Source organism: Nicotiana sylvestris, chromosome 5 (genome assembly GCF_000393655.2).
Source record: "Nicotiana sylvestris chromosome 5, ASM39365v2, whole genome shotgun sequence".
NCBI classification, from domain to species: Eukaryota; Viridiplantae; Streptophyta; class Magnoliopsida; order Solanales; family Solanaceae; genus Nicotiana; species Nicotiana sylvestris.
The window spans coordinates 14,422,336-14,494,424 of NC_091061.1; the positions used below are offsets into that span (position 1 = coordinate 14,422,336).

General features: G+C 40.7%; 3 protein-coding genes across 3 annotated transcripts; all 3 read right to left on the bottom strand.

Annotated features, from left to right (window-relative positions):
* Positions 1-27,123: 27,123 nt before the first annotated feature.
* LOC138868290 (uncharacterized) lies at positions 27,124-27,540 on the bottom strand. The gene has a single exon (XM_070145834.1). It carries the CDS (start codon positions 27,538-27,540, stop codon positions 27,124-27,126), a length of 417 nt encoding a protein of 138 aa, XP_070001935.1.
* Positions 27,541-31,813: 4,273 nt separating this feature from the next.
* Positions 31,814-33,133, bottom strand: LOC138868291 (uncharacterized). The gene has a single exon (XM_070145835.1). The coding sequence runs from the start codon at positions 33,131-33,133 to the stop codon at positions 31,814-31,816; it is 1,320 nt and encodes a 439-aa protein (XP_070001936.1).
* Positions 33,134-66,927: 33,794 nt separating this feature from the next.
* Positions 66,928-67,624, bottom strand: LOC138868292 (uncharacterized). Its single transcript, XM_070145836.1, has 2 exons — positions 67,185-67,624; positions 66,928-66,970 (listed from the first exon to the last, which is right to left on the bottom strand). Exons 1-2 carry the CDS (start codon positions 67,622-67,624, stop codon positions 66,928-66,930), a joined length of 483 nt encoding a protein of 160 aa, XP_070001937.1.
* Between the last annotated feature and the right edge of the window lie 4,465 nt (positions 67,625-72,089).

Here is a 72,089-nt window from a genome sequence, read left to right on the forward strand (position 1 = left end):
TCTTTTGCCGCGAATGAGATTAAAAATAAATCTATTTTTGGTATTTTCAAAATATCATATTAAAATAAAAATACGATACTATTGTTGTATATATTTTTAAGATTTTTTTTAATTAAAAATGACTACAAAACATAAATGAACCTATTTTTGTGATTTTTGTTTTCTTGTACTAAAATAAAGTAAAAGAGTCAAAATTACTTAAAATATCTATATTATGCCTAAATTAAATATTTTACGCTAATATATAAAATATCTTGGGGAGGGTCAAAAATCACATGTGTACACCTGCAACTTCTGGTTTTAAGCCTAAAACATTTCGAAACCTACCCAAAACTCATCCGAGCCCTCGGGGCTCCAAACCAAATGTCATACTAACTCAAAAACATCATATGGACTTACTCATGTAATCAAATCATCAAAATAACCTCACGAACATCAAATTAAATCTCAAGATCAATGAAATTTTCTCAAAACTTCTTTAAACATAAATTTTGCAATTCAAGTCCGAATCACGTCAAATGACATCCGTTGTTTTACCAAATTCCACAGAAACGTCTTAAATCATATATAAGACCTGTACCGGACGCCGGAACCAAAATACGGGCCCGGTACCATCATGTTCTAATCAAATTTCATTTTAAATTTCCTTGAACAATTTCAAAAAACAATTTTCTTTAAAATTCATTTCTCGGGCTTGGGACTTCGTAACTCGATTCCGGGCATACGCCCAAGTCCCATATTTTTCTACGGACCGTCCTGGACCATCAAATCACGGGTCTGGGTCCGTTTACTCGAAACATTGACCGAAGTCAAATTAACTCATTTTATAACCAAATTTTACCATTTTTCACAGAATTTCATATTTAAGCTTTCCGGCTATGCGCCCGGATTGCACACGCAAATTGAGGTGACTCTAAATGAGGTTTTAAGGCCTCAGAACATAAAATTTTATTTTTAAACAAGTGATGACCTTTTGGGTCATCACATAATGATAATAATAGTAGTAGTAGTAGTAGTAGTAGTAGTAGTAGTAGTAGTAGTAGTAATAATAATAATAATAATAATATTAATATTAATAGTAATAGTAATAGTAATAGTAATAGTAATAGTAATAGTAATAATAATAATAATAATAATAATAATAATAATAATAATAATAATAATAATAATAATAATAATAATAATAATAATAATAATAATATAAACAAATAGAAATTATGGCAACAAGAATCAATCAATGATATAAACAATAAGGCAACAAGAACACCATAAATATTGCTCAATCGAATAAGGAACACAAATACAACCAATCAATCAAGTCCCTCAAATATACGTCTTTCAAATGTAAGCACTTCAAGTATAATATTTCAAATATTTGAAATAAATTTTTTAGAATATGATACTTTCAAATAAATATATATTTTGAATATACTCCATTCAAATAAATATCTTTCGAATATAATTATTTCATATAAATACCTTTCAACTATAATTCTTTCAAATAATATTTTTGAATAAAATTCTTTTAAATAAAAGTCACCTTGTGACACCTCATTTCGAAATCATAAAACATGGGTCTCAGCCAACTTCCATATTTTAGTAACACGGGTCTTAACCCACTTTCATATTTTACGGCACCTCGTGCATATATATAATATCACATTTGCACGGACAACTCACGTGCCAATAACATAATTCGCCCGGCAATAGCCACGGGCTCACAATTTTAACATGGATCAAATAATTATCAAGTTTATCAGATAGCTTACCAAAACAACAAAGCAAGTTGTGTAAGGTATAAAAATAACAACCACAACAACAATACATCAAATAGAGAAAATCAACAGGGGCACTCTTGAGTTACCGCTTCGTAGTCCCAAAAGTAAATATAAATAAACAGGGGCACTTCCGAGGTATCGCCTCATAGTCCCGAAAGTAAATATGCATCAATAGGGGCACTCTCGATGTCATGACCCAAATTCTACTTTAAGTCGTGATGGCGCCCAACACCGTAGTTAGGCAAGCCAATCCTAACAACTAGCGAGTTTTCAATTATAGTATTAAACATTCCCAACATTTCCCTTAACTTATAATTAAATCAGTCGATAATTGTAAATTTCATAACAATATAAATACAACCCAAAAATGATAGTCTATTAATGTGTGTGCCAGGAACTAGTATCACAATTACTAGGGCAACTGGTAAAATGTGCAAAAGAATACACTATCCTACTCCCTAAAACAGAATAGACAGTACGTAATAATGGCAAAAGAAGAGAAACTCTGGTATGCTGCTGAACGGCTCAGAAGGGGGAAACTCACCGTGAGATCTCGGTCAAGTATCAAAAACACGCGCTGGACTGATAGCTAGATGCACCTGCCTCAGATCCTGTATATTTAAGTACATAAGTGTAGTATGAGTACACAAACAACATGTACCCAGTAAGTATCCCGTCTAACCTTGAAGAAGTAGCGACGAGGGGTCAACTTGACACATACTAGGGTTAATAATAACATAATTTAAGTGTTACGCTAAACATGGATGTCATAAATTAATAATAGTTGATAACAGGAAGTGACAAGCTTTTTCATAAATAACATTTCAGTTAACAATCCATATTCCAATGCATTTTAGACAGTTCAAATCACAGAAAGTACCAGGCAAGTAGCATGCGCAAATAATGTCGAGGTCGTACAGCCCGATCTAACATAAAATAAAATATGAACTATCGGAGGGTCGAACGGCATGAACCATAGATGCATCTATTACCCCGCTCACGAATCATAAATGCGACGCGGTAAATCACAGTTAAACACATCAAACAATCAATCAATAATCTTATCAGAAGGCAAATTATACAAAAAAGTGTAAAGTTTATCTTTAACGGTCAAGAAAACGATGTTTGACTTCCTAGAAATCCATTTGCCAAGTTCAATATGATTTACAAATTTTGAATTCACAATAGAGTTACAAATACAACAAATAAAGCATGTTTTTGGGTCCTAGACTGCCCGGACTTATACATAATAGTAGCTACGCACGGACTCTCGTCACCTCGTGCGTACGTAGCCCTTGGAATTAGTGGAAAATATTCAATTATCTCTCCTATGGGGATAATTCCCTCATACATGATTATAAAGAAGACTCACCTTGACCCAAAACTTACTTTCAATAGCAAAAATGCGCTCAAATCCTCAATTCGGAGCCAAACGATCCGAAACTAATCAAACAGGGTAAGAACTAATCGATACATACTCAAGAGTTCATATTCTATCTATTAAACTAATTTTCCAACACTAAATACAAGTTTCCTAAAATCCATCCGAGGGCCCACCTCCCCCCATTTCGGAAATTCTCGACGGAAGTTGTTACCCATAACCTAAGGATTAAGAATATATGATTTTTACTTCACTCCATAAAATATTTCGTGGTAAAGTCTCGTTTTTATCAAAACCCTAGGTTTTACTCTAATCCCATGATTCCTAAAAATCTTTAGGTGCTAATCTACCCAAAACCAAGTATTAAACTCATATCAAGTAGGAGTAACTTACCTCACAATTGCTAGGTTGAAATCCCATCTTGGAAGCTCCTAAATCTCCTAAATAATGAGTGAAATGTGTCAAAAATGACACATTCTCGTATTAAATGAAGGCACTGTCTTTAAGAAGTGTCCGCATCTGCGAACTTTGCTTAGGATAGCTGGGGGACGCTTCTACGGTACCGCTCCTTTGAAAAGGGAGCCACTTCTGCGGTTTCTGGTCTCCCCCTAGGACCGCACATGTGATGGCTGGACCACTCCTGCGGTCTCGCACCTACGGTTATTCAGCAGCAGGTGAGATTATGACAGCAAACTGTAGCTTTAACTCTCTTTCAAGTTTTCTAACTCAACTCGAGCCTTGTCCAATTGACGCTCGTGGCCCCTACCCAAACATACTGACAAGTTTGAATTCATAAAATGGACTCACTCGAACCCTAGGAACGCCGGAAACAATGCTAAATCTATGAATTACCGCCTAAAACAATTGGATCAAACTTATGAACTTCAAGTTCTTCAATTCACATCCAATGCGTGCAAATCTTAAATGACAATACAGAACTATTCCCGGTGTTGGAATTCTATTCGGACGTCAATAACATAAAAACCCGCTCCAAACCAAATATTTAAGAACTTAGAAATCCTTAAGGAATCAACTTTCACTCTTAGGCGCCAAAACTCTCCCGGGTCATTCAAAACTCGATATGGGCATACGCCCAAGTCCGAAATCATCATACGAACCTGTTGAAACCTTCAAATTTGGATTCCCGAGGTTGTTTTCTCAAAATGTTGACCAAAGTCAAACTCGGCCTCTTAAGCCAACCATAAGGAAACAAGTATTCCGATTTCAACTCAAAATCTTCCAAATCCCGAACCAACCATCCTTGAAAGTCATAAATCAGTAAAAGCAAGTACGAAAAGTCTTATTTAGGGAAACGGGGTTCTAGAAAGAAAAACGAGCAGTTGTGTCATTACATTCTCCACCTCTTAAACAAACGTTCGTCCTCGAAGGGGTTTAGATTCATACCTAAAGTGCTGAATAAGTGCGGATATATGCTCTGCATGTCCTCTTCGGACTTCCAGGTTGCCTCTTCGATTGGTTGGCCCCTCCATTGGACCTTTACTACAAAAATCTTCTTGGATCTTAACTGGCGATCCTGTCTATCAATAATGGCAACCGGTTCCTCCTCGTAGCCCAAGCTCTCATCTAGCTGAACAGTACTGAAGTCTAATACATAAGACAAGTCGGCGTGATACCTCCGAAGCATAGATACGTGAAAAACTGGATGAACTCCCGATAAGCTGGGAGGTAAAGCAAGCTCATAGGCAACCTCTCTAACTCGCTACAACACCTCAAAAGGGCCTATAAAGATGGGGCTCAACTTGCCTTTCTTCCCGAATCTCATAATACCCTTCATCGGCGAGACTTTCAAAAGAACCTTCTCGCTGACCCTGAATGATACATCCCGCGTCTTCTAATTTGCATAACTCTTTTGTCTGGACTGAGCTATGTGAAGTCTCTACTGAATCAACTTTATCTTCTCCAAGGCATCTCTCACCAAATTTGTACCATTAGCCTTTCCAGTCTCAAAAAACCCGATAGGAGAACGACATCACCGACTGTATAAAGCCTTAAATATAGACATCTCGATGCTGGACTGATAACTATTGTTATAATCAAACTCGACCAAAGGCAAGAACTGATCCCACTGCCATCCAAAGTCAATCACACATGATCTAGGCATGTCCTACAGAATATGAACTGTATGCTCCAACTGCCCATCGGTCTGCGGGTGAAATGTTGTGCTGAGCTCTACCTGGATCCCTAACTCACTCTGTACAGCTCTCCAGAAATGGGAAGTGAACTGAGGGCCTCTATTTGTTATGATGGAAATAGGCACACCGTGAAACCGAACTATCTACTGAATGTAGATCTGAGCCAATCTCTCTGAAGTATAAGTAGTCATTATCGGAATGAAGTGTGACGACTTAGTCAACCTATCGACAATGACCCAAACTGCATCAAACTTATACAATGTCTGTGGAAACCCAACAACAAAGTCCATAGTAATGCGCTCCTACTTCCACTCTGGTATAGGCATCTACTGAAGTAGGCCACCTACCCTCTAGTGCTCATAATTAATCTGCTGGCAATTCAAGCACCTAGCCACGTACTCAACTATGTCTTTCTTCGTTCGCCGCCACCAATAATGCTGCCTTAGGTCACAATACATCTTCGTAGCACCTAGATGAATGGAATACAGCGAACTGTGTGGCTCCTCTAGAATCCTCTCCCTCAAGCCATCAAAATTAGGAATGCATAGGTGACCCTGGAGTCACATAGTACCATCCTCGCAAATAGAAATCTCCTTGGTACCACCCTGCAACATCGTCTCTCTAAGAATTGCCAAATGCGGATCATCGAACTACCGAGCCTTGATCTGCCCCAATAATAAAGACTGAGCAACAACACACGCAAGGAATCGACTGGGCTCTGAAATATCCAACCTCACAAGTCTGTTAGCCAAGGACTAAATGTCCAAAGCTAGTGGCCTCTCCTCTGCTAGAATGAATGCCAAACTACCCATACTCTTTACTTTCCGACTTAAGGCATATGCGGCCACATTTACCTTGCCCGGATGATAAAGAATGGTGATGTTATAATCCTTCAGTAACTCAAGCAATCTATGCTGCCTCAAATTGAGATCCCTCTGCTTGAACAAATGTTGTAGGCTGCGATGATCAGTATAAACCTCATAGGATACCCCATACAGATAATGCCTCCATATCTTAAGAGTATGAACAAACGCGACCAACTCTAGATCATGCACATGGTAGTTCTTCTCATGAATCTTTAGCTGACGTGAAGCATATGCAATAATCTCCCCTCCTGCATCAATACACATCCCGAGCCAATACATGAATCGTCGCAATACACCATATACATCCCCAAACCGGAAGTCAACACTAGAAGCGGTGTTGTAGTCAAGGTCTGTCTTGAGCCTTTGGATGCTCATCTCACAATCATCAGACCGGCGAAAAGGAGTACCCTTCTAGGTCAATCTAGTCAAAGGTGCTGCAATGGATGAAAGCCCTACATTAATCAGCGATAATAACCTACCAACCCGAGGAAACTCTGGATCTCGATCACTGAAGTAAGGCGTGGCCAACTCTAAACCGCCTCAATCTTCTTGGATCCACCTTAATACCCTCTCCTAACACAACATGCCCCAAGAATGCCACTGACTCAAGCCAAAACTCACACTTGGAGAACTTAGCATATAGCTTCTGCTCTTGCAAGGTCTGAAGCACTACTCTGAAATATTGCTCATGCTCCCCCAGGCTATGTGAGTATATAAAGATGTCATCAATGAAGGCTATAACAAAGGAATCAATATAAGTCCTGAATAGGGGTGTGCATTCAAATCAGTTTATCGATAAATCGAATCGATTATTTGTTATCGAAATCGAAATAAAAAAAATCGAAAAAATCGAAACCTTATTGAAACGATAACGATAAGCATATGTACAAATCGATAATCGATAAGTAATTATCGATAAGGGTCAAAATCGAATCGATAAATCGAATGCACACCCCTAGTGTAGACACTTGTAAAATGAGTAATTACCTATTTGTATAGATTAATTAATTTATCACAAATATCTTATAGCTAATCTATAGGGGTATTATCACTTTTAGCCTATGCCAGATATTTGGTAGCAAAAAAGTGTATAAAATTTATACTATAATTTTTTAATATAACATACAGAATGTATATATATTCCGCTACTATTTTGAAAGCGGCTATACAATATCATTTTCCCTAATCTATATAGAATGTGTCACCGATAAGATATACTAAAAAGACAAAAAAAATATATTTTTTCTTTTTACCCTTATTCTATAATACCCTTTCCTTTATCCTAAGTTCCTAACCCTATTATTTCCTCTATCACATTTAAGGAATGATCATATTTAAAGATCAAGAGAATGAAGTTCAAATTAATGGAAAACAGAATTAGCCGTGATGATGTATTTTGTTTTGTTTTGTTTTTTTATACCGTTGGAGTGCTGGTGACATACATTTGATCTATTACTTTAGTTTTGTTGCATGTGCTTGTTGACACAATTTTTATGTTATAAACGGTGTTTGTCTTATTTTAGCTTCTTTTTGTCCATATTAGTTAGGCGCGTTTATAGCGATATACTTTCCGTGGGATCCCGCAAATTTTCTTATCGGTGTAATCGAGAACCGAATCGATAAGCCCCCAAAATCGATAAATCGAAATCGAAAAAATCGAAACCTTATTGAAACGATAATGATAAGCATATGTATAAATCGATAATCGATAAGTAATTATCGATAAGGATCAAAATCGAATCGATAAATTGAATGCACACCCCTAGTCCTAAACACCCTATTTATCAAGTCCATAAATGTCGCTGGGGCATTAGTCAAGCTGAAGGACATCACCAGGAACTTATAATGGTCATATCTAGTACGGAAGGCAGTCTTTGGGACATCTGAGTCCCGAATCCTCAGCTTGTGATACCCTGATCTCAAGTAGATCTTAGAAAACACCCTAGCACCCTGCAACTGGTCGAACAAATCATCAATGCGCGACAACGGGTACTTGTTCTTGATAGTAACCTTGTTCAACTGGTGGTAGTCAATGCAGATCCATATGGTCCATCGTAGTCGAACTCCGGAATCAACCTCGAGGCCACGATAATTGGCCCATCGGTTTGATTATAGTTTTCACCTTAACTCTATTTCGTTTCTAAACCTCACACGCTTAGCACCAACTACTTAACAAACTAGCATAAAAATAGATCACGTATTTTTAGTGTCCCATCAACAAATTTAGTTGTTATTACCATTTTCATAGTAAACAGTTTGGCGCCCACCGTGGGGCTAAAAATAATAGTGATTATTTTCTTGCTGGTTTTACTGCATAATGCAAGTTACCTTTCACGCTTTTTCTTGTCCAAGATCTTCGATTTTAGGTCAAAATGTCCAACTCGGTAAATAGAAATGAAAACAACAATCTTGAGGACCATGGGGAAAACGGCATGGCTATTCCAGGTGTTGTTGTGCCACCACAAAACCCTAGGAATGTGCCAGGGCCAATCCCCATGAACGCGGTCTCACACGATGCCCAACACATCGATATAAGCTCCCACACTGATAGGAGCATGCACCGAGGGGATCAACAAGAAGCACAGGAAACCCCAATTAGGGAAGAACTTGAGGTTAGCCTTCATGTTATATTTGAAATGTTGCAGGCACAACAACTAGCTATTGCTCAGCTGCAAAGTCACCAGAAAATTCCTAGCATGGTAGCACGGGGACAACTCCCCCAGCCAAACAGGTACTTGATAGGTCGAGTAATAACGGATCGATAGCTGACCCTGTCATCGTAAAAATGCTCGAGGATCTCACCAAAAGGATCGAATCAGGCGAAAAAATGATAGAAGCTAATGACAAAAGGTCAAAACTTACAACTCCCGGGTCGACCAGATTTCGGGCGCACCCCCAGTCCTGAAAGGTGTGGATTCAAAGAAGTTCACACAAAGACCGTTCCCCGAGGAAACGACCCCAAAACCCATTCTGAAGAAGTTATGAATGAAGGAACTCCCGAAGTACAACGGGACCTTGGATCCCAATAAACACGTTACTGCCTATACCTACGCAGCAAATGACAATGGAATAAAAAACAACGAGATCAAATCTGTATTACTAAAGAAGTTTGGGGAAACACTCTAGAAGGGGGCCATGATGTGGTATTACTACTTAGCTCCTAACTCCATAGACTCGATCTCCATGCTATAAGACTCCTTCATAAAGGCACACACCGGTGCCATCAAAGTAGCAATGAGGAAATCCGTTGTTTTCAAGATTAAGCAAAGAGGGAACGAGATGCTGCGAGAATTCGTATCTCACTTCTAAATGGAGTGGATGGAGCTACCTCCAGTATTTGATGACTAGGAGGTGCAGGATTTCACTCAAGGTCTAAATGAACGAAGCTCGTTGGATTCAAAACAATTGAAATAGAATTTGATCAAGTATCCAGCTGTGACTTGGTCGGACGTCCACAACCGGTATCAGTCAAAAATCATGGCCGAAGATGACCAATTGGGATCCCCCTAGGGCTTATTATACCCAAGCAGGCTCCTAGCAAAGGAGCCAAAACCAAACAAAGAAAGATATCAGTTGTACATCGAAGAAAGAAGGAACGCCCCGAGGCACAACCCACATCGCAATGTTCGGAGGATACACCGAGGACAGGATCCTCAGGGACTCATCAATAAAGCCAGATTCGATAGGAACATGGGCCAACCGAAGCACCTCACTTATCAGAATACAACTTCAACGTCGATGTGTCGGACATCGTATTCGCCATCAGCAAAATCATAGATGTCAAGTGGCCCAGACCGGTACAATTGGATCCTTCACAAAGAAATCATAATTTAGTGTGCGAGTTTCACAACACGCATGACCATAGGACCGAGGATTGCCACCAACTCCGGGAAGAGGTAGCCAGACTACTCATAAAGGTCACCTCGGAGAATTCCTTAGCGACCGGGCCAGGAATTAGTTCCGAGAAAGAGAGGCAGCCAGGAAGAATGAAACAAACGAGCCATAACATGTCATCCACATGATCTTGGGAGGCATCGACGCCCCACAGGAACCCATGATGAGAAAGACAAAAATATCCATCACTAGAGAAAAGTGAACCCGGGGTTGTATACCCGAGGACACCCTCACATTCAGCGAAAAGGACACCGAGACCTTGTTTCAATCGTACAATAACGCACTGGTAATCTCTTTCCTTGTAAATTCTTTCTAAATAAAACGTGTACTCGTGGATCCAGGTAGCTCGACCAACATTATTAGGTCTAGGGTGATAGAGCAGCTAGGACTTCTTGACCAAATCATGCCCGCCACTCGAGTCCTCAACGAATTCAACATGGTAAGTGAAGCAACAAAAGGAGAAATCACCCTCCCGGTGACCGTGGTCGGCACGACCCAAAATGCCAAATTCCATGTCATCGAAGGAGACATGAGATATAACGCCCTATTCAGACAGTCGTGGATACACTGTATAAGGGCTCTCTACACCAAATAATGAAATTCCCAACAAAGGAGGGGATTAAAACCATCTACGGGGAACAACATGCGGCAAAAGAAATGTTAACGATGCACAACGTGGCACCAACACTCACTTCTCCGTTCTCAAAAGAGCCACACCTTCTGTTAAGCCCAAGTAAGCAAAGTGGAGGACCGTACCGCATCCTCTTCTCGAGTGATTAGGACATATCGGTCCTCAAAATATCGCCAGTGCATCTCACACTAAGGTATGGCCATCTCCCTTTTCATTTCATATTTTAGACTAACCCTTATGCAGGCGCCCGATCGAAGCAGTCGGAGCATTAACCTAGCAGTCAGAGCATTAACCTAGGTCAAAGACCTTAGGGTTTTAAAGAGTCCATTGCACTCTTTTCCTTCGACCGAGTTTTTGTCCCAGAAGGGTTTTACAAGAAAGGTTTTTAACGAGGAAACAACTGCATGCTACGTAAGGGAAACTCAACAAGTGATCGAGGCTTCTTTTGCAACCAACCTCGAACACAGGGGGCATCCCACCCCGAAGGTCATCCACTTGGAAAAGTCAAGAGACGCCGAGTTGGGTCCCCGTAGGAAAATGATATACTGGGCCAAACGGTCAAATAAACCACGTCCGTATAGCCGGTCCCCTGACGGCAAAAACGTGTACACTTGCACCAAATAATTGAAGAATATTTTTAATCAAAGCATCTCACACTCCAAAAGAGGCTCTACACCTTCACAAAAACAACTCCTCCGCCGAAAATGTCCCGAACACTCGGGGACTGGCGTCAACAATTCAACACCTAAACGGCCTTCGGGTCGGGACTCTAAAATCATAAGACCTCAGATAAGGCAACACAAAAATTGCAAAACATATCCAACGCCGAAAGTACCCCGAATACTCGGGGACTGGCGTTAAAATCTCAAAAAACGCCCAACCTAAGGGTCGGGATCTCCAAAATCGTAAGCCCTCGATGTGGAAATGCAAAGTCTGCAAAAAATGGCTCCCGAGTCAAGAAACTCTCGACGACTCGGGGCTGCCGTCAAGTGCCACCTCCATTGACTTGTCAAACTCCGAGGCCATAAGACCCCGAGCGGGCAGACTCAGTCTTGTAAGACCTATATAAGGTAGCGATCACATCTGTAAGACCTCAAGCAAGGCATGAACAATACTTGTACCAAGCATCCGAAAACTATAAGACCTCAAAGGCATGAAAAATTTGTAAGACCTTACTAAAGGCATAAACCCGATCTCAAAGTTTCGCCTATATATCGAACTTGTAGACCCTTTAAAAGGCATACCCTCAATATAGATGCTGAAACTATCTCATTCGGGACCAAAATAGCTCCGGCCAAGACACAACACGGCTGTACCAGCCAAACTAATGCAACTCGGGGATGCTCGACTATCATTACAAAATCACAGGCCATTACATTAAATCTACTTCAGAAAGAACCAGTTAGACATGCTACTCTCGGCATAGGCAAATGAGCTTCAACTATGTAAGCTCCAAATCACAAGGCTTCGAGCTACTCAGCTTCCAAGCCAAACCTCCCGAGTTGCTCAAACATCGCCGCAAGTTTCTCAAAATCGAGGTTCTCCCCGAACCGACGACGAGCCATGCAAAAATCACTTCAAAATCCCTTAATGGGAGGAAAATAAAGCCTATATAAAAGGTCGCATCAACCAAGCGCGTAAGAGCCGTAGGCGCTTGCTTAATGAGCCTTATGGCCTCATACACAAAAGGTCGCATCGACCAAGCGCATAAGAGCCACTGTCGCCAGCCTAAAAATCTGGAAACTTGAGGGTCAAAACGAGCTCGAGTCATAACCCAATTAGGAGAAGAAACCCAAAATAGTTAACTATATATGCCTAAGGGCAAATCGTAAGAGAAATTGTTGTCAACTTACATCTAAAGGCCGCACCGGCCCAAAGCGTAAGAGCCATTGTTGCCAGCTTACATCGAAAGGCCGCACCAGCCCAAAGCGTAAGAGCTTTTATCGCCAGATTACATCACAAGGTCGCATTGACCAAAAGCGTAATAGCCACTATCGCCAACTTAAAATTTAGCCATTCGAAAGTCAAATAAGCCCGAGTCGATGCTCGACCAGAGGACTGAGCCCAGAACAGGTGGCCTAAAATATGCCCGAGAGCGAAAGTACGTGAGAGCCTACGGGCCAGTCTAGTAAGCCCTGGGGCCACATCACGACTCTAAAGATTCCTACCAATGTAAAAACCAGCTCGCCTGGTGGAAATCAAGACAGAAAAATATACAAGAGAAATAAAGCCGTGAGGTTTTCCTTCATACTCATACGTGAAAAAAAATGCAACCTCCAGCTACAAACACACTTTGAAAATGCTACATACAAGTGGCAAAATTTATGCCCCAAGGGTTATGGCCCGCCGGCCTCATCCTCGCTCTCTTCACCATCAGGCAAAAGTAACCCAGCATCATGCTCGTCCGCACTGGCTAGCGCCAATTCATCCGAGAGGGCAAAAACCCTATCGCGAATCTCCTCGAGGGTCTTTCTTAGAGACTTGTAAAGAGCATATTCTTCAATCCTCCCTTCACGGTTGAGGATCCTTCTAAGCTCGGCTTGAGCATCAATAGCATCCTTTAAATTGATCACCATCTCCGGGTTAGCCTTAGTCCGGCTCATTGCAGCTTCTGCCCGGGCACCAACGATCTCAGCCCTAACTTTTGAGAGCTCGGACTCGAGATTTGCAATCATTTCTGTCTAAACCAAAGCATTGTCACGATCTAGGAAAAGCTGAAGTTCAAAAGCATGAACTCTGGAAAGAGCATCCTTTCCCTCTAAAGTCTGAGCCTCCGTCTGGGCTTTTAGCTCATCATGCTCGCGCCTGTCCCGACCAACTTCATCTCAAAGGTGCTCCAAGGCCTCCGTCTTTTCTTGCAACTAAACAAACTAAGCATTAGCCTCTGGAACTAGAAGGCAGAATGCACGCTCACCCAGGATGAAAAACTACTTGCTCCTTCTGGTGGTTCTCGTAATTCAAGCTCTAGCCCACCTCATAGTGCAAATGTACCAACTCGACTTCTTTTTCATCATAAAGGAGCCTAAGGAACCTTTCCTCATCCAGAGCTTTCTGTAGCCTGGCTTCACAACGAAGCAGCCCAGACTTAAGCTTGTCAAATGCCTTCAAAAGAAATCTAATAAGGAAGGGAAGGCGCAAAACTCAAAAGGCTTGTGCTGAAACTCACCGTAAAGTGAAGTCGTTGGGCTTCCTCGAAGGCCTAGCGCACGCCTGCCAATCTAGTCCCTATGGCCCTGAAAGAGCCAACTTCGGTTAAAGCTCGGTCGCTCGGTATATGCAACCCAGAGTTTCTAGTGTCTCCCGAAGTACTATCTGTGGGAAAAGAAGGTGACAGCAATGGAGAACCCCTCTTTCCAAAACCAGAAGCTGCAGATGTGACAAGCTCGGATGATGTTTCCGCTTTGAAGCCCCGATCCCACTCCGCCTTACTATGAATTCCATCCCCCTGTGAAAGCACCTCTCGTTCATTATTCCCGTTCTTCAGCCCGGGAATTAGCAACCCTTCCCCCTCTTCGAAGGAGCACGACCTCGCCTCGAGGGAATCCCCAGTGCCTGCAACAACAAGACTAATACGCGTAAAGGGGATATGCTTCTCCACATAAAATAAGGGACATGAAAGAATAGCACAACACTCACCATGGTATTTTGCTTCACATCTGCCCCTGGGAAAAGCTTTCCGCTTGCGCTCATCACAGGTCGAGCGGACTGCCAATTTTCGGACCCAATGTGTCAGAGCAAGAATGTCACTTGGTGCCCATGAAACCACTGCAGAGGAAGAATGGAAGGTACAGTTACGAAATAAGTTCTCGCTATAGGAAAATTTGAGGAAGCATGAAATGCACCACTTATGTGTATAATTCTATTCCTTAGGGAATGGCATGAGCTCTACGGTAATAATGTCAGCGGTCCACACTCAGATGAAATGACTCATCCATCCCCAACCTCTACCTTCCTCGTCATTAATAACAAAGGGCGTGGTCGATCGACATCACAAGGTTAGCAGACCTCGATGGTGAAAGGGCCGGTACAGCCTAATAATATGATTGAGCAAAAATTCAAGCCCCGCCTTCTCCATGAAAAATCTCACCATCAACACCGTTCGCCAAAACAACAGATGGACCTGCGCAAGGCAACCCGATACGCTAAGTAGAAGTTGAGCAGAACCCTATCCAGGGTGCCCAATGTGAAAGGATACGTGTACACATTCAAAAACCCATCGGCATGGTTTGTGATGCCCTCACCAGGGGAAAATGCCTGTAACATCAATTTCTCCCCCCATCCACAGTATTTTTTCACTAACTCAAGATGCTTTTCCCCTATCAATGAAGTGGTCTTCAAGGCGTACTCTCATTGATCCTGAAGACTAGAGGCGGAGCTATCCTCTCCCTGTCAAACAAGCCTTGACATATCGGCCGTGCCGGTGATGAAATTAGAGAACTAAAAAGCAGGAGTATGTGTAGATGCGTTAGTGCTGAAGTGCCGAAAGGATGGCGCAGAAAAGGAAGGGAAATTGCTTAAAATGGTGGAACCCCCGAAAAGGCAGAAACAACCCTTTTTATATATAGAAAAAACGGTAATGATTCACCTGCCTCAAAGCCGGTTAAAACCACTAACCGATGCCGCCTTTGCCAGTCCCGAGGTGGTACCCGACCTCGAGGACCTCCATCAGAAAAAGGTCAGGCTCCAAGAAGCCAATAACACCTTCTCCAATCCTGAGGTGGTTGCTGACCTCGAGGACCTCCATCAGAACAAGGTCAGGCTCTAAGAAGCCAATAACACATTCTCTAGTCCCGAGGTGGTACCCGACCTCGAGGACCTCCATCAGAATAAGGTCAGGCTCCAAGAAGCCAATAACACCTTCTCCAATCCCGAGGTGGTACCCGGCCTTGAGGACCTCCATCAGAATAAGGTTAGGCTCCAGGAAACCAATAACACCTTCTCTAGTCCCGAGGTGGTACCCGACCTCGAGGACCTCCATCAGAAAAAAAGAGCTAGGATTTAAAAGGCCAACGATGTTATCGCCAGCCCCGAGGCAATATCCGACCTCGAGGATCTCCATCCAAAATATGTTAAGCTCCAAGAAGCCTTGAATAACATTACAGATATCGTCCTGAACCGGGCAGTCCCTCATCCGGGACCTATCTACAATTCCTTAAGAATTCATACATTAAGGTAAAGACAAGTCTCCAAATGCCTCGGATCAACCCTCACTCGGGGACTGTTCTCGAAGGTCTAAAACCTGAGTCTGAGTTTAGGGGGTCAAAACCTACTTCTTTTCGACTCAAAGTAGGGGTCCCAACGTCCCGAGGTTATCGGATCAATCAAGTTTGGCCTGAGGAATGGAAAAAGATCCATCGGGAAGACATTTTTATCAGCCAAAGGCCGGAAGGAACACTTGCATCTGGGTTCGGTATTAGCAACAATAAACAGAGTTGTGCACATAGAGTCTCCACAAACGCAACAGAATATGTCAAGCATCAAACATAAAACTTGAGGAAATATCTTTGTATTCATGAATATTCAATTACAAAAGCCCACGAGGGGTCCTTACATAGAAACAAAGAAACGAGAAGATACATATGTAGTAAAAGCCTGGAACCAAGTTTACTATTGAAGGTTCATATCCAGTAGCAGCATCTCCGAGCAACGCCCCATCGAGCATGTACCCTCGGCAGTGATACCTTCCATCGTCACTTCTTCTAGGTTCCCAGCTCAATCCCACGGAGAAATATCTCCAAGGGCGAAGATGAAGAAGAGGAAAGCGGGCCCAAAACTTACCCCTCAATCCCAATCGGGCCCAAAACTTACCCAGCCCAAATCTATAACACCCAACCCAGCCTCAAATCCTATCAATCTTGGCCGTTGATCACATAGATCAATGGCCACTATTGCCCCTTAAATTTTTTTTTAGTTCCAAATGACCCCTAAACCCGGCCATTCTCACCCAAACAGCCGCCCTAAAACCCCTTTCCCCTCCAATGCTCTCAAAACCTAACCCTAATTCACCCTCGTCGTCACTCATCTATGGCCATCCATGGTGATTTCTCACCACCCCAGGCCTCTAATGGCCTCTTTTGTACTGGTATCACCATCTCTAGGCTCTTCAAGGGACCAGGGTTAGTCTGCTTACGCCTTTGGTCTTTTCTTGCCTATTTCAGGTTGTTCCGGTTCGATTTTGAGTAAGATCTTCCTATATCGCCTTAGATCTATGGATTTCTAAGCTTGCTTCTTCACCTCTGTGTTGTTCTTCTCGAAACCCTAATTTTTGTCCTTTGAACTTCTCATATCTATGTAAGATCTGAGATAGATCGAACCTATTTTGTATGAGTTTTACAAGAACCTTCTGATTTTTACAAGAACCTTCTGATTTTTGAATGGTTTTCCATTGTTTCTAAACTAGGATTTCCTAAAAATGTTTTTCAAAACATTTGTTAAGTTTGAGTGTTTAATCTTCTATTTGTCATGTGTTTTAACCGATTTTATATGATGCTCTAACCCTAACTCGTTTATGCTAAAAACTATTTTTCAACATTTTGTTTGGATTCTGAGTTACTTGTGTACCGACTTTGTCTTATGCTTTGGTTCCTATGATTTTTCTTTAGCCTAATTAGATGTCTTGTGATTTTTATCCTAATATGCCTCTACTAGGGTTCTTGGTTCGATTCCTTACTGATTCTATGTGTCTATAGTCATTTTTGCCTATTCATGATAAACCTATATTTTCACCCTTTAATCAGTGTTGATTTGAATTCCTGATTTATCAATCTGTTTCCTGATTGTTCCTTTCTTGCCTTATTTGAAAATTATCTGCGATACTTGCTGACTCTTTGCATGATTCTTTCCTTAATTAAACCCTTGACTCTCTATTCTGAAGTTCTTTGTTTTAAATTCAACTTCTTTCCTTAATAAGATCTCTGATTCTTACTTCTTTACTCGGTCTGATTGAACATGTTGCCTTAATTAGTTCATGTCATTACCGTTGGTTGATTATCCTTAATTAAGGGAGGAAACTATACTGAACCTTCGTGTAATTGATTATGAAATTCCTTAATTACTGATTGTTGATTGCTTTACCTTATTTGCTCTACTCTTGAGCTACTATATAAACTCCCTTTATTTTAACCTCTAGACACGAACACTAGTTCCTCCACACTCTTACATTCTCAAAAACTCTCTATTCTCTTCTGTTACTTGCAATTTTCACTAATCCAACCGGTTGTAAGCCAAGGCTGGCTATTTGCACCATCTCTACTCTATACTCTGTATTCCCTCCTTGACTAGTATGTCCTGATTCAATTCACATTCCAAAACTATGTGTTTTCTTTGTTGCTGCAGTTCATTAGTTGTTATTTCCAGTTCTATTTGCTAATCTACTGTCATATGCTCAATGTGTAACCAGCATGTTTAGATTACACTGTATAATTAGTGTATCACTTAGCATGTTTAAGTTTGTTTTGCTAAATGCTATAACTAGTATACTGTTTAGCATGCCTAATCCTGCTTTAGATAATTGCATGAATCCTATTTGTTCACTAGTATGTCCAAGCTGCATTGTTTGTTTACTGTCTCACCCAGCATGTCTAAATTCTTCTTATTCTGTATGTAATTAGTATTTCTAAAACTTTGAATGCTTCATGAAGTGCTTGTCTAGTTTGTTCACCTAAGTCTTACCTACTCTACTTCACTAATGAAATCCTGTTAAGACATTTAGCCCTTTCAAAGGTACTCTAGTTGTGTGTATTGGTCATGTCTAAGACCTACGTGTTCTCAACATATCGTTGTAACTAACTTGTCAATTCCACAACCTCTTGAGGAATCTGTGTATTTGTTTGTTATCACTAAGGTGCATTCTAGTGTCCCCTACCCCTTTCTCCTTATGTGAAGTCTGTTGCTAAAGTGTTTTCTGAAGTTGTTCTACGACTGATATTCTGATTTCAAGATGTTCTTTTTCATGCTTTCCCAACTACTGTTTTCCTCAAACTAGTACTGGTTTCAAAAAATCTTCTCACTTCTAAGACCCTTCTCTACATTATTAAAAATTATGCAGTCCGACTTACTCTTACTTCATTAAGTCCTGCCCCTTTGGTATGTGTATTGCTTAGAGGTCCCTAAGATCTCTTTGAACTCTGGCATATCAGGGCTGACACTTCCACACTACACATAAATCAATTCTTATTTGAGAAAGGCCTGGGTGTGAGCACTGCCCGGGATCCTTGAGGTCCTTAAGAAACTCTGAAACACCTAGACATGAGATTGGCTAAGGAACTTTGAGTACTTGAGACTACTAAAGGCTTGGAAATTACTTTGGTCCTACTTCAGACTCCCTATATATTAATTTATATTTATGATTATGTAATCCATTCAATTCTTGGTCTGTAATAATTAATTGTAAACAAATATTGGGTTGACTAGTGAAAATGGAGGGTAGTTGTATATTGTGGGTAAAGTTGGGTAGATAACATGCCTATAGGATTTATTTTGATTTACATGTGCTGTGTTAGACAACCTGCCTATAGGATTCTTGGTTGAAATGAACTCTACCTGCTCCATTTTATATAATTAGATATCATGCCTATAAGGTGTAAAGTAAGTGAGGTTCAGTTTCCATTACAGCATGTATTCAAATTCAATCTCCTTAGAAATCATGCCAATAGGATTTAAAATCAGCTTTAATAGAAATCATGCCTATAGGATTTAAAATCAGCTTTAATAGAAATCATGCCTATAGGGATTTCGCTTTGGTCAAATAAGTTCTGCTTGCTTCACCTTATGTTTAATTAGAAATCATGCCTATAGGATCTAAAACTAGTTTAGTTAGACCTAAAATCGGTTTAACTTTTAACTCATGTTTGTAGATTCTGAATCGGTTTAATTAACTAATCTATTTGTTTCTTTAATAAGTTTTTAGCACATCATTAATTAATATTACTAAAGAGCATGCCTATAGGATCCAAATTACCCATTTAAAATTATTTACTGTCTCATTGCATTCCTGATTAATGATTAGATACCATGCTTATAGGACATCACTATTATATGCCTAGGAAAGCCTGTAGGGCGACTAAAATTCTGCAATTGTAAAACTACACCTTGTATTTGTAACTGCTCATGTTTCAATACGTTTAAAAAGAATCAGTAGGCAAATGGATTAAGTTCTTTTACACTGTGGTACTAACTCAATACTACATATTCACTGCTCTCCTAGATATCCTGTTCTAGAGTTCCTCTTAAATATCTGAACACTGTTGTTTGAGACGTGCACTTACTTGTTCTGTTTGTAGAGGAAAAATGTGAGCCTTTAATTGTTCTCTCTTTAATGCAGTCCTAATTATTTTTTGGTTGACGCCTAGATTTTTCTCCTTTAAGTACCTTATGATGGTCTGGAACTACCTAAATTAGAGGGCCTAAATACCTCCAGGGCCATAAGGAAGGGACGAGCAGTGCACGCATAGGATATCATTCAAGATTGCTCGAACGCTTTAGGCTATGACCAAGGAAAGGGAATTGGGTAGTAAGGATATGATGACTACGCGCTAATGTCACATGTATCAGCTCATTGAGAAGTGATTAGCGGGCATTGTGTGGATATGATCATATAGGCTAACCAACGTAGGACCCCTCTTTCCCAATTCTCATGTGTTTTAAATGAACTTCCTTTTCTTTATGTATATATATATATATATATATATATATATATATATATATATATATATATGTAAATTGTTCAAACCTCTCCCTTGCTTCCATTACCTGAATCATACATGTGTTTAGAATGTGAAAACATACCTTTATTTGAGAATATGTGTCGAAATTTTTTACTTGTAAAAGGACGAATTTACATTATTTAAGTTCAGCCGGGACCCACCATTGTGGACCGCTCAAGGTTATTTTGAGCCCTTACCCTACTCTCTGGTGGGTAAGGGCTTGAGATTATCTCGAGGGGAAGGTGTTAGGCACCCCTCAAGATCCACTAGTGTGGTTCCTGGCCATGCTTAATTATGACTTTAAGAAGAGTAGGAATAAATAAGCAAAGTTTGCACATAACACATTGAAAAATTTTGAAAGAAGAAAGACACAAGTGATTTTGAAAGGAGAAAGCTTAGTTGAAGAAAACATTAATTTAAGAAAACATCAATATCTAAAGAAGGAGAAAAGGGGTCCTAGGTTTAAATATAATATGGATCACTTCAATGCAATATCCAGTAATCACTCCTCAGAAGAGGGTCGCACATGATATTAGCGCATCGGTCATCATCTCCATATTCTACCCTTCCCACCCCGTCAAGGTATTAAACGCGATTAGTCTCGTTTGCTTATTGCATGCTAATACCCGTCCCGACCTATTAGTCCCGGGGTATTTGGACTTCTAATCCTAAAAGGAGAGAAGGGGGTGAGGGCATATATGGAGTTTAAAGGTAAAAATGCTAAGGCGTCAATCGAAAAACAAATAGCACATAAGGGGAGTAAAACAAACATACAAAGGTTGCACATAAAACCCCTTAAGCCATACAACAATTAGTTTAGCATGACTTGCAATTACTGATTTGGTCTTAAGATTAAAACTGACAGTGGACAGATTAGTTTAACACATAGAGTTGGATAATAAGTCTACTTTGAGCCCCTCGGGTCCGGTTTGTTAGAAGTCAAAGTATTTTAGGCGAATGATTTAGAAACTACTGATTTCAAAAAAGGTAATCAGATGCAGAAGAATTTTAGAGGAAAGTACAGATTTCGAAAGCATCAAACTGTTTGAGTGAAAAAGCAAAAGAGTTATGCAAGAATTTTGAAGGCAGAAGTATTTTTGAGAAAAGGATTTGGTTGCAGAATGTTTTAAAGGCAGTTTCAAGGACTGATTAAAATGCTTAGGCTGAACTATTTAAGACAAACTGTTCATGGAAAAGAATGCAGATTTGTAGAGTCTGAGAGCACACATGGTTTACAAAAGAATTTTGTTGAGAACATTACTTAAAAAACGTCAAGAACCAATTGACAGACTGTTGTTACTTAAACGGATCAAGCGAGTTGTGATTAATACTATAGGCATAACATCTACGTTTCGATTTTTAAAGGGGGTTGTTAAAGTATTGGTAAAAGATAAGCGTAATTATCCTACAGTTTGTCTAACGCATATGAAGTTTCTATAGACATGATTTCTATCATGCTTGCCATACAAAATCCTATAGGCATGATTTCTGAATGGTATGCAATATTAAACCATATAGGCATGGTTTCTAAGTGATTTGCAATGTTAAGGTCCTATAGGCATGATTCCTAGATGATTTGCAATATCGAAGTCCTATAGGCATGATTTCTACCCATTGACTGATGCAAACAACGTAAACCCCTCCCACACCCTTTTACTAATATTCCCCAAGTTTTTTACAAAGTTATTACAAAAGTGGAAGGGAAAGACTGAAAAAATAAATACATCAAAACTGAAACGGACCCGAGGAAGCCCAAAGCAACCTTAATGTCCAACACATGTATTTTACCAAATCCGGGCTCCAGATTCCAAGGCCTTCTCTTAGAGTGTTTCAAAGTTTCAAGGACTTTCAGGAAGCCCAGGTAATGCTTACACCCTAAAGATTGAGTAGAATAGTGCAATGTGTGGAATTACCAGCCCTTAGGCATCCAAGTTCAGAGGGAACTCTAGGGTCCCTAAGCATGGCTTACCATAGGGTGTAGGACTTAAAGAACTAAGAATAAGTGTAAAAGTGAGGGGATTAAAAGAGACCAAAGAAAAGGATGGTCATACCTAGCCATGGATGGGACTGGCACACCGCTAATCCTTTACTTGGTTCAAGCAAATAAGAGAGTAGACTTTAGAAAGTCAGACTTAGGCCTGTATGGTGATTAGGACACCACCAGACTTGAGTCAAGCTCAACGCATAACAGGGGTTAAGGGAATGGGATTGATTTGAGTATAGGTTTAGAGCAACCTGGTTCTAAACTAGGGATGGCAATAGAGTGTCACCCTAGTCTAAAACAATACTCACACACAAAGGGGTCAGGGAAAGGGATTGATATGAAAACATTTGTACCAACAAACAGAGTTAAGCCACGGGGACTTGGGGAAAGGGATATACAGGAAAGTACTTATACAAGCATAAGAGAATCAAAGACATGGGAATATGGGGTAGGGATGTAACATGCTGAAGTTTAACTGCATAATGTAAGAAAGTCGAACATAAACAGACATATGAAAAGGGTAAATAAACACGTAGTTTGGAGATGTTATTTAAATCATGGACATACCAGTTGCAAACTCAAACAGTAAAGCAAGTAGGACAGATAGAATCCTATAGTTTAGCCTTGGCTTTCAGCTGGCTAAACCCAAGCAACAGAACAAGTAGCAGAGAAGAGAAAAAAGAGTTTAGTCAGTGTGAACTTGCAATTGTTCATCTCTTTGAAATAAAAGGGGTGGTTTTTTTTATAGTTTGAAAGTAAGCAGTAAGTAAGACAAGAAAATAACTTAGTATCAAGTCATAATCAATTAGGGAAAGGACTCCCTTTAATTAATGAATCGTACTTATGGTAATAAAACAGAGTTTCATTTATGGAAAGAAGAATCAAGAATAAATCGTAAAATAAAGGGTAAATACATATAAAATTTTGAAAGATACACAGTTTTAAGCAAATAAGGCAAGAATAGAATCATTAATCACATAGTAAATCAAGGAATTAGGGACTCGAGCTCAGTATTGAATTCATTCAGAAAATAGGTCCAAATCAGTCAAAAATAGAGAATCAAAATAGATTCATAGGAAATCAACCCCCAAAATTAGGGTTATTTTGAAAGGGAAAATATGACTATAAAAGAGATGCACAAATTCAGACATGCAAGGCTAGGATAAACAGAGTAGTCATGCAATCAAAGTAGAAAAATGTAGCCATGCTTGAAATCAAAAGGTTTTGCGGAGCTTAGAAGAAAAAAATCAGAAGCATGAGATGAACTTAGAAAAATTAGGGTTTTGAGACTTAAGCAAGAAACAGACAATCGCACACAAGTGGTGTGAAACCACGGAATCTAGGGTTTCCTCCACAAGTCAAGAGTAAAGAAGAATACATAGAAAGTCTGGCAAGCATTAACTTAAAAAGAACATAAACATTCATGAAAGCATAAGGAAAGCAAAAAAATACAGTAAGGAAGTCACTCGAAAACCCTAGAAACAACATGGTAAAGAAAAAAGATCTAGAAATCATAGTAGAAACACTCAGGAGTTACAGCAAAGTAAAAGAAATCACCGTAGAGCAAATAAAAAAGAAAAATCGGAGAAACCCTAAGTTTTAAGAAGATGAACAGTTCTGAAAGCAAAATATCAGAAAAGATGTGAGAAACACTTAAAAATCTTAGAAAACAACACGGATCGACAGTAGATCTTAGAGAGAAACAAAGAAACCCTCGAAGGCTTAGGGTTTCAGAGAAAACCCTAGAAAAATGAGAAAGGCCTGGAACAGGCTGGCCCTGAGTCGGAGATGGACTCATAGGGCTAGGATTCGCCGAAGATGAGCCAGAAATGGCCATAGAACTTGAATCGGAGAGCTTTTCAGCCGGGGTCTTCAAGGTCAGACCTTGAATCTTCAATGCAAAAGGAGGATAAGGGTGAGTGGGGGTAGATATATGTTACACAGGGCCTGGGAAGCCATGATTTTCTGTAGAACGAGGTCGGAGATCAGCGGAGAAAGCTAGGGTTTCAGAGGGTGGTTGAGAGCGTTTTGAGAGACTAGGGGATACAAGGGTGGCTTATTTGTGTAAATGATTTAGGGTTGGGGGGTTGTTGGTTTAATTAAGGAAGGGGAAATGAGGGCCGTTGATTGAAATAATCAACAGCCACGATTAAAGAGGGAATCCGGGCGGGTTAGTTCCATAGGTCTGGGTCGGGTAATTAATGAAATTGGGTTGGATTGGGGTTGAAATTGAGGGTGCAATTTGGGCTACAATTGAAATAAAAAGGGGCTGCAATTTAAATAGCCCATTTGCCCCGTTTTGATTTTATAAAAATAGTAAATAGTGTTTAAAATCAAATTAAAAATACTGATTTAATAAGCAATGCATAAGTATTAATTTAAAAATATTAGAAATGATTTTGTGATTACGAATGCTATTAAATCGAGAAATAGGCTAAAATTGCAATTTCATGCAATTTTAGTTTAAAAATACCAAATGGACTTGTAAAATTATGTAAAAATCATGTAAATTATATTTTGTGTAAATGTGAGAATAAAATAAATTATTCGCCAAAATGACAAATTTTGGAAATAATTATTGGTTTTTATAGTGCAAAATAGGCCATAAATTGGTTTTAAAAATCTTTAAAAATCTGAGAAAAAATACCAAAGCCTTTGGGCGTGCTTGTATATTCATACATATGCTATTTTGAAAGTATTTTGAGTATAAAAATATATAGGGAAAAATTAGGTATCGACAGCTGCCCCTCTTTACCCCGAGGAGGATGAAAGAGTTGTCGGGTAAAGAAAAGATGGCCCATTTTGACCGGAAACGACGATTGTAAAAGAATTTTGACCGTGCTCTGGTTTCTGAGATGCCTACATATCCCTGGTTTTACAGGAATCAGGCCTTATGTAGTTCGGGAACTATTAACGGAATGTGTCAATGGAGATTCGAAAAGACACACACAATGGTTAAGTATGAGAGGGTGCTTGGAATCGGACGAACTGCGGAGAACTGGAGCGGGATCGCTCCTGCTGAGACGGCCGTGAGCCAGCTGAAATACCTGCAAATGCATGATGTGCGTATATATTTGTATAATTTAAACGTGATGCAAGTTCCCATTGGACCATGAATGCTGTCTTTGGATGGTTAGGATGACGTCCTCAGACTATGATGTCTTGGGCCATGAAGCGCATAAAATAAAGATTCGCAGGCCATGAAATGATGTTCTCGGGCTATGCAGATGGTGCCTTCGAACTATGACGCCTTTGAATAAGTTGTCGATTTTTCAGCCCATGAGAAGGTGGCAATCTTTCACCCGAATGAATGCAAAGAGTGGCGAGCCAAGGTGTGAATTTGAATGTAGGTGGCGATATTTAAGCCGAAGCGAGAATCTAAATAAAGTGGCGATATTTTAGCCATGCAGGATGGAGACAGGGCTTAGTCTTGAAAGGCAGATAGATAGCCTTATGCAATATGGAGGTAGAGCTTAACCTCGAAAGGCAGAGAGTAGCCTTATGCAAAATGCGGATGGAGACAGAGCTTAGTCTCGGAACGCAGATAGATAGCCTTATGCAGGATGGAGGTAGGGCTTAACCTCGGAAGGCAGAGAGTAGCCTTATGCAGAAATGCAAATGGAGACAAAGCTTAGTCTCGGAAGGCATATAGATAGCCTTATGAAGGATGGAGGTAGAGCTTAACCTCGGAAGGCAGAGAGTAGCCTTATGCAGAAATGCAAATGGAGACAGAGCTTAGTCTCGGAAGGCAGGTAGATAGCCTTATACAATATGGAGGTAAAGCTTAACCTCGAAAAACAGAGAATAGCCTTATGCAGAAAATGCAGATGGAGACAGAGCTTAGTCTCGAAAGGCAGAAAATAGCCTTATGCAATGCAGAAATGTAAAGAAAAGAACAGTAGTAAGTTCTCTTAGCTGATAGATGATTGCGCTATCATGACTGCTGGGGAATTCTGGGTGTAGATAGTAGACTTTTGTGAAATGAGTGATTGCTTTGAGAGTCTCGACTCTGAAGAGTGGTTGCGTTTTGCTTTTGCGGCCTGAATTCTGGTAGGCAGTTTGCGATATTAAGACTGCTGGGGAGTGTCGAGTGCGGATAGTGATCCTCTGGATGGTTTTTGATTCTGAAGAGCAAATATACTTTGATTCGTTGCCTGAATTCCTATATCCAGATTGTGAGTTTTATAGGGGGGAAGGTTAGTTCGTATCCTCCGGCTCTTGCTATTGCGTATCATTGGGGTAGCGTTTCTAAACGATGCGATCCAAATGATATTCATGCATGACTTAGTGAATATAAGGCAAGTGCATGTATATATAGGTAAAAAGAATAATTTTATTTTGGGATGAACCAACAACTGCAACGTGGTTCGAGACACGACAACCTTGCTTGCTCCAGAATTTTGAGAGTCCTCCTTAAAATTCTGCCCCAGTTTACTTGGTTGGGGCTATTGACGGCTGTGCTGCACGATCGAACGCGGATTGGCTCCAGAATTTTGAGGGTCCTCCTCAAAATTTTGCCCCAATTTACTAGGTTGGTGCTGATGCGAAAACTGACAAACTGACTTCGAAATTTTGAGGGTCCTCCTCAAAATTCTGCCCCAGTTCCAATAGCGGGGAAAAATGGGATTTTTATTAAAGTGTGATCGAACCCATAGGGCTGCCTACGTATCCCCCCTCAAACAGGAATTAGGTCAAGCGTAGTTCGAATTACATCATGAAAGAAAGCATATGATCAAATGTAGTATCTCTTCACTGCGTCTGCGTTGATAGGCTTCGGCCAGACTTCTCCGTCCATTTCTGCGAGAATAAGGGCTCCTCCTATTAGAACCCGATGCACCATATACTGACCCTGCCAATTGGGAGAGAATTTCCCTTTGGCTTCATCTTGATGCAGAAGTATCTTCTTCAATACTAACTGCCCTGGCGCGAACTTCCTTGGATTGACTCTCTTGTTGAAGGCTCTGGACATTCTGTTCTGATATAATTGACCATGACAGACAAAATTCATTCTTTTTCCGTCTGTGAGGGCTAATTGCTCGTAACGACTCTTGACCCATTCTGCATCATCTAATTCTGCTTCTTGTATGCCCATTAAAGAGGGAATTTCTACCTCGGTGGGAATGACCGCCTCTGTACCATAAACCAGCATGTAGGGAGTGGCCCCGGTTGATGTGCGTACCGTGGTACGGTAACCCAATAAGGTAAATGACAACTTCTCATTCCACTATTTGTGCTTTTCGATCATCTTCCTTAGTATCTTCTTGATGTTCTTATTGGCTGCTTCTATAGCCCCATTCATTTGAGGTCTGTAAGCCGTAGAGTTCTTGTGTTTAATCTTGAATGTTTCGCACATTGCCTTTATCAGGCCACTGTTGAGATTAGAGCCGTTGTCGGTGATGATTGATTCCGGAACCCCAAACCGACAAACCATACGATCTCAGACAAAATCTACTACTACTTTCTTGGTGACTGCCTTGTATGATGCTGCTTTAACCCATTTGGTAAAGTAATTAATTGCCACTAGGATGAACCTATGCCCATTTGACGCGGCTGGTTCAATTGTTCCAACGACATCCATTCCCCAAGCGGCGAACGACCATGGTGAGCTTGTTGCAGTAAGCTCGTTTGGAAGTACCTTTATCATATCTGCATGTATTTGACAACGGTGGCATCTCCGGACGTACTGTATGTAGTCTGATTCCATAGTCATCCAAAAATATCCTACTCGGAGTATCTTTTTTGCCAAGACGAAACCATTCATATGCGGTCCACAGGTCCCTGCGTGCACTTCCTCCAATAGTTTGGTTGCTTCTCTTGCCTCGACACATCTTAATAATCCCATATCGGGATTCCTCCTATACATGATTCCCCCGCTGTGAAAGAAGTTGTTGGATAATCTCCGAAGTGTCCGTTTCTGAGTAGCATTGGCAAGCTCTGGGTACTCTCCTGTTGTCAGGTATTTTCTGATATCGTGGAACCAAGGTTTCCTGTCGTCTTCTTCTTCGATGTGAGCACAATAAGCTGGTTGGTCGTGAATCTTGACCTGGATGGGGTCAATAAAGTTTGTATTTGGATGCTGAATCATAGATGACAAAGTGGCCAGTGCATCGGCGAACTCATTCTGTACCCTGGGAATATGCTGGAATTCCGTCTTCCTGAACCTCTTTCTCAATTCATGAATGTGATGCAGATAAGGGAGTATCTTGGGATTCTTGGTTGCCCATTCTTCTCGAACTTGATGTATAAGTAGGTCCGAGTCTCCGATTACTAGTAACTCCTAAACGTTCATATCAATGGCCAGTTTAATCCCTAGAATGCAGGCTTCATATTCGGCCATGTTGTTGGTGCACGGGAACCTGAGCTTGGCAGATACCAGGTAATGCTGACCGGTTTCTGATACCAGGACTGCTCATATGCCAACTCCTTTGAAATTTGTGGCTCCGTCAAAAAACATCCTCCAGCCGTCATAGGATTCTACAATGTCTTCTCCTATGAAGGCTATCTGCTCATCAGGAAAATACGTCTTTAGAGGTTCGTATTCTCCTCTTACAGGATTATCGGCGAGGAGATCTGCCAAGGCTTGTCCTTTGACTGAACGATGTCAAATTCACTTAACAGTATCTGCCACTTGGCGAGCTTACCGGTAGGCATGGGCTTCTGAAAGATATACTTCAATGGATCCATCCTAGATATGAGATAAGTGGTGTAAGCAAAGAAATAGTGTCTCAATTTCTGAGCCACCCAGGTTAGGGCGCAACAGGTGCGCTCTAATAAGGAATACCGAGCCTCGTACGGGGTTAAACCTCTTGCTGAGGTAATAGATGTCTTGCTCCTTTCTTCCCATCTCGTCATGTTGTCCCAAAACACAACCAAATGCCCCATCCAACACTACAAGATAAAGCAATAGGGGTCTCACTGGCTCGGGTGGAACCAAGACTGGCAGTGTCGACAAGTATTCCTTGATTCTGTCGAAGGCATTTTGATAATCATCAGTCCATTTAGTGGCGGCATCCTTCTTTAGCATCTTGAAGATGGGTTCACAAATGACAGTGGACTGAGCTATGAATCGGCTGATATAGTTGAGCCTTCCCAGAAAACTCATTACATCTTTCTTGTCCTTTGGTGGTGGCAACTCTTGAATGGCTTTGACCTTTGACGGGTCCAATTTTATTCCCCGGCGACTCACAACGAAACCCAATAACTTTCTGGCTGGGATCCCGAACGCACACTTGGCGGGATTCAATTTTAAGTTATATCTCCTCAGTCTGTTGAAGACTTTTCTCAAATCTCCCATGTGATCTGCAACTTTCTTGGATTTAATGATGATGTCGTCCACATACACCTCGATTTCTTTATGTATCATATCATGAAAGATTGTGGTCATGGCTCTCATGTAGGTAGCACCAGCATTCTTTAAACCGAATGGCATCATTCTGTAACAGTACATTCCCCACGGCGTGATGAATGTTGTTTTCTCTGTATCTTCTTCATCCATCCATATATGGTGGTATCCAGAAAAACAATCTATGAATGACTGGAGCTCATGTTTGGCACAGTTATCAATCAGTATGTGTATATTTGGTAAAGGGAAATCGTCTTTAGGACTGGCCCGGTTGAGATCCCGGTAGTCGACACAGACTCTAACCTTCCCATCCTTCTTTGGTACCGGCACAACGTTGGCTAACCATGTTGGATACTCCACTACTCTGAGAACCCTGACTTTGACTTTCTTGGTGACCTCTTCTTTGATTTTCAAACTCATGTCTGGCTTGAATTTTCTGAGTTTCTGTTTGACCGGTTGTCACGCCGGATCTGTCGGCAGCTTGTGAGCCATGATGGATGTGCTGAGACCGGTCATATCATCATACGACCAAGCAAATATATCCTCATATTCTTTCAAAAACTCTGTGTATTCTTCCTTTTCTGATGGTGACAAGTGTACGCTGATACGTGTTTCCTTGACATTTTCTGCATTCCCCAAATTAATGACCTCAGTTTCGTCAAAGTTAGACTTAGGCCTGTTCTCGAAATTCTTGACCTCCCTAACAATCTCTTCTGGTATTTCGTCCTCTTCTGAATCTATGTCCGTTTGTCACACTGTCTCGTTGCAAGTCACAGTCGTTGGTTCATCATCAAGATATGTGATAGTAATACCCGAGGCTCTCCGGGCACTAGTGGTCCTGATTGACCAATTGGCGAGGTGCTCTCCTTGGTTCATAGCTTGAATGGAAGGGCCTTCCTCCCCTTCCTCCTCGAAGATAACACAACAATCCATATCATCTTCCAGAAACAGGTTCTTTATTGCTGCTAGTGCCTCGTCTTCCTCTGATCCGTACAAAGTGCTGGCTGGCTGAAAAATTTGCTCCATCTGAGTTATAGGGTGCTCCAGCGGATGGTATGGTCCGCGCCATGGGGTGACCAGTGGTTGAACTCCTCCCAAGTGTACTCATACCCTAAGACAAAAGTGGTACCGTGCTTCTTTAGCTTGAAAGGTTTGGTGATACCCTGCAGGTTCTTGCCAAGTCCTTTTCCGGGTTCATACCCGCTCCAATTCAGGATGCTCTCAATTTTGTTATCCCACCACTTGTCTTTGTTAATGGAGTTGACTCGCTCGATGTGATGGTATGTTTCTCCACCGATTTTCCTTCTACCTCCGATCATCGGGATGGTTTGGCGACTATATATAGGGTTGCTACCGTCGCCATGAATGATTACTTCCTGGTGATTCCATTCAAATTTTACAGCCTGATGAAAAGTTGACGCCACAGCCCCATCGGCGTGGATCCAGGGTCGTCCTAGCAACAAATTGTAGGACGATGGTACGTCAATGACTTGGAGCTCAACATCAAACCGGGTGGGTCCCATCTGCAGGCATAAGCTAATTTCTCCAATGGTGGACCTCTGAGATCCATCAAAAGCTTTGACATTGATAGCCCCGTCTTTGATCTTGTGCAATTCCTTACCCAATGTCCTGAGAGTTACCAACGGACAAATGTTGAGGCTGTATCCCCCGTCGACTAGAATCCTGGTTACAAAGTGATCCTCGCATTGCGCACTGATGTGCAACGCGTTGTTGTGACCAAGCCCTTCTGGCGGTAATTCATCTTCGTGGAAGGTGATCTTATGGATTTCCAGTACCTGCCCCACCATGTTTGCTATTTCGCCTCCTGTTATGTTACTGGGAACATAAGCTTCACTCAGTACTTTTATTAAGGCGTTTTTATGTGCCTCTGAGCTTTGTAGAAGAGCCAGAATAGAAATCTTTGCTGGCGTTTTGTTCAGTTGCTCGAGACCGAGTACTCTTTGGCCTGTACCTTCTTCCAAAGGTCATCGAGTCCAGTTGCAACAGCCTGCTCGGAGGCCTGTTTGCTAGACTCAGCCAAGTGTTCCGGGGTGTATACCCTGCCTATCCTGGTCATGCCCTATGCGGCAATCGCTTCCCTAGTATATGTCTTTCCCTTCCTTCTAGCCTCAGCAGTGTAATCCCAAGGTATAACATTTGTTTTGAATGGGGTTACGTCTGTCATAGAGATTGGAATTGGTGCCTTGGGAGGTAACACAGTAACTTCAAACGGTGTAGGCGCCCTTGGATCTCCGAACTCAACCTCAATTGGTTTTGGCGCCTTTGTAGGGGGTGTTTCAAACTCGAGTGGTACAGACACATTTACCGCATCGCCCTCAGAGGGCTGAATCTGGACAACAATGGGATTGAGAGTAACTGTTGGCTTCTTAGGTTCGTCTCCTTCAACTATCAACCCGATTGACCCCTTGGGGTCCCAATCATCTTCGATCTCGATCATGTGGATGACTCCACCCTTATTGTCAGGTAGAGGGTTGTTGCGAACATTAGGAGCGGGCTCCTTTGTTATAATGATCTCGTTGTCAATCAGGTTCTGAATCTTGTCTTTCAACGAGCGACACTCGTCGATGGTATGGCCCTTCATCCCGGAATGGTATGCGCAAGTCTTGTTTGGGTTGATCCATTGGGAAGGGTTTTCTGGAGTTATGGCTGGGATAGGGGTAACGTAACCAGCTGTCTTGAGTTTTTGATATAATTGGTCAATTGGCTCGGCTATGGCGGTATATTGTCTAGGAGGTTTGCCGTCGAAGTTTGGTCTAGGTCGAGGGAAGTTTTGGAGGGTAGGAGGTGATGGGTAGTGAGAAGGCTGGGAGTTATATGCTTGGTATATAGGTGCGGGTTGGGAATATCTGTGTGAAGCGGGTTCATACGTAGGTGGTGGAGCAGGTGATGGAATTTGGTAGGTGGGTGATGGTGCTTGGTAATTTAGGGTAGGTTGATATGTGAGTGGAGCTGAGGGATAGGTTTGGTACTTCATAGGGGAGTTGTTCCTTTGCGCAGCCATCACAGAATTCACATCCTTTCTCTTTGATGAGCCACCAGACTGTAAATCCTTGTTGGTAGCTTGCAATGCCTCGAGGTTAGTGACCATACCACTTTTGATGCCTTCTTCAATTCTTTCTCCCAACTTGATGATGTCGGAGAACTTTTGGCCCTCTATTAGCATCAGCCTCTCGTAGTACTGCGGATCTTGAGCACGGACGAAGAACCTGTTCATTTGTTCTTCCTCCAAGGCCGGTCTGACCTTAGAAGCTTCTGACCTCCACCGAGTAGCATACTCGCGAAAGGTCTCTGTGGGCTTCTTCCTGAGATTCTGGATATAGAACACATCTGGTGTGTTCTCAGTGTTGAACCTAAACCGATCCATAAAGTCAGACGCCATGCTCACCCAACTAGTCCATTTTTTTGCATCCTGGCTAATATACCATGATAAAGCATCACCCTTCAAACTCCTCATGAACAGCTTCATGCGAATCTTCTCGTCCCTTCCGACTCCTACCAGCTTATCACAATACATTCTGAGGTGGACCCTGGGATCACCTGTACCGTCGAATAGTTCGAACTTGGGAGGTTTGTACCCCTCTGGGAGCTCAACATCTGGCTGAACACAGAGATCTTCGTAATTTAATCCTTCAACATCTTTGTTACCTTCGAAATCTTGGACCCGGCTAGTCAACTTCCTGATCTCAGTGGCCAAATTCTGAATGAGGGAGCTCTTGTCATCTGTCTCGATTGCACTAGCGATTGGCTAACTGTAATGTGGCATGGTGTCCACAAAGATTCGAGTGTTATGGTCTTTTGTCTTATTTTGTGTTTCAGGAACGTGTAGTGGAGTGTTGTTGCAGGGGTTGCAGGCTTGGGCATGAGCGGGTTGTGCTGGTGGTGTAGTATGGTTCTGGTTGTTGGCATCAGCAGCGGCAGGAGTGATTGACAGACTTGCCAGGTTTTGAACTTGTTCCAATTCTTCTCGAAATCTCAGCAAAGTTTGCTCAAGATGAGCAACAGTTTCCTCAGTGATTGAAGCGTTCCGAGAGGTTTCCTCAATTTCCTTTCTAGCACTGGTATCTCCCATTTTGCCTTTGTTCCTGTTTCTGGTAGGACTTGGAGGAGGAGGAGGTGGAGGACCCTTGGATCTTGTTGAGTACGCTGATGGTGCCAGAATGCACGAAATAACCTTTGGGGAGGGGAATAAAAATAAAAGAAAAACAAAAAGGTAAAAAGTTAGTGCGGATTCTGATAAATAATATTGCAATATTCAAACACATTATGCTGAAATATAAATCGCTTCCTAATTTGGGTGCCTCATTGTGCCCGAGGTAAGCCTAGCGACAAATTAAATTTGGAGAACTTATAATGCTAAATACCTCATTTTATCGATAAAAACAAGACGAGTCTTAAAACAACTGAATGATAAAAATATCACCCATGGCCAGTGGCCTTATTACATTATAAAAGCAGAAAATAAGAGTCCTACTACTTGGTCCTAGAAGGACCTTCCCCAGATTCGGTACTCTTGCCTCCCTCGTACAGCTGCACCATCTCACGCAGTCCCAGTAGCAAGTAAGCTCGGGCCAGGTGCCCACCTTCATTACCCTCATCATTTTGACAATCGTCGATCCTCTTCAGAAATTTACCTTCCAATTCCACTAAGCCTCGTTCCAGATACACTAGCCGGTTGTTGGTGTTGACAACCAAATCCTTCCACTCATTGATCAGCTTCTTGTGGGCTTCCTGTATTTCCCGGTGCTCGTTCTCGCATTCTCGCATCCTTTTGCGTAGTTGATTATATTTAACCTTTGCTGCAGTCTTTTCATCAATAAGCCTATGACCATGGACAAACCCTGGGTGACCCAAACCAATGTGATCATCTTCCAACCAACCTATGTAGTGCGGCACACACCCGGCATGATACCTGTCTGGTTCGATAGACTCCCTCCCTAAAACGAGCTTGCAGTGCCACATATGCTAAGCATGACACCTGTGCGGGCTATCATCATCCTGGAAGTCAGCCCTGAAATGACTCATTTTCTCTATCCTGGGTATGATTTGTTTCCTTCCGGCTTGCCTCATGACTCGGAGGGGGACGTAAGGATGAGTTCCCCTCAGGCCAATGAGTATGAGGAATGGTGCATCTCGGGAACGGATAATGAACTCCCCTGTTGGGAACCACTCGAACATCCACTGAATATGCTCTTCTTTTAGATTCTCGAACAACTCTACCCATCCACTGGCGTCCTCTGGCTGAGCGAACATGTTGGGCGTGAAGTTCATTCACTTTGGGTGATAAAAAACGATGTGGTCATCCCAATCCCTGCGTATGATTTCCTGTCTGTAGTCGCCTTTCTGAAGGTGTTCTATAAGCCAAAGTTGAAGTAACAGATTACAACCCTCGAAGTGCGGAGCCCCTTGTTGACATTTTCCCAAGGCTCGATATATTTCAGCGATGATCATAGGTACTATGCTGAAAGACTGCCCGTCGATTCCTTCCATTAAGGTCTTGCTCTCCATGGCCAGTCTGGTATGGATCCTAGCTTTCTTCATAGGGAAAATTATCATGCCCAAGAAGCAAAACATGAACACGAACACCCTTCTATGTATATGCCCCAAAGAGGTAAGAGCGAATTCATCCATGTAGGTGTGATAGGACTTGCTATGGCCATATCTCTCGTATAAGAAGTTGAAGGGTATGTAGGAGTCCTTCAAGCAAGAAAGGTCGGGATTTTTCTTGAGTCCCATCATCTTAAGAAAGTCACTACTTTTGCGATTCTCCGGCATAAGCAAACCCGGAGTTTCCCAAGGGATACCAGCTAGGCCCCCTATCTCTTCTAGTAGAGGGGTCATTTCCAAGTCTCCGAAACAGAACACTGATCGATCACCATCCCAAAACAAAGTGGCAGCCTCAATGATCTTGTTGTTGGGTTAGATTTCCAGAAGTGAGGGCAAATTTCCTAAGTACTTGCGGACGAGGGTTTGATCACTACCATGAAGATCTTCCCACCATCTTAGCAACCTTGGGAGGATGTTGGATACCATACCGAATCAGGGGACCTCGTGCCTCATTTTCTGCAAAACAAAATGTTAGGCCCTTAACCCCCACCGGACTCGACTATTTAAATCAATAATTAGCACAAGAGCATTTAGTTCTCCAAATAAATGCACATAACGTGGAGGTGTCCGTTTGGGTTTCGAGGAAACCCGATGGACTTTGGTTTAGGCTATCTTAATGAGTCATTATGCGGACAACATAACTGACCCGGCTAAGTTTGACCATGATGCATGAACAATTTAATAGAGTAAGGTTTCTACTTTGAAGTGCTAGACAAGGTACCCTTGAGCGGACAACTCAAGAGGGAAAGGTGCGGAACCGTCGACTACACCGTTGATCGACTGGTTTTACCGCAAATATGCCTTTGCCACATTTAGGGGTTATGGTATCAGAAGAGCGCAACAACTTATTATAAGCGTTGCTATAGGATTTGTTTTGGCACGAGTGGGATATGATGTTGAGAGATGCAATTACAATAATGAAATAAATTACATGTATTTTCACGTTCATAAAGTAACGATTACAATAAATGTTCGGAAATGAAAACGGAATCGAGATAATGGTAAAGCAGTAAAGGGGAAAGCAATTAAAGGAAAAGAAAACACGAAGAGTCAAGTTAGTATTCATGGAGAAATAATTAAAAGCAGGAAATAAAGGTAATAAAGGAAGCAATAAAGTCATAAAAAGCACGTAATGGTAAAAGCCTTAAAGAAATCCCCAGGAGAGTCACCATGCTGTCGACGCCCCCTTTTTCCTAAAGAGCTAAATCGGGTTTACGACATTATGGACAAAACATCTCTTATTCCCCTTTCGAGGATCGGGTTATAGAATTTGAAGAGTCGCCACCTAATGATTATAGTGCATTAGGACACTTTAAAGAAGATAAGATTTTTTGAAAGATAAACCAGAGTTCGGGTAAGGGCTTGAGATTATCTCGAGGGGAAGGTGTTAGGGACCCCTCAAGATCCACTAGTCTGGTTCCCGGTCATGCTTAATTATGACTTTAAGAAGAGTAGGAATAAACAAGCAAAGTTTGCACATAACACATTGAAAAAATTTGAAAGAAGAAAGACACAAGTGATTTTGAAAGGAGAAAGCTTAGTTGAAGAAAACATTAATTTAAGAAAACATCAATAACTAAAGAAGGAAAAAAAGGGGTCCTAGGTTTAAATATAATATGGATCACTTCAATGCAATATCCAGCAATCACTCCTCAGAAGAGGGGTCGCACGTGATATTAGCGCATCGGTCATCATCTCCATATTCTACCCTTCCCACCCCGTCAATGTATTAAACATGATTAGTCTCGTTTGCTTATTGCATGCTAATACCCGTCCCGACCTATTAGTCCCGGGGTATTTGGACTTCTAATCCTAAAAGGGGAGAAGGGGGTGAGGGCATATATGGATTTTAAAGGTAAAAATGCTAAGGTGTCAATCAAAAAACAAATAGCACATAAGGGGAGTAAAACAAACATACAAAGGCTGCACATAAAACCCCTTAAGCCATACAGCAATTAGTTTAGCATGACTTGCAATTACTGATTTGGTCTTAAGATTAAAAATGACAGTGGACAGATTAGTTTAACACATAGAGTTGGATAATAAGTCTACTTTGAGCCCCTCGGGTCCGGTTTGTTAGAAATCAAAGTATTTTAGGCGAGTGATTTAGAAAATACTGATTTCAGAAAAGGTAATAAGATGCAGAAGAATTTTAGAGGAAAGTATAGATTTCGAAAGCATCAAACTGTTTGAGTGAAAAATCAAAAGAGTTATGCAAGAATTTTGAAGGCAGGAGTATTTTTGAGAAAAGGATTTGGTTGCAGAATTATTTTAAAGGCAGTTTCAAGGACTGATTAAAATGCTTAGGCAGAACTATTTAAGACAAACTGTTCATGGAAAAGAATGCAGATTTGTAGAGTCTGAAAGCACATATGGTTTAGAAAAGAGTTTTGTTGAAAACATTACTTAAAAAACGTTAAGAATCAATTGACAGACTGTTATTACTTAAACGGATCAAGCGAGTTGCGATTAATCCTATAGGCATGACATCTACGTTTCGTTTTTTAAAGGGGGTTGTTAAAGCATTGGTAAAAGATGAGCGTAATTATCCTACAGTTTGCCTAACGCATATGCAGTTCCTATAGACATGATTTCTATCATGCTTGCCATACAAAATCCTATAGGCATGATTTCTGAATGATATGCAATATTAAACCCTATAGGCATGGTTTCTAAGTGATTTGCAATGTTAAGGTCCTATAGGCATGATTCCTAGATGATTTGCAATATTGAAGTCCTATAGGCATGATTTCTACCCATTGACTGATGCAAACAACATAAACCCCTCCCACACCCTTTTACTAATATTCCCCAAGTTTTTTACAAAGTAAATACAAAAGTGGAAGGGAAAGACTAAAAAAATAAATACATCAATACTGAAACGGACCCGAGGAAGCCCAAAGCAACCTTAATGTCCAACAAATGTATTTTACCAAATCCGGGCTCCAGATTCCAAGGCCTTCTCTTAGAGTGTTTCAAAATTCCAAGGACTTTCGGGAAATCCATGCAATGCTTACACCCTAAAGATTGAGTAGAATAGTGCAATGTGTGGAATTACCAGCCCTTAGGCATCCAAGTTCAGAGGGAACTAGGGTCCCTAAAAATGGCTTACCATAGGGGGGTAAGACTTAAAGAACTAAGAATAAGTATAAAATTGAGGGGATTAGAGGAGACCAAAGCAAAGGGTGGTCATACCTAGCCATGGATGGGACTGGGACACCCCTAATCCTTTACTTGGTTCAAGCAAATAAGACAGCAGACTTTATAAAGTCAGACTTAGGCCTGTATGGTGATTAGGACACCACCAGACTTGAGTCAAGCTCAACACATAACAGGGGTTAAGGGAATGGGACTGATTTGAGTATAGGTTTAGAGCAACCTGGTTCTAAACTAGGGATGGCAATAGAGTGCCACCCTAGTCTAAAACAATACTCACACATAAAGGGGCCAGGGAAAGGGATTAATATGAAAACATTACCAACAAACAGAGTTAAGCCACGGGGACTTAGGGAAAGGGATGTACAGGAAAGTATTTATACAAGCATAACAGAATCAAAGACATGGGAATATGGGGTAGGGATGTAACATGCTGAAGTTTAACTGCATAATGTAAGAAAGTCGAAGATAAACAGATATATGAAAAGGGTAAATAAGCATGTAGTTTGGAGATGGTATTTAAATCATGGACATACCAGTTGCAAACTCAAACAGTAAAGCAAGTAGGACAGATAAAATCCTATAGTTTAGCCTTGGCTTTAAGCCGGCTAAACCCAAGCAGCAGAACAAGTAGCAGAGAAGAGAAGAAAGAGTTTAGTCAGTGCGAACTTGCAATTGTTCGTCTCTTTAAAATAAAAGGGGTGGGGGTTTTTATAATTTGAAAGTAAGCAGTAAGTAAGGCAAGAAAATAACTTAGTATCAAGTCATAATCAATTAGGGAAAGGACTCCCTTTAATTAAGGAATCGGACTTAAGGTAATAAAACAGAGTTTCATTTATGGAAAGAAGAATCAAGAATAAATCGTAAAATAAAGAGTAAATACATATAAAGTTTTGAAAGATAAAAGGTTTTAAGCAAATAAGGTAAGAATAGAATCACTAATCACATAGTAAATCAAGGAATTAGGGATTCGAGCTCAATATTGAATTCAGTCAGAAAATAGGTCCAAATAAGTCAAAAAGAAAGAATCAAAATAGATTCATAGGAAATCAACCCCCAAAATTAGGGTTATTTTGAAAGGGAAAATATGACTATAAAAGAGATGCACAAATTCAGACATGCAAGGCTAGGATAAACAGAGTAGTCATGCAATCAAAGTAGAAAAATGTAGCCATGCTTGAAATCAAAAGGTTTTGCGGAGCTTAGCAAGAAAAAATCAGAAGCATGAGATGAACTTAGAAAAATTAGGGTTTTGAGACTTAAGCAGGAAACAGACAATCGCACACAAGTGGTGTGAAACCCCGGAATCTAGGGTTTCCTCCACAAGTAAAGTGTAAAGAAGAATGCATAGAAAGTCTGGCAAGCATTAACTTAAAAAGAACATAAACATTCATGAAAGCATAAGGAAAGCAAAAAATACAGTAAGGAAGTCACTCGGAAACCCTAGAAACAACATGGTAAAGAAAAAAGATCTAGAAATCATAGTAGAAACACTCAAGAGTTACAGCAAAGTAAAAGAAATCACCGTAGAGAAAATAAAAAAAAAATCGGAGAAACCCTAAGTTTTAAGAAGATGAACAGTTTTGAAAGCAAAAAATCAGAAAAGATGTGAGAAACACTTAAAAATCTTAGAAAACAGCACAGATCGACAGTAGATCTTAGAGAGAAACAAACAAAACCTCGAAGGCTTAGGGTTTCAGAGAAAACCCTAGAAAAATGAGAAAGGCCTGGAACGGGCTGGCCCTGAGTCGGAGATGGACTCATAGGGCTAGGATTCGCCGAAGATGAGCCGGAAATGGCCATAGAACTTGAATCGGAGAGCTTCTGAGCCGGGGTATTCAAGGTCAGACCTTGAATCTTCAATGCAAAAGGAGGATAAGGGTGAGTGGGGGTAAATATAGGTTACACAGGGCCTGGGAAGCCATGATTTCCGGTGGAACGAGGTCGGAGATTAGCGAAGAAGGCTAGGGTTTCAGAGGGTGGTTGAGAGCATTTTGAGAGACGAGGGGATACAAGGGCGGCTCATTTGTGTAAATGATTTAGGGTTGGGGGGTGGTCGTTGGTTTAATTAAGGAAGGGGAAATGAAGGCCGTTGATTGAAATAACCAACGGCCACGATTAAAGAGGGAATCCGGGCGGGTTAGTTTCATAGGTCTGGGTCGGGTAATTAATGGAATTGGGTTGGATTGGGGTTGAAATTGAGGGTGCAATTTGGGCTACAATTGAAATAAAAAGGGGCTGCAATTTAAATAGCCCATTTTCCCCGTTTTGATTTTATAAAAATAGTAAGTAGTGTTTAAAATCAAATTAAAAATACCGAGTTAATAAGAAATGCATAAGTATTAATTTAAAAATATTAGAAATGATTTTGTGATTAGGAATGCTATTAAATCGAGAAATAGGCTAAAATTGCAATTTCAAGCAATTTTAGTTTAAAAATACCAAATGGACTTGTAAAATTATGTAAAAATCATGTAAATTATATTTTGTGTAAATGTGAGAATAAAATAAATTATTCGCCAAAATGACAAGTTTTGGGAATAATTATTGGTTTTTATAGTGCAAAATAGGCCATAAATTGGTTTTAAAAATCTTTAAAAATTTGGGAAAAAATACCAAAGCCTTTGGGCATGCTTGTACATGCATACATATGCTATTTTGAAACTATTTTGAGTATAAAAATACATAGGGAAAAATTGGGTATCGACACCCAATGAATGTCAAAACCCGGCCTTCCGCGAGGAAAAAGGGAGCACGACACCAAGTATTAAACTCACATCAAGTAAGAGTAACTTACCTCACAATTTCTAGGTTGAAATACCCTCTTGGAAGCTCCTAAATCGCCCAAACAATGACTGAAATGCGTCAAAAATGACACATTCCTGTATTAAATGAAGGCACTGCCTTCAGCGATTTCCGCACCTACGGTCTCGCTTCTGCGAGGAAGTGTCCACATCTGCGGACTTTGCTTGGGCTGGCTGGGGGCCGCATCTGCGGTCTAGGGCTACTTCTGTTGTCCCTCTCCTGCGAAAAGTGAACCGCTTCTGCGGTTTCTGGGCTCCCTCACTGGGACCGCACATGCGATGGCTGCGGTTATGACATCAAACTATAGTTTCAGCTCTCTTTCAAATTTTCTAACGCAACTCGAGCCTCGTCCGATTGACGCTCGGGGTCCCCGGGGACCTGCCCGAACATACCGACAAGTTTGAAATCATAAAATGGACTCACTCGAACACTCGGAATGCCTGAAACAACGCTAAATCTACGAATCACCCCTAAAACCAATTAGATCAAACTTATGAACTTCAAGTACTTCAATTCACATCCAATGCAACGAAACACACTTATACTACTCGAATGGACACCAAATTTTGTGTGTAAGTCTTAAATAACAATACAGAACTATTACCGGTGTCGGAATTCAGGTCGGACCTCAATAACACAAAAACCCACTCCAAACCAAATATTTAAGAACTTAGAAATCCTTAAGGAATCAACTTTCACTATTAGGCGCCAAAACTATCCCAGGTCATCCAAAACCCTATTCGGGCATACGACCAAGTCCGAAATCATCATACGAACCTGTTGAAACCTTCAAATCTGGATTCTGAGGTCGTTTGCTCAAAATGTTGATCGATGTCAGACTTGTCCTTTTAAGCCAACCTTAAGGAACCAAGTGTTCCGATTTCAACTCAAACTCTTCCAAGTCCCAAACCAAACATCCCCGCAAGTCGTAAATTAGTAAAATCAAGTACTGGAAGACTTATTTAGAGAAATGGGGTTCTAGAAAGTAAAACGACCAGTCGGGTCATTACACCCGAGGTACCGCCTCGTAGTCCCAAAAGTAAATATACATAAACACGAGGCACTCTCGAAGTACCGCCTCGTAGTCCCAAAAGTAAATATAATTCAACAATCTGTACTACAAGTGCTCAAATATCATAAAATTTCACAAGTTACACCTCAAGTGCTCAATTATCATATCATTTCACAAATTGCACCCCAAGTGCTCAAATATTACAACTTGCCACAGAAATTAACAATAATATCATTTTTCAAAAAAAGGAGCCCACGACTCAACCATAATGTGCACAAAAATCTTAACAAAATATTTGGGAGTGGACAACTTAGCCGAGTAAAATTTCACAATTCAGCACTTTGCCTTAATATGATTCACGGCCTTTATAACTCAATACCAAAGTTCAACAACATGAAACTGAAAGTAATTCATCAAAGAACAACGCCCTCTTTAAATCCAAATTTTTGGAAAATAGATTAATGCATCCTTTTAAATTATTTAATAAGTTATTTGCAGATGAAAAATCCATAATGAAATTATTTTCATGAAATGGCAATACATATACGCTCGCCACCTCATATATGTATCAACCCCGCATGTAGCAAATAATGACAAATTGGAGGAAAACTTCCTTCAACAAATTTACGCAAAACACTTACCTCAATTCGACTAACTCAATACTCAATTTAGTCTTTTTCCTTTACAAATCCTCCTCCACCCGGCTCAATCTAGCCAATGATGACTTGAATACATCACACAATGCAAGACAAAATAATTTAAATTAATAAAGCTGTGATTTTTATTTAATTTCGAAAAAGTCAATAAAAGTCAAACCTCAGGTCCGCCCGATCGAAACCCGGGTCTAAAGGTAGGTCTTGACTAACTATAGTCGCACGAGTCCAAATATGTATTTTGTTTTCAAATCCGAGTCTTATTTGACTCTCAAATCCCAAATTTTTATTTTTCAAAGCTAACAAAATCCCCAAATCTTTCGATAGATTTCTCATGAATTTGATGTTAAATCTTATATAAAATCATGAGATAAAGTTGGAAATTGATTAGAGGTACTTACCCAATGATTTGGTATGAAAATCCCATCACAAAATACCTCACATCGAAACTAGGGGTCAAAATATATGAAAATGAAGTTAAGACTTGAAATTCCCAACACTTAACAGGCTACAGATGTCACATTTGTGACTTGGGGTTCGCAAATGCGAGCCCGGAAAATACGAACATCCCACCGCAAATGCGAAGGTTTGAAATCTCTGTTGCCTTTGCAAAAACGGAAGAATCTTCGCAAATGCGAATCCTTCTCCTGCAGCCCAGCTTCATAAATGCGAGTCTGCTTCATAATTGCAATGGCCACATTTGCGACCAAGACATCGCAAATGCGATAAAACCAGAACCAACACTTAATATTAATGAAACATTATTTCGGATACAATCCGAAACTCACCCGAGCCCTCGGGGCTCCAAACTAATCATGCGCCCAGGTCCAAAAATACAACACGAACTTTTTCGTGCACTCAAATCACCAAAATAACTTCTAAAACCATGAATCGGGCGCCAAAACGCATGAAGATCAAACTAAACCTCAAGAACTTTTGTAGAAACTGAGCGTCCGAACCATATCAAATCAATTCCGAATGGCGCTAAATTTTATAGAAAAGTTCCATATGATGAAAAGAACCTACTCGAAGCTTCAATTCATGCATAACAACCTCAAAATGATGAATCACCCCTAACGTCAAGATCAAAGAACTTTGAAACTTCAACTTCTACAACCAATGCTGAAACCTATCAAATCACCTCTGATTGACCACAAATATTTCACACAAGTCACATTTGCCATTATGGACCTATTCCAACTTCCAAAATTGGAACCATCCCCGATATAAAAAAGTTCACTCCCAGTCAAACTTTCTAAAAATCCAACTTTCGCCAATTCAAGACTATTCGACTATGGACCTCTAAATTACAATCCGGACGCTCTCCTAGGTCTAAAATTACTCAACAGAGCTAACAAGATTGACGAAACTCCATTCCGAGGTCAAATGCTAAAAGTCAAACTTGGTCAACTCTTCCAATTTGAAGCTTAAATCTTTGAAGTTCATTCTTCCAAATCGATTCTGGATAACTTGAAAACCAATACCGATGATTTACACAAGTCATAATACATCATGCGGAGATACTCGAGCCCTCAAAATACCGAGCGAAGTGCAAATACTCAAAACGACCAGTCGGGTCGTGACACACTTGCAAGCTGCTTGTACTATATTTGGCAAGAAAGGAATGGCAGTATCTTCCAAGCAAAGAAATGAGAAGCAACAGTACTTTGTAGATTAATAACACAAGATGTGCATGGCCAAGGAGCATCTAAGCTGAGATTACAGAGAAGATTAATGGACCTTAACTACTATCCTACTGTTCAATTAGATTTGTAAATGGTAGTATAGTCGTTACTAATAAGAAATGCAAGATGAGTAGCTGAATGTGGGGCTGCTGTCCAGATCGGGCTTGAACAAAACAAAAGAAACCTAAATGACATATATAAATATTGCGGTCAAAGAATAACTCATTTGACTTTCAAAATTTGAAAGAAATCATCCTTTTGCAATGGAGGGGGTATTACTTTGTGCTCTCTATCACCATCTAAGGAATAAGGATAATATATTTTTCATACAAGTGCATAAACAAGCTCAAAAACCAGTTTGATACTAAAAAACCACAAGTAGCCATGGAACAATAAATAATTTTCTCGAGTTGGTATTAGTATCTAATATTTTTTTCCCACCACTCTAATAATAGTTATAAATATAAACCAATAGTACTCTATTTATGTTGTTGTGTAGTCTTTCCCACTTTACGATTGGCCTCTTCAATTCCTATTAACATAACACAAAGTATATCTTTCATAAATTCCAAATACACATGGCATCCTGCTTATCTTTTGCTTCGATTTTTCTATCACCCCGCTACCTCGTCAACTAATCTTTTTGTTTTTACTACTTGTTGCATCTGGTTCTTTTACTTTTAACTTCAGTCGAGTGTCCATCGGAAACAACTTCTCTACCTTCACAAGGTAGGGGTAAAATTTGCGTATACTTTTCTCCTCCAGACCACACTTTATGAGATTACACTCAATTTGTTGTTATTATTGTAAAGTGTCAACTTACTTTCAAGTATATCAAATCTTTCATTTTTTTCCAATTACTTGAATTGATTCGATTCAAATATTTGGAACAACACGAAGAAAGAATTGATAGCATTAAAAGAACAAGTCACAACACCAAAACCATATTCGTGGTTTGGCCACAATAGCAATAGAGATAGTGAAGATGGCCAAAATATAAAGGTGTTGGTGTGGAGATGGCTTCCCAATCTTATATTAATGCAAAGGCTAGGGTTTCAATTTTGATGGGGTGAGATTTTGAAATTTTGTAAAAGCTAAAATGAAGTTCTGATCGTGATGACCCGAAAGGTCATCTTGTGTTTTAGGACCCAATTCGGGGTTACGAGGTGTCCAAAACCTCATTTTCTTTCTTCTAGATTAGCATGCACAGTCCGGGCACATTTCCAAAAAGCCTTTATGTGGAAATTTGATAAAATAATAATTTTTGCCTTTAAAAGTTGATTTTAATTGACTTCGGTCAACATTTTGATTAATCGGATCCGGACACGTGCTTTGACGGTCCTGGATGATCCGTAGTAAAATATGTGACCTGGGCGTATGCTCGAAATCGAATTTCGAGGTACCTAGTTGGAAAAATGAATTTTTGATGAAAATTATTACACTGGAATTTGTAAAGGTTTTAAGAATTTGGTTAACATTTGATCTTGTTGATATCTGGTCCGTATTTTGGTTCTGGAGCTGGTACAGGTCTTTATAATATTTATACCTTATCTGTGAAATTTGGTGAGAAACGAGACTGATTTAACGTAATTCGAATCTTTGGTTGAGAAATAGAACTTTTGAACTTTCTTAAAAAATTCATGCAATTTGGTGCTAAATTCGTAGTTCTAGGTATTATTTTGGCAATTTGATCACGCAGACAAGCCCGTATGATATTTTAAGACTTGTGTGCATATTTGGTTTGAAGCCCTGAGGGCTCGGGTGAGTTTTAGATAGGCTGTGGGATATTTTAGACTTAGAAAATCTAGTATTTTTGTTGCAGCAGTTGTTCTGATAGTCTCGCGAACGCGAAAGGTAAAGAGGGGTAGGGGAAAATTTCTTCTTCGCGAACACGAAGGACAGGTCGCGAATGCGGAGCAGCGGGGGCTTTACCCTTCACGAACTTGACCTGTCTACCGTGAACGTGAAGCATGGGACCTGGGGAGGGGAAGTTAACTCATCGCGAACGCGACACTTGGATCGCGAACGCTGAGGCTGGGGGGATATGCCTTCACGAATGCAATGTGTTACTCGTGAATGCGAAGGCCAATAGGGCCAAAGCTTTGGGAACGCGATAGTCTTCTCGCGAACGCAAAAAAGACTTGTCCAGTGTTTTAAAAACAGAACAAAAAACGGGAAAGGGTCAAATTTTCTTATCTTCTTCACTAGAACTCGGCTTAGGGGGATTTTGAAGAGGGATTTCAATACCAAATCATTGGTTCCTATTATTTTACTCGTCTCTATCAATTTCCATCAACAACCATTAGATTTCTAGCCCTAAATCTTGCTCTTTCATGGTAGAATTAGGGATTTTAGGAAGAATTGGGGATTTTGCAAATTTGGGGATTTAGACCTGGATTTGGGGTTGGATTCCAAAACTAATTACATATTTGGGCTTGGGGGTGAATGGGTGAATGGGTTTTGGTCCGAACCTGAAGTTTTGACCAAGCAGACCCGGGGTCGCTTTTTGACTTTAGGTATTGTTGCCTTATTTGCGATGTGTTTGGTTGTTGAGTAAGACGTATAAGTGTGGTGATGAGTACCTATACATTGTTGTCGAGTCATAGCATGCGAGTTAGTCTTATTCTTGTAACTGTTGTATTCTTTGATCAAATATTTCATGTTTAGACTTGTTATTCCATGTGTTGAGCAACTCTTATCATGCTTTTATGAGATTTTGTACTGATTGAGTATTAACTCAGAGTTGAGGTTGGTATTGTAGAATTAAATATGGAAGTAAGGCTAATTCTTGATATTTCTATCTCTCTGTTATTATTATTCATTGTTTTGGTAAGAGAGAGTGTTAAAGCACGAAGGGTGATGCCGTGAAATGCACTTTGAGTGAGTGATAATGCACGAAGGGTGATGTCGTGCCATATTCTGTGAGTGATAATGCACAAAGGGGTATGCCGTGCCATGTTATGAGAGAGTTAATGCACGAAGGGTGATGTCGTGCCGTTTCTATTGTTTCTTATGGTGAGGACGAGAGTAAAAGCATGAAGGTGTGATGTCGTGCACTTGTTTACTATGTTATTACTTTCGTTGGTGCAAAGCATATTATTTACTACGTTTCTTTACTCTACTACTTTCAGTATTTGATATTCCCCTCCCCCCTTCTAGTTATTATCAGCTTAATTTCCATTGTTGTTATTTTCTCATATATGATTTAACTACACAGGTTCATGTTATTGTCGTGTCCTATCCTCTTCACTACTTCATCGAGGTTAGACTCGGCACTTACTAATACATTGGGTCGGTCGTACTGACACTGCACTCTACACTTTTTGTGCAGACTTTGGTACTGGACCGCACTGATCAGAGTTGGGTTGCTACCTTCAGTCCATCAGGAGACCCAAGGTAGATCTGCTGGCATTCGCAAACCCTAGAGTCCCCTTCCATTTATCTTAGTCTTCCAATTTTCTTTTAATTTAAGAAAAAATGTATTTTCTTTAAACTAGTATTTGTAGTGACTCGTAAAGTTCGTGGATTATGACACCAAATTTTGAGTAGTCGTGTGTTAGTTTTTGGATTATTATGAATTTTTGCACTTCTTTACTCTGTTTTGGTTTAATTATTGTTATTTGCCATTTTGCATAGTGGTTACCGTATTAAATTTTTTCTGTTGGCTTGCCTAGCATTCTGAAAGGTTAGGCGTCATCACAATCCCGATGGTAGGAAATCCGGGTCATGACAATTTGGTATCAGAGCACTAGGTTGCCTAGGTCTCACAATACACGAACAATCTAGGTAGAGTCTGAGGTATCGGTACAGAGACATTTGTGCTTATCGCCAGAGGCTATAAATTTTAGGAACACCTTCACTTCTATTTATTTGTCATGCGATTTGATTTCTCAATGTTAATTGAACTTTCTACTCTTGTTCTTTCGCATATGGCGAGAACACGTACTGTTTCATCAGCTGATCAGCAGCCCGAGCCCCCATTGGCAGCTCCTACGAGGGGCAGAGGACGAGACCGAGGCCGTGCCAAAGGCCGAGCCAGGGGCAGGGCTCAACCTAGAGCTCGAGCAGTAGCACCAGTAGCAGAGCCTCATGAAGAGTTTGATGATGAGGTTCCGGCTCAGACTGTTTCGGCAAGACCAACTCAGGTTCCCGAGGGGTTCATTGCTAACCCGGTACTTCAGGATGTTTTGGTTTGTCTAGTTGGCCTTATGGAGAGCGTAGCTCAGACTGGCAGATTTCCTGTAGCAAAGGCCATCTCTCATGCGGGGAAAGGAGCCTAGACTCCCGCTACACACACTCCGGAGCAGATGGCTCCTCAATTTCAGACTCTAACAGCTTAGCCAGTAGGAGTAGCTCAGTCGGTTATTGTGGCCTAAGCCGCTGGTGGATCCGCTATGTCTTCTGAGGCTTTGCTATGGTTGGACAAGTTTACAAAGATTTTCTCGGTTCATTACAGTAGGGCAGCTTCTGAGGACCCACGGGATTATGTTGACCATTGCTATGAGGTGTTGCGGAACATGGGGATAGTGGAGACTAATGGGGTTGACTTTGCTGTATTCCAGATTATAGGGTCCGCCATGAGATTGTGGAATGATTTTTTGTTGACTAGACCAGTGTAGGTCGCCTGCCTTGACTTGGGACCAGTTCTCTCAGCTATTTCTTGAGAAGTTCCTTCCTATCACTCAGAGAGAGGACTATTGCAGGCGGTTCGAGCATTTTCAGCAGGGTTCTATGACTGTCACTCAGTACGAGACTAGGTTTTTTGATTTGCCCCATCATGCTCTTCTTATACTTCCTACCTATAGAGACAAAGAGTGACGAGGTTTATTGAGGGACTTGCTCCGCCTTTCAGATTACAGATGGCTAAGGAGACAGGGAGCGAGATTTCTTTCCAAGATACGGCTAATATGGCCAAGCGAGTTGAGTTGGTTTTAGCTTAAGGGAGTGGTTAGGGGTCTGACAGGAGGCCTAGTCATTCTGGTAGGTTTAGTGGTGCCTCATCTAGAGGCAGTGATTCCTTGGTAGAGGCCATCCTCCCAGGTCGTTTGATTCAGCACTTCAGGCTTCTCACGGTGCTTCAGGTGGCCGTGGCTCTCATATACAGTATTTCGATTAGCTAGCCTATAGTAAAATACTAGCTCTTATCAGTGCGCCTCCACTTAAGAGTTTTCAGGATGGTTACCCAGGCCGTCAAGGTTAGTTTCAGGGTCAGCGGTCTCAGTAGCTGAGGTGTTGTTATATGTGTGGCGATCCGAGGCACATTGCTAGATTTTACCCTCGAGCATCAATCAGTTTTCAGCATTAGGGTTCTCGTGCCATGGTTCCGGCATCAGATATTCCACCACCCGCCCAGCCAACTAGGGATAGGGCCAGACAACTAGAAGTGGAGATCCAGGTATTAGAGGTAGAGGTTAGGCTGCTAGAGGTGGAGGCTGTCCCAGGGATGTAGTTTAGAGTGATGGGGCCCAGCCCCAATGTTATACTTTCCCAGCCAGGCCTGAGGCTAAGGCATCCGATGCCGTGATCACATGTACTATTCAATTTGCAGTAGAGATGCTTCAGTTCTATTTGATCTAGGGTCTACATACTCCTATGTGTCATCTTATTTTACTTCATATTTGGTTGTGCCTAGTGATTTTTGAGTGCTCCCGTGTATGTGTCTGCACCAGTGTGTGATTCTATTATTGTAGATCGTGTCTATCGCTCGTGTGTGGTCATTATTGTGGGTCTTGAGACTAGAGTAGATCTCATACTTCTTGATATGGTCAATTTTGATGTCATTTTGGAGATGGAGTGGTTGTCACCTTATCATTCTATATTGGACTGTCATGCCAAGACCATGACCTTAGCCTTGTCGGGGTTGCCTCGATTGGAGTAGAGAGGGACTCCTAGTTATTCTACTAGTAGGGTTATTTCTTATGTAAAGGCTAGGTGTATGGTCGAGAAGGGGTGTTTGGCTTATTTGGCTTATGTTCGTGATTCCAGTTTGGAGGTTCCTTCCATGGATTGTGTACTACTTATTCGTGAGTTTCTTGGGGAATTTCTATAGATCTGTCAGGGATGCCGCCCGACAGGGATATTGACTTTTGCATTAATTTGGCTCCGGGTACTCAGCCCATTTCTATTCTGCCATATCGTATTGTCCCGCCAGAGTTGAAAGAATTGAATGAGCAGTTGCAACATTTGCTTGATAAGGGCTTCATTAGGCCCAGTGTCTCGCCTTGGTGTGCGCCGGTGTTGTTTGTAAAGAAAAATGTTGGATTGATGAGAATGTGCATAGACTACCAGCAGTTGAACAAAGTCACCATTAAGAACAAGTATCCATTACCAAGGATTGATGACTTATTTGATGAGCTTCAGGTTGCCAAGGTGTTTTTAAATATCAATTAGAGGTCCGACTGCCATCAATTGAGGATTAGGGCATCTGTTGTCCCTTAGATAGCTTTTCGGACTCGGTATAGGCATTATGTTTCTAGTGATGTCATTTGGGTTGACAGATGCCCCAACAACATTTATGTATTTGATGAACTAGGTGTTCAAGCCCTATCTAGATTCCTTCGTGATTATTTTTATTGATGATATCTTGATCTACTCCCGTAGTTGAGAGGAGCATGAGCAGCATCTACGGACCCATCTTAAGACTCTAAGAGACAGCCAGTTATATGCTAAATTTTCGAAATGTGAGTTTTGGTTGAGTTTAGCTACATTCTTGGGCCACATTGTATCAGTAGAGGGTATTCAGGTGGATCCTAAGAAGATTGAGGCAGTCAAAGACTGGCCTAAACCCACATCAGCTATACAGATTCAGAGTTTCTTATGTTTGGTGGGTTATTACCGTCGGTTTATGGAGGGTTTTTCATCTATAGCAACTCTGATGACCAGATTGACCTAGAAGGGTGCCCCATTCAGGTGGTCGGACGAGTTTGAGGAGAGATTTCAGAAGCTCATGACTGCCATAACTACGACGCCGGTGTTGGTATTGCCCATAGGTTTAGGGCCATACAGTATATTGTGACACATCTTGTATTGGACTTAGTGCAACATTGATGTAGAGTGGCAAGGTTATTGTATATGCTTTGCGACAGTTGAAGATTCACGAGAAGAATTATCCAGTTCATGACTTAGAGATAGCAACCATTGTTCCCGCGCTGAAGATTTGGATGAACTATTTATATGGCGTGTCGTGTGAGGTGTTCATGGAACGTAAGAGTTTGCAGTATTTGTTCAAGCATAAGAAGCTCAATTTGAGGTAGAGAAGGTGGTTGGAGCTATTGAAAGACTATGATATCACCATCTTGTATCACCCTGGTAAGGCCAATGTGGTGGCCGATGCTTTGAGTAGGAAATCAGCTAGTATGGGCAGTCTCTCATATACAGTCGGTAAGAGATCTCTTGCTTTAGATATTCAGGCTTTGGCCAATCTGTTCGCGAGGTTGGATGTTTCTGAGCCCAGCCGTGTTTTAGCTTGTACAGTAGCTTCGTCTTCCTTGTTTGAGCGTATCAGGGAGTGACAGTGTGATGATCCTTATTTGCTTGTCCGTAGGGACACCGTGCGACATGGAGATGCTAAAAAGGTTACGGTTGGAGATGATAGAGTTTTGAGGATGCGGGGTCGAGTTTGTGTGCCTAATATGGATGGACTTCATGAGCTGATTCTGGAGGAGGATCATAGTTCCCGGTATTCCATTCATTCGGGCACTGCTAAAATGTATCAGGACTTGCAGCAGCATTATTGCTGGAGGAGAATGAAGAAGGATATTGTTGCATATGTAGCGCGTTGTTTAAATTGTTAGCAAGTAAAGTACGAGCATTAGAGACCTGGTGATTTGCTTCAAAAGATTGAGATTCCTAAGTGGAAGTAGGAGCGTATCACTATGGATTTTGTTGTTGGACTCCTGCGGACTCAGAGGAAGTTCGACGTAGTTTGGGTTATTGTGGATAGACTGACCAAGTCAGCAAATTTCATTCTTATGGCAGTTTCCTATTCTTCGAAGCGGTTGGCAGAGATTTATATCCGTGAGATTGTTTGTCTCTATGGTGTGCCCGTGTCAATCATTTCTGATCAAGGTGCACAGTTTACCTTGCATTTCTGGAGGGCGGTATAGCATGATTTAGGTACATGGGTCCAGTTGAGTACATCATTTCATCCTCAGACGAACGGATAGTACGAGCGCAGTATTCAGATTTTGGATGATATGCTTCGCGCCTGTGTTGTTGACTTTGGAGGTTCTTGGGATCAGTTCTTGCCGTTAGTGGAGTTTGCCTACAACAACAGTTATCACTCAAGCATCTAGATGGATCCTATGAGGCATTATATGGTAGATAGTGTCGATTGCTGGTTGGGTGGCTTGAGCCGGGGGAGACTCGGTTATTGGGTACAGATTTAGTGTAGGATGCCTTGGACAAGGTTAAATCATTCAGGATATACTTCGTATATCTCAGTCCAGACAAAAGAGTTATGCCGACCGTAAGGTTCGTGATGTATCATTCATAGTCGAAGAGAGAGTGTTGCTTCGGGTGTCGCCCATGAAGGGTGTAATGAGATTTACGAAGAAGGGCAAGTTAAGCCCTAGGTCATCGGGCCTTTTGGAATCCTTGATCGAGTGGGGGAGGTGGCCTACAGACTTGCGTTACCACGTGTTAGGTTTTAGCACTGTCTAGTTGGACAAGGATTTGACCTACGAGGAGGAGCCGGTAGCTATTCTAGACCGATAGATTCGTCAATTGAGGTCGAAGAGTTATCCTTCGGTTCGTGTGTAGTAGAGAGGTTAGCCTATTGAGGTGGCTACCTGGGTGTCCGTGTCTGATATGCGAAGTAGATATCCCCATTTTGTCACTAGCTTAGGTACTTTTCTATGTCCGTTTGAGGACTAACGATTGTTTTAGAGGTGGAGAATGTGATGACCCGAGAGGTCATCCTGTGTTTTAGAACCCAATTTGGGGTTCCGAGGCCTTCAAAACCTCATTTTGTTTCTCCTCGATTTGCATGCATAATCCGAGCGTGTTTCTGTAAAGCTTTTATATGGAAATTTGAGAAAATAATAATTTTTGCCTTTAAGAGTTGATTTTAGTTGACTTCGGTCAATATTTTGAGCAAACGGACCTGGACTTGTGCTTTGACGGTCCCAGAGCGACCGTAGTAAAATTTGGAACATAGGCGTATGCCCGGAATCAAATTTCGAGGTCCTTAGCCCGAGAAATAATTTTTTGATGAAAATTGTTAAACTGGAAATCTTAAAGGTTTTAAGAATTTGGTTAATATTTGATCTTATTGATATCGGGTCAGTATTTTTGTTCTGAAGTCCGGTACAGGACCGTTATGAAATTTGGTAAGAAACAGGACTGATTTGACATGATTCGAACCTTTGGCTGAGAAAATAGAACTTTTGAACTTTCTAGAAAATTTCATGCAATTTGGTGCTAAATTCGTAGTTCTAGGTGTTATTTGGCGATTTGATTGTGTGAGCAAGTCCGTATGATATTTTAAGACTTATGTGCATGTTTGTTTTGGAGCCCCGAGGGCTCGGGTGAGTTTCTGATAGGCTACGGGATGTTTTAGACATAGAATATCTAGTATTTTTCCTGCAGCAGTTGTTCTGATATGCCTTTCTTCGCGTTCGCGTAGGTAGTCTCGCGAACGCTGTAGACATGTAATTTTTGACCCATACATTAGAATTACCTTTAATAGTCCTAGTATTTTTAGAATATTTATTTCAGTTTATTTCTATAGGATTTCACTTTATTATTAAATTTAATTCCATTTTTAGGCACAAAAATTGAAAAATACAAAAAAATATAGTTTCATTTTTCTATTTAATACAATATTAGGTATTTTTAGAAAGACATATTACTTTCAACCTATTTTTATTCTAATATAATCCTTGAAAATACCAAAAAATAGTTTCAACTTTCATTTTTAGCTTTTATTTTAATATTAATAGTTTATCAAAATCAATTAGAAGTTTTTACATTTTTGTAGGTATTTAAATTGGATTTTCAGATTTCTTTTGGTCCAATTTTAACAAATAGAGGCCCAAAATTTAACAACCCAATTCCTTAAGACATCAAACCCACGACCCGCCCATTCGACCCCCTGACCCGCCCCGTTTTCCTTTCTAATCTTGGCCTTCCATTAACTTTCATCCAACGGAACCAATTAATCCCCACATCCATATAAAAACCTTGTTATAACACCTTCCCACAAACCCTAAACCTAAAGAAACCTAACCAAACGGCGCCCACTCCTCTCACACTCTCTGTCGTGCCCAAACCCACCCTAGCCTCGCTGGAAAATCCCCCTCACGTGCTTATGGTCCCCTCACGGTCCCCCCTCATATCCTCTTCTTCTTCCGTGTCCCTCAAATCATACAAATCTCATCATTTCAAATCAATTCACACAATTTTCTTCTTTTATTTTTCGTTGTCTAAATAAAATTCTAAATCCCTTAGATAGAAGATTGAAAAATGGGAGCTGTTGGATCAAGGTCTTGATCCAAGACCTCCATTTTTTGATTTTTTTGTTTACAAAAAGAATTTTCGCATTTTGTTTTGGGGTCCACACGGTTTTGGGCGTTTCTTGGAGAAGAGGAGAAGAAGTTTCGAGAATCAGCTATATATTTGGGAATTAGGCAGATTTTCAAAAGAAAAAAGAGAAAAAGTTTGGACAGAAATTTCGGATTTGGGGGAGATCGAAAAAAAATTAGGGTTCTTTCTTTCATTGGGAGTTTTTTTTGGAATTTCTAGTTTTCTTTCTTTCAAAATTCAAAAAAATAAAGAAAAAAGAGTTTGAGTTTCTTTCCAATTTTGTTTCTAACTCAGAAAATCAGAAACATATAAAAGATCTTAGTTCATTTTTTTCTGAATTTGGCTTTAAACATGGAATTTGATTAAAGTTTGGATTCGAGGTTTGCATCTGGTTTGAGATTCGAGGTGTCGTCCGATGTTTGAGGTTGTGATTCTTGGTCCAGTCTGGTCACTACACTTGCTCGATTCCATTTCATTGCTAGATTTCTTTGTCTGAACATTCAAGGTCGAAGTTATTGAAAATTTTCAGTTCAGGTTCATTTCTGATTCTCTTGCTTTCGTTTTGGTGTCGATTCCAAGTATGATAAGAGCCTAGTTAGTTTGCAATATGTTTAAGAGTCTGTTTAGCCGCGCTTGATTTGCAATTGATATTCTATTCTACTTTGATATACATCATGTTTCTGTTTTGAAGTTAAGCTCGTTGTTGACTTAGCTCGATCTTTCTAAGTTTCTGAAATTTATTTGTTCATGTGACTTATGGATCAACGATGCACTTCCTTGGCAGTTTGAAACAATGTTTTATATGTTTGGTTGAAATCAAAATTGAAAAGAAAGGTATATGTGAGTTGGCTTTGCTGAAATCTGTTACAATTTTGTGTTTAAACTTAACTATTCTTCTTCAATACAGTTTGATCTTTATCATATAATATTTGGTCTTGTTGACCATGAAACTAATTTCTCATATTGCTACTTTCATGTCACGACCACAAATACCTGTCGTGATGGCACCTATCACATTACTAGGCAAGCCAATTAATCAATAACCACAACCCTCTTTCTAATAACATTAAGCCATTTTCTAACGCAAGTTTTAGCTGCCAAATTCATTATAAGCGTTAAGGCAACAAAAGATATGCGAAAAGTTAAAATAACAATAAACTACATAGTCCTACAATCTGGTGTCACGAGTCTAGAGCCTCTAATACAAGTCTAAATACCTAATACCTCAATAGTCTAGGAAATGCGGAAAAATAATAAGATAGGAGGGAGAGAACAGGGTTGCGGATGCCATGCAGCTACCTCGAAGTCTCCGTCAAATATTGAATTGCTGAAAGCCCTTACTCGGCCGCTCGGGCACCTGGATCAGCACACAAGGTGCAGGGAGTAACGTGAGTACGCCAACTTAGTAAGTAACTAGAGTAAATAAGGATTGAAAGCAGTGACGAGCAATTCAAAAATACATAACTAAATAATCAACAGAATTAGAATCACATTTCCAGTTTAAAACATTGAAGTCGATTGTTTAGCAATATATCCAACAGAGGCTTATTTAAAATAAAAGTGAAATTAGTGAAAACATCATAACAAGGCCTCTCGGGCAAGGAATCACTCAGAATATGGCCCCACGGGTAGCCTCTCAGTCACTCGTAACTCGACTCTCATCACACAGTACTCACTCTCAGCACTCGGCTCTTTAGTATCTCATAATAATAGAAATCATAATAACCGCTGCAGCGTGCAGCCCGATCCATAATTTATAGTCGACTAGGGTGTACAGACTCCGGAGGGGCTCCTACAGCCCAAGAGTCATATTTTTGCGGCACACAGCCCTATCCAATATACATATCACTGCGACATGCAACTTGATCTAGTTTATATATCACTGCGGCGTGCAGCCCGATCCATAACTCACATATATATAAATATCCTCGCAATTGGGTTCTCAACCTCTCTCAATCTTTAATGTCACAACCTCTCGGGCATAATAATGGAAATTAGGGAACTCAACCCAAACAGTCCTCACAATTAAGAGTAGAGTAATAAAGCCAGTTTTAAACATTTAAGCAGGTAAAACATGACTCAGGATTTTCTTCTAGCAAGTATAGTGAGGAAAATAGTCAAAATGCCCCTAAGGGTTTCTACAGGTCGGCACAAGGCCCCAAACATGGCATACAACCCATAATACAATATAAATATACAAAATACGGGATAAGATAATATTTCCAAATCAATTACACGGCTTAATAGTCGTTATGGGATGGACCAAGTCATAATCCCTACCAGTGCACGCCCACACACTCGTCACCTAGAATGTGCGTCATCGCATTTATCAAAAGCACGTCAAATACCGGGGTTTTATACCCTCAGTTCTAGATTAACAATGGTTACTTACCTCAAACCGGTGAAAATACTACTTTGCGACGCCTTTGCCCCTCGAATCGTCCTCCACATGCGTCGAATCTACCCACAATCAGAACGAGGATGACAAAATATGCCAAGGGAACGAAGCCCAAGCGAAAACAATCATTAAATGGCACAAATCCCGAAATTACCAAAACTCGAGCCCCCGGCCCACTTCTTGAAAATCAGAAATTTTTACATTAATAGATTCCTCATCTCCCCATGAGTCTATACATATAAAGAACACAAAAATCGGAGTCCAAATGACCCCTCAAATCCTCCATTAAAGGCCTCTTAAACCTAAGCCCTAATCCTCCATTTTTAGCCATTAATCTCCACTAAAACCATGATTAAACAGTGCAAAAATGATCTTAATCCCAAGTAATTAAGCTTAGGGAACTTACCCAACCGATATCCTTTGATTTCTCTTGAAATACTATGCCTTATCCTCTTTCCCGTCTTCAAAAATGGAGTTCTTTGCAAAAATTTGCGAAGGAAGCAATATATACCTTCTGTCTAGGGATTTTTGCATCTGCGATCCAAAACCTGCTTCTGCGGTACTGCATTTGCAGTTACTACTCTGCTTCTGCGGAAATCACTAAAATCGGCCACATCCGCATCTGCGGTCATTCTTCTGCATTTGTGGTTCCGCAGATGCAGCCCCATAACCACATTTGCCGATTCCAGACTCTCCCCTCCAAAACCGCTTATGCGGCTTCCCTCTCGCATTTGCGGTGCTGCACCTGCGGTCCCCAAACCGCAAGTGCGAAAACACTAGCAGCAGCAAGGTTTTTGAAATTTCACAAGTCGCAAACCTTCCCGTAACCAACCGAAATCATCCCGAGGCCCCCGAGACCTCAACCAAAAGTACCAACATATCCTAATACCTTGTTCAAACTTGTTCCAATCATCAAAACACTTCAAACAACATCAAATCACACAAAATACATCGGATTCAAACCAAACTTTCTAAAATCTTCCAAATTACGTTTTCGATAAAAAACCCAACCAAACCACGTCCAAATGACTTGAAATTTTGCATACACATCCGAAATGATACAATGGAACTACTGAAACTCTCGAAATTCCATTCTGACCTTTATATCAAAATCTCGCCTATCAGCCAGAAATCGCCAAAATATCAGCTTCGCTAATTCAAGCCTAAATCTACTACGAGCCTCCAAAACCCATTCCGATCAAACTCCTAAGACATAAATCAGCTCCTGAAGCTAACAGAACCATCAGAACTCACATCTGAGACCTCTAACACATAATTCAACATCCAGTTGACTTTCCAACTTAAACCTTCTTAAAAGAGACTAAGTGTCTCAAACTTCACCAAACTCATTCCAGACTCGATCTGGCCAACCCGATACCACAGAACACGGATAATGAAGCATAATGAAGTAGAAATGGGGGAAATAGAGTGGTAACTCACAAGACGACTGGTCGGGTCGTCACATCCTCCCCAACTTAAACAAACGTTCGTCCTCGAACGAGTCAAGAAACATACCTCAAGCCTCAAACAGGTGAGGATAACTGCTCTGCATCTCCTGTCCAGTCTCTTAGGTAGCCTTCTCTATGGGCCGACCTCTCCACTGCACTTTCACTGAAGCTATATCCTTTGAGCTCAACCTTCGAACCTGACGACCTAAAATAGCTACTGGCTCCACATCATAAGTCAAATCATCATCCAACTGAACCGTGCTGAAATCCAAAACATGAGACGGATCCCCAATATACTTCTAGAGCATAGAAACATGAAATATCGGATGCACACTCGACAAGCTGGGTGGGAAAGCAAGCTCATAAGCCACCTCCACAATCCTCCGAAGCACCTCAAAAGACCCAATGAACCGAGGACTCAATTTCCCCTTGTCGTGCCCCCCTTTTCTCGAGCGGAATCGGGTTTATGACATTTGGGAGGACAACTCATTCCCTTTTGGGAATTGGGTTTGAATTTGAAGAGTCGCCACCTAATGATTATGGTGCATTAGGAAACCAAGAGTGTTTGATTTGAGTAACCAGAGATAGGGTAAGGGCTTGAAATTATCACAAGGGGAAGGTGATAGGCACCCCTCAAGAGCCATAGTGTGGTTCCCGGCCAGACTATTGTTGTGAACTTAGGTGCAAATAACATGTAAACAATTAAAGCTTCAAATAAGAATGGATTTTTACATAAGGTTTTACAAACAAATAAAGTTGGAAAGAACTAAAAGAAAGCTGATTTTTCTTTAAAAAAAAAGAGTTTGAAATTCTTTAAAAGAGATAAGAAATAAAGGAAAGGGGGCCCTAGGTTTATTTCTAATATGGATCACCCCACACAATGCCCAGTAATCACTCCTCAATGAAGGGTTACGCGTGGCATTATCGCGTGGTCATCATATCCATATCTACCCTTCCCACCTCATTAAGGTATTAAAGCGCATAATGGTCTCCTTTACTCATTCCATGCTATTAACCCCCCCCCAATCTTGTCTGTCCCGGAGGCATTTAGGACTACTAATCCTAAAGGGAAGGGATATCGGCTTATTTGTAGTTTCAAAGGCAAAATTCTAAGGCGACATGCAAGAACATGTATAACAAATTGGGGGAAAGCACATAACAGGCAAAAGAGCTCAGATATACCTCCTTTTGTCAAAGAAGCACATAATTTAGTATGTATTGTACGTACTGTTTAGGGTCTGATTAAATACTGAATGTGAAAGAACTTAGAGGTTGAGGCAGACTGATTTATTACATATTTCAGATATGAAGCCCGAATCAGGCTTGCATGCTGGTTGTAGTTAATAGAACAGATTCAGTTTACAGTTTTTACCCTAAGGCTTGCCTAAGTGTTAGGACAAAGGTCCTATAGGCATGATTCAAAAGACAGTAAAACTTGAAATGAATTATTTGAAACCCTATATGCATACTCGTTAAACTAGCTAAGTGAGAGACTTAGATTATTAAAAGAAAGGCAGAATTCAAACCAATTGATTATAAGTTTTGAAACTGACAGTATCTATTGTTACTGATTTTTATATCTAACATTAATTTAGGCGAATCAGATTCAATTAGAAACTTCTATAGGCATGCTTTCTAGGCGTTACTGATTTTTAAACCTTGTAGACGTAGTATAAAAATGCAAAAAACTCGTCTTAAACCTACAAACATGATATATAGATGCTGAATTCTGTTTAAGACATGATACCTAAGTGAAATTGAATGTTTAAGTCCTATGAGCATGGTATCTAGGTGCAGAAAATTATTTATACCTACGAACATGATTTTTATATGAGAAAAATGGATATACAGGATTCAGAAAGACCTATAGGCATATTTTCTATATGCATATGCAGAATTCAGATTGACTTATAGGCATGATTTCTAGACGAGAGTAGCAGACCTATGATCATGATTTCTATATGAAAATGGACATTCATAATTCCCTATAGACATGCTTCTATATGCATTTCAATGGGCAGAATTCGAAAATCTATAGACATGGTATCTACCCTTTTTGCATACATAATTACCCGCCCTTTTCACTAATCAACCCCAAATGTTTATTACAAAAATATTACAGCCCAAAATAAAGTAAAAGAATACATTAGAAATTAAAAGTATAACCAAGGAGAGCCTGATTCAGACTTCATGTCTGAAATATGAGGTAAACCGACTCCAAGATGTTCATGTTCCAAAGTCTTTCTTCCATTTGAATGTGTCAGAGTTCCCTAAGGGTCTCAAATGAACTCTGGGCAGTGCTCACACCCAAACGTATTACCAGATTAAGACAAGTGCAGTGTGGAAAGGCTAGCCCTCAAGTATCCAATTTTAGAGGGAACTCAAGGTCCCAAAGCAAGGCTGACAAGAGGGGGGCAGAACTTAAATACTAAGAGAGAGTGCAAGTATAGGAACAGAATTATGAGAGGGGGAAAGGGGAAGGGACACAATTACAAATAAGTACACATAGGGGTTCAGGAGAATGGGGAGAGTGTAAAGAGGTAAGGGCAGGTTATGGGCATACCCAGCAATGGAGAATGCTAGCATACCCATAAGCCTGTTAGAACACACTATTTAGAGGCTAGGATCCCAAGGGATCAAATTTAATTCATGGACAATAATTTGCATATTTCCATGCCTTAAACCGTAGCTCAAACACATAAGGGGCAGGGGTTTGGGATTCATAATAGAGGCAGGAAGAAAGAAATCAACATACTAATTTAAGTGTTGAACTATACAGAAACAGTAAGTGGACATGGATACAAAAGCGTAAATAAACACATTGTTGTGGTGCTAAAGCTTAAATCAGGACATACCAGTTTCAAAGAAACAAATAGAGAAAAGCAGTAGGCCTTGTAAACAGGTCACAGTGCAGACAAGAAGAGAGAATACTATTGTGTATAAGTGTGAGTTCAGAAAGACTATGAATGAGTGATTCCATTGTGTCGATGAAAGAGTTGTGTATTTATAGTGTGAAAAATAGGCAGAAATAAGGTAAGAAAACGGTTAAGGAACTGAATATCAATTAAGAATCAATCACACAAGACTTCCTTTAATTAAGGAACTCAGATTCAAATGGGAAAACTATTTAAGGGAAGAAATCAAATTAACATCTTGTGCAAAGTAAGCAATTAGGGTAAATACATAAAAAGTTACTTAAGGGCAGAATTTTTAAATACACGGTTACATAAATAAGGTAAGAAAAATCAATTAGTAGCTAGTAAATCAAGGATCAAAGATTTTGTAATCAGTGGTGCGTGAATGAACCGAGTCAGAAAAGTTTAGGAAAGTCAAGTAACTTAAATCGAGTCATAGGGAAATCAGCAAATAAGGAAAGAAATCAATCAAACCTATACCTAAGGAAGTCTGAAACTAATCAAGATTTGAAAGACATTTTAGAGGGGAAGTCCAGCACATATAAAGAGCATACAAACATGTTAAGTTGAAAGAAGATGTCGTTTCAATTCAAAATCAGTAGATAATAAACTATAGGAGCATGGCTGTCACATAGGTTAGCAATGTAGAAGAGGAGTAGCATCTAGTAGCATACAAAAATCTAGTATAAAAGACCATAGAAGAGTTTAGCAAAAGTCAGCATCATATGAAAAGCAAGGACTTCAAAACTCAGTTCAAAGACTCGAAATAGGTCTGAAAGAGTTAGGGTTTCTTTTAAGATAAAACCAGTTCAAGCAAATCACATAGCCAATGGTTTCCAAACTTTGAAAACCCCCCCAACTTCTAGGGTTTCATCTATCTGTTGAGTGCGGAGATGAGAGGGCAAGTAATTAAGTCGAAACAGGTTTAGAGGTCTCAGAAAAGAACTGAAACCTTTAACATGTTCCTTCAGCAACAGAAACCCATGAGAAACATGGTAGAAGAGTAACATGAGAAATACAGTAGAAGCGCTCAAAGAAAACATAATAGAAGAAACTAATACACAACATAGTAGAAGAAAACTAATCAGAATACAATAGAGGAAACTTAATAAGAAACACACAAGAACATAGTAAAGAAAAAATATAGTAGAAAAAACACATGAAAGAAAAAGAAAATCGGAGAAATATCTAAATAACTCAGAAAACCCTAGATCGAAAAAAAGGAAATGGCTTTGAAAGCATAGTTTTTTTTTCAAAGAAAAACATTTAAAAACTTTAGGGAAAGTATAGATCTGGAATAGATCTAAGAGATTAGAAAAACCTCAAAAGCTAGGGCTTTCAGAGGAACCCAAACGTTGACAAAGGCTTGGATCAAAGCAAGAGGAGTCGAGGCCAGGCTCAAAACAGGCATGGCTCGTCGGAGCAGGCCGAAGATGGCCGTTGAACTTGAATCAACAGAGGTCTAGAACCAACTCTTCGTGGTCGAGTCATGAAGCTCTAGTAACCAAACCCGATGAGCCATAGGTGGCTTGGAGGGTAGTGAAACCACCATGGATTCAGGTTAGAAGGTGGCCGAAAAAGATGAAGGGAACTCATCGGAGAGGAGGTGAAAGGGGGAAGGTTCTAGAGAGAACTAGAGGTAGATAGATAGAGAGGAGTGAGGAAATGAGGGGTATTGGGGGGGGGGGGTCGTTTGGAATTAAAAATGGTAAGACCGAGTGAGGGCCATTGATCTTTTAGATCAACGGACAGGATTTAATAAGGTTCTGGGTCGGGTGGGGGTAATTGGGGCCTGGGACGGGTTTTAATTGAAATTGAGCTGGAAATTAGAGTCCAATTTGAGGTCAGATTTTAGGCTAAAATTGAAACGAATTGGGCTATTATTTAAATAGCCAATTTTTCCCTTTTAAAATTATAAAAAATAGTAAATTAATTTCTGGGAGTAAATTAAAAGTACTAATATTGATGATGAAAATAAAAAATACCGGAGTCAATTTTATAATTATAAACACAATTAATTCTTGAAATAGGCTAATATTGCAATTATATGCAATTTTAGCTTAAAAATACTAAATAATTTTTTAAAAATATGAAAAAATTATGTTAGCTACATTTTAGTATAAATATGAGAATCTTATAAGTGAATTGCCAAAATTACAATTTTGGGAATAATTATTGGGTTTTTCTTGCTAAAATAAGATAATAAATTGATTTAAAAATCTTAAAAAATAAGAAAAAAATATTGAAGCCTTGGGAAATACTTATATATGCATATACATGCTATTTTGAGAGTATTTTTCATATTGAAAATATACAGGAAAAAATTGGGTATCAACAGCTGCCCCTCTTTACCCAGAAAGAATAAAAGAGTTGTCGGATAAAGATATGATGACCAATTTTGACTGAACGAAAAAGTTCGAGGAGAATTTCAAGAATGGACGCAATATTTTGATCGGGATGAATGGTTAAGGTCTAATAGGGGTGCGAGAACTGGAGCGAGATTGCTCTTGCTGAGATAGCCGTTGCTCGCCGGTTTTACCTGCAAATAAGCAATACAAGCATATATTGTGTGTAAATTTAAACATGATACAAGTTCCCGTCGGACCATGAATGCCATATTTGGACAGTTACGATGACGTCCTCAGACCATGATGTCCTGGGCCTTGAAGCGTATAACAAAGGATTCGCAGGACATGAAATGATACCTCCGAACCATGATGCCTTTGAACAATGATATGCAAAAGATTGAAAAGGGGTCCTTGGTCCATGATATGGTGTTCTCTAGCTATGAAAATGGTGCCTCCGAACAATGATGCCTTCGAATGATCTGGCGATCTTTCAGCCCATGAGATGCAGTAGGTGGCGATCCTTCAGCCCATGAGATGCAATGGGTGGCGATCTTTCAGCCATGAAAATGTAGAGGTGGCGATCTTTCAGTAATGCAAATGTAGAGGTGGCGATCTTTCAGCCATGCAAATGTAAATAAGGTGGCGATCTTTCAGCCATGCAAATGTGAATAAGGTGGCGATCTTTCAGCTATGCAATTGTAGAGGTGGCGATCTTTCAACCATGCAAATGTAAATAAGGTGGCAATCTTTTAGCCAATGCAAATGTACATAAGGTGGTAATCTTTCAGCCAATACAAATGTAAATAAGGTGGCGATCTTTTAGCCATGCAGATGGAGGTAGAGCTAAACCTCGGAAGGCAGAATGGTAGCTTTATGCAATGCAGGAAATGCAGATGGAGATAGTGCTTAGTCTCGGAAGGCAAAATGGTAGCCTTATGCAATGCAGGAAATGCAGATGGAGACAGTGCTTGGTCTCGGAAGTTAGAATGGTAGCCTTATGCAGGAAGTAAAAAGGGCAAACGACAATAGAGTTTTCTTAGATGATAGCGGATTGCGGTATCGTGATTGCCGGGGATATTGTGCATGCTGGGGACACTGTTGTGTGCGGATAGCAATTGCGAGCAAGTGCAACGATTCGGAGAGTTGTATTCCTGAACTTTGTGAGTGAGTGTATAGTATATTTGATGATTTTGCAACTCAAGTGCCTGTATCCAAAGAAAAATCGTGAGTTTTGTAAAGGGGGAGGTTAGTTCGTATCCCCGCTGGCTCTGTTTAACCAGCTTGACTTTGATCTGGTGATGTTGTATGTATAATTGGGGTAGTGTTGCTAAACAAGGTAATTTTAGTAATAAACATGCATGATTTTTGTAAAAATACGATATAAGTATATAATTAAGAAATATCTTTTAGATGAATCGACAATTGTGAAGTGGTTCAGGACATTGCAACCACTCTTGATATGGAATTTGAGGGTCCTCCTCAAAATTCTGCCCCAGTTTAATGGGTTGATGTTTCTGATTGTTGTTTGCGATGATTGGCTAAAAACGACTTTGGAATTTTGAGGGTCCTCCTCAAAATTCTGCCCCAGTTTCTAATTGAGGGGGAAAATGAAAATTTATTGAATTGTGACCGAACCCATAGGGCTGCCTATGTATCCCCTCTTAAACGGGAATCGGTTCAGGCATAGTTCAATTACATCGATGAGGAAAGCATGAAAATTACACATAGTAACGCTTGACTGCATCTGAATTGATCGATTTTGGCTAGACTTCTCCGTCCATTTCTGCGAGTATGAGGGCTCTTCCTGTTAGAACCCGGTGAACCATGTACGGACCCTGCCTGTTGGAAGAGAATTGCCTTCTGGCTTCATCTTGGTGTGGAAATATTTTCTTTAACACTAGTTGCCCTAGTGTGAACTGTCTCGGTTTGACTCTTTTGTTGAAGGCTCTGGACATCCTGTTCTGATAAAGCTGACCATTGGAAACTGCATTCATTCTCTTTCCATCTATAAGAGCTAGCTGCTCGTAATGATTCTTCACCCATTCTGCTTCGTCTAGATTTGCTTCCTGTATGATTCTTAATGAGGGAATTTCCACCTCAACGGGAATGATGGCTTCCATACCATAAACCAGCATATAGGGGTTGCCCCGGTTGATGTGCGGAGTGTGGTGCGGTATCCCAATAAAGCAAATGATAGCTTTTCGTGCCACTACTTATGCTTCTCTATCATTTTCCTTAGTATCTTCTTGATATTCTTATTGGCGGCTTCGACAGCTCCATTCATCTAAGGCCTGTAGGCTGTAGAATTCTTTTGTTTGATCTTGAAAGTCTCACACATTGCCTTCATCGGGTTACTGTTGAGATTGGAACCATTATCAGTGATGATTGACTCCGGAATCCCAAACCGATAAACAATGCGGTTGCAGACAAAGTCTGCCACGACATTCTTAGTTACTACTTTGTAAGATGCTGCTTCAACCCATTTGGTGAAATAGTCAATTGCTACTAGGATAAACATGTGTCCGTTGGAAGCGGCAGGCTCGATTGGTCCAATAACATCCATTCCCCATGCGGCGAACGACCATGGCGAGCTTGTTGCATTAAGCTCATTCGGAGCTACCCTTATCATATCTGTATGTATCTGGCAGCGGTGGCATTTCCGAACATACTGGATGCAGTCCGTCTCCAAAGTCATCCAGAAGTAACCAGCTCGGAGTATCTTCTTTGCTAAGACAAATTCGTTCATATGTGGACTGCAGGTCCCATCATGAATTTCCTCTAGTAGTCTGAATGTTTCCTTTGCGTCGACACACCATAGTAATCCCAAATCCGGAGTCCTCCTATACATGATTCCTCCACTGTGAAAGAAATTGTTAGAGAACCTTCGAAGTGTGCGCTTCTGAGTAGTATTAGCAAGTTTTGGGTATTCTCCTTTAGCCAAATATTCCTTGATATCATGAAACCAAGGCTTTCCATCAACTTCTTCTTTGATATGAGCACAGTAAGCTGGCTGATCATAGATCGTTACCGGAATGGGATCAATGATGTTCTTATCTGGATGTTGCATCATGGATGATTGGGTGTCCCATGCATCGGTAAACTTATTCTGGACTCTGGGAACATGCTGGAACTTTGTGTTTGTAAACCTCTCTCTCAGTTCCTGTACATGATGTAGATAAGGGAGTATCTTGGAGTTCTTGGTCGCCCATTCTTCTCGGACCTGATGTATAAGTAAATCTGAATCCCCCATTACTAGCAACTCTTGGATGTTCATGTCAATGGCCATCTTGAGCCCTAATATGCAGGCTTCACACTCTGCCATATTGTTGGTACAAGGTAACCTGAGTTTGGCAGACACCGGATAATGCTGGCCAGTTTTTTATATTAGGATTGCTCCTATGCCGACTCCTTTGAAATTTGCTGCTCCATCGAAAAACATTCTCCAACCATCATAGGATTCTGCAATGTCCTCTCCTATGAACAATACCTCTTCGTCAGGAAAATTTGTTTTTAGGGTTTCGTACTCTCCATCCACGAGATTTTCAGCAAGGTGATGTGCCAATGCCTGTCCCTTGATCGCTTTTTGAGTTATGTAAACAATGTAGAACTCACTTAATAGGATTTTCCACTTGGCTAGCCTGCTAGTAGGAATGGGCTTCTGGAAGATGTACTTTAAAGGATTCATCCTTGATATGAGATATGTAGTATAGGCATAGAAGTAATGCCTCAACTTCGAAGTTACCTAAGTTAAAGCACAACAGGTGCGCTCTAATAGAGAATACCGAGCCTCGTACGGGGTGAACTTCTTACTGAGGTAATAGATGGCCTGCTCCTTCCTCCCCATTTCATCATGTTGCCCTAGAATACAACGGAACACTCCATCCAATACTGCGAGGTAGAGTAATAGAGGTCTACCTGGCTCGGGAGGGACCAAAACTGGTGGTGTTGACAGGTACTCCTTGATTTTGTCGAAGGCCTTTTGGCAGTCATCAGTCCATTTGGTTGCAGAATCCTTCTTCAACATCTTAAAGATTGGCTCACAGATAACTATAGATTGTGCTATAAACCGGCTGATATAGTTAAGTCTCCCCAAGAAACTCAGTACGCCCTTTTTGTTCTTTAGCGGTGGCAATTCCCGAATAGCTTTGACCTTTGATGGATACAGTTCTATTCCTCAGCGACTTACAATGAACCCAAGTAGTTTTCCCGTAGGAACCCCAAATGCACATTTTGCGGGATTCAGTTTTAGGTTGTACCTTCTCAGTCTATTGAAAAACTTCCTCAAATCTTTCATGTGATCAGTGGCTTTCTTAGACTTGATAATAACATCGTCTACATATACTTCGATCTCCTTGTGTATCATATCGTGGAAAATAGTGGTCATGGCCCTCATGTAGGTGGACCTAGCATTCTTTAATCCAAACGACATTATCTTGTAACAGTACATCCCCTACGGCATAATGAAAGCCGTTTTCTCAGTATCTTCTTCATCTATCCAGATCTGATGATACCCAGTGAAACAATCCACAAATGACTGCAATCCATGCTTGGCACAATTATCGATCAGGATGTGTATGTTTGGCAAGGGAAAGTTGTCTTTCGGACTGGCCTGGTTGAGATCCTGGTAGTCAACATAGACTCTGACCTTTCCGTCCTTCTTTGGTACTGGCACAATGTTGGATAACCATGTTGGGTATTCCACTGCCCTGAGAACTTTGGCTTTGACCTGCTTGGTGACTTCTTCCTTGATCTTCAAACTCATATCAGGTTTGAATTTTCTGAGCTTCTGCTTTACCAGTGGACGCGTTGAATCAGTTGGTAGTTTGTGAGCCACAATAGATGTACTCAGACCAGTCATATCATCATACAACCAGGAGAATATATCTTCATATTCTCTTAGAAATTCTGTGTACCCTTCATATTCTGATGGCAACAAATGGATGCTAATTCGTGTCTCTTTGACATTTTCTGCATCTCCTAGGTTAACAATCTCAGTCTCATCTAGGTTGGACTTAGGCATGTTCTCGAAATTCTCGACTTCTTTAACAATCGCTTCCGGTATATCATCTTCCTCTGAATCTATGTCCGTTTGTTCTGTTGTCTCATTGCACGTCACAGTCATTGGTTCATCAAGATAGGTAATAGAAATGCTGTATAAGTATAGTAATGAGAGAAAATAATAGTAATAAGTGTTGATTCATAAGGGAAGTAAAAAATGCTTTGATAAATTACACAATTATTTTGAACATTGGAGATCTTATTGCGGGAATTAAAAATGCGAAAGGAAAATAATTTAGTAAATAAAAACAATGCATGATGCTTGTTTTAGCCTTGCTACCCCGAGACTCGTCGGGCTCTGGTTGTCCTGATGGTCCAATTATTGAGGAGTGCCCCTCTAATTACGGCCTATATGGAAGGGCCTTCGCCCCCCTCCTCCTCGAGAACAACACAACAATCCATGTCATTGTCCTCTAAGAACAAGTTTTTTTATAGCTGCTAGTGCTTCCTCTTCTTCTGACCCATAGATAACATCGGTCGGTTGGAAAGTCTGCTCCAAATGTGGTATTGGCTGCTCCAGCGGATTGTAAGGACCGCGCCATGGTGGAGTCTCGTGGTTGAATTCCTCCCAGGTGTTCTCATATCCCAGACCAAAAGTAGTGGCATGCTTCTTGAGCTTTATGGGCTTAGTGATTCCTTGATGGTTCTTGTCGAGCCCTTTGCCAGGTTCGTACCCACTCCAATTCAGTATACTCTCGATCTTGTTATCCCACCATTTGTCTTTGTCAATAGCATTTACTCGTTCGATGTGATGGTAAGTCTCTCCTCCTAGCTTCTTTCTCCCCTTGATTGATAGAATGGTCTGGCAACTATATATAGGATTGTTACCGTCGCCGTGAATGATCACTTTCTAGTAATTCCATTCAAATGTTATCGCCTGATGTTGTGTTGATGCTACAGCCCCTGCAGCATGGAATCCTGGCCGTCCCAACAATAGATTGTAAGATGCTGGCACGTCTATCACTTGAAAATCAACGTCGAACCAAGTAGGCCCCATTTGCAAACACAGACTAATCTCCCTAATGATGGACCTTTGGGAATCGTCGAAAGCTTTCACATTGATGGCTCCATCCTTTATCTCGTGCAGTCCCTTACCCAACTTTTTGAGTGTTACCAGTGGACAAATGTTGAGATTGGAACCCCCGTTGCTCAGGATCCTGGTGATGAAGTAGTCCTCGCATTATACAGTGTTGTGTAGTGCCCTGTTGTGTCCCAACCCTTCGGGTGGCAGCTCATCCTTATGAAAAGTGATCTTTTGACTCTCCAATACCTGTCCTACCATGTTAGCCATTTCTCTGCCAGTGATGTTTCTTGGTACATATGCCTCACTCAGCACCTTTAACAGAGCATTCATGTGTGCCTTAGAATTTTGTAGCAAAGCAACTATGAAGATCTGTGTCGGTGTTTTGTTCAGCTGGTCGATGACCGAGTATTACTCGGCCTGTATCTTTCTCCAAAGATCATCTGGACCCGTCTCAATGATGGTCGACTGATTGGAGGCCTTCTTGCTTGACTCAGCTAGGTGTTCCGGGGTATAGACCCTACCAATTCTTATTATACCCTATGCAGCAACTTTTTTCTCGAACCTAACCTTGCCTTTTCTCCTTGCCTCAGCTGTATAGCCCCATGGTATAGCCTTTGTGTGAAATGGCGTCACGACTGACATTGCTACTGGGATTGGCGTGGCTATCTTCCACCGAATGGAGCATATCCCTTGGGTGGTAAAACTGCAACTTCGAATGGTGTAGGTGCATTTGCTGGTGACATAAATTTGAACTCAATGGGCATTGATGTCTTTGTAGATGACGTTGTTTCAAACTCAAGTGGCACGGACATATTTACCTCAGCATCCCCAGACAGCTGAATCTGGACTATGATTTGATTAAGAGTAACTATTGGGTTATATGGGGAATCACCTTCTACAATCAACCCGATTGATCCCTCGGGATCCCAATCATCCTCTATTTCAATCATGTGAAAGTCTCCACCCTTATGGTCTGGAAGAGGGTTATTGCGAACATTCGGAGAGGGCTCATTTTCCACAATAATGTTGTTGTCAATCAAAGCCTGTATCTTATCTTTCAGAGAACGACATTCGTCGATGGTGTGTCCCTTCATGCTGGAATGGTATACACAGGATTTGATTGGGTTAACCTACTAAGAAGGTTTCTTAGGAGTTATAGCAGGGATAGGGGTAACATAACCAGCAGCTTTGAGTCTGTAGTACAACTGGTCAATAGGTTCAGCAATGGTTGTGTATTATTTAGGAGGTCTACGATCGAAATTTGGTCGAGGTATAGGGAAGTTTTGGCGTGTAAGAGGTGATTGATAGTGGGATGGTTGAGTATTGTAGACGTGCTAAACATGTGCGAGTTGGGAATATCTGGGTGAAATAGGCTGATATGTGGGAGGTGGGGGTGATTGATAAGTGGGTGGTTGAGTTTGATAGGAGGGTGAGGGTGTTTAGTAGTTCGGCGTAGGCTGATATGTGAGTGGAGGTATTGGGTAGGTTTGGTATTTGATGGGGGATTTTGTTCTTTGTGCCACAATTACGGCTCATATATCCCTTTTCTTGGACACACCACCGGACTGTAAGGCCTTATTTGTGGATTGTAGGGCCTCAAAATTTGTAACCATACCGATTTTGATGCCCTCTTCAATCCTTTTACCTAGCTTGATAATATCGAAAAATTTGTGGCTCTCGATCATCATTAGTCGTTCATCATACT

What these genes read in the sequence shown, in the direction of transcription:
- LOC138868290 (XM_070145834.1), bottom strand. Translation starts at nt 27,540, where the DNA reads ATGCTGGTTTATGGTACAGAGGCGGTCATTCCCACCGAGGTAGAAATT.
- LOC138868291 (XM_070145835.1), bottom strand. Translation starts at nt 33,133, where the DNA reads ATGGCGTCTGACTTTATGGATCGGTTTAGGTTCAACACTGAGAACACA.
- LOC138868292 (XM_070145836.1), bottom strand. Translation starts at nt 67,624, where the DNA reads ATGGCAGAGTGTGAAGCCTGCATATTAGGGCTCAAGATGGCCATTGAC. An exon ending in CAGAAGCGCACACTTCGAAG is followed by an intron (nt 66,971 to 67,184) that starts GTTCTCTAACAA and finishes GACTGCATCCAG; the next exon opens with TATGTTCGGAAATGCCACCG.